This window comes from Miscanthus floridulus, chromosome 8 (assembly GCF_019320115.1).
Source record: "Miscanthus floridulus cultivar M001 chromosome 8, ASM1932011v1, whole genome shotgun sequence".
In the NCBI taxonomy this organism is placed as follows: Eukaryota; Viridiplantae; Streptophyta; class Magnoliopsida; order Poales; family Poaceae; genus Miscanthus; species Miscanthus floridulus.
Genome location: NC_089587.1, coordinates 91,602,965 through 91,674,125, shown reverse-complemented (window position 1 = coordinate 91,674,125; position 71,161 = coordinate 91,602,965). Strand labels below are relative to the sequence as shown.

Here is a 71,161-nt window from a genome sequence, read left to right as displayed (position 1 = left end):
GGCCTGGGGTTGATGTCTAAACACGCAAAAGGCCCCTACCAAGCGCGCCAACTGTTGATGTTTTAAGTAAACACCAATGAGTAAATTTGTATATTGCGTGTCTAGTCCGGATGGTGTGCTAAGAAGACACCAGATTTATACTGGTTCAGGCAGAATGTCCCTACGTACCGTTCTTGGCTGCTGCTAGTATTACTTAGCACTGAAAGTTCGTAGTAGGGGTTACAAACTGGTGTGAGAGGGACTGGTCCCAAGTCTTCGGTGATGTGTTGTTCATGATGAGGTGTGGTGAACCAATGCTGTGTGATGCACTTGTTCGATGTATCCGTCCCCTAGTAGGATGCCATGCTTTCCCTTTTATAGTCCAAGGGAAAGGAGGGGTTACAGCCAAAGGGAAGAGGAAAAAAGAAAGAGAAATAAGGCTCCCAAAGGTGTGTCGTCCTCCTCTTCACGTGGGTCTCGCTGACCCTATAGATCGTGGTGGCAGTAGCGTCGCACCGGAGTCCTGTTGGCCGCTACAGCATACGTGCGGGAGTCGTGTGTCGTTCTTGTCTTCCGTCCCATCCGAGCGGACAGAATGGTAAAAGGGTACCCTAACAGAGGCCATACGGGGGGCTGGCGGTATAGTGCCAACCAACTGACATCGGTTGATTGACGTTGGACGGTGGTCAGGCAGGGAGTTGGCAGCATAGTGCGAGCCTATTGACACGGTGGGTGATGTGAGTCCCCAGCATGGCCTGATGCGACCGCCAGTCGCATCAGGATGCGTCCGAGACGTGCTCCCAGGCGTGCCTCCTTGCCGTAGTGGTCGAAGTGGTTTGGGTCCCACCCTGGGGCCACTGCTTTTGTCCAATAGAAAATCTAACCCACAGGGAACAGATGAGGCAGAAATCTCGCCTTGGGGGCCAGGCGAGACGAAATCCGACCCTCGAAGGTCAGGCGAGGCGGAGCCCTCCCCATGGGACCGGATGAGTTGGAGCCCATGCCTTAGGGTCAGACAAGGCGAAAACCTCATCCTCTGAGTTGGACGAGGCATGGCCTGGCTCCTTGGGGTTGGACGAGGTGAAAACCCCATCCTCGGAGTTGGACGAGGCATGGCCTGACCTCTGGGGGTCGGACGAGGCAAAAAACTCATCCTTGGAGTCGGATGAGGTCACAGTTGCATCCTTAACCTTCGGATGAGCTGACGTGATGCTCATTAATCCTTTGGCTCGGATACCCGGGTATATATATCCGACAATAATATAGACATGTCATATAATTTATTGTTTTCTCATCCGTAACTCTTTGTTAATTCCCTATTAGATATAGATAACACGCATTCCCTCTATTTTGAAATGTAAGTCATTTAAGCTTTGTGCTAAGTCGAACTATCGGTGTTTTATAAACCGGACTAGTAAACTTATACGATTACCACGTTGCTCTAGAAAGACGATGGTAGCATCCAAAAGACACGAAGATTTATACTGGTTTAGGTCGGAGCCCTATGTCCAGTCTCAGAGATAATCGAGTGCGTGTTTCTCGCTTGAATGCTCTGAAGTTTTTACAATGGGGGATGCAAGAATGGTGGAAGGGGTAGAAGAATCTAGGCTAGGTGACGGGCAGCCTGAAGAGAAGCTTCAGGAGCCCTGCTACGATGGAGAATGAGTAGGGGACTCAGAATGTCTAGAAAGGGTGCCCTGGCTGCCCTTATATAGAGTTTGGGGCCAGGGCGCATACAAAGCAATAGGTTCTCTCGACCAAAGGATAGTGAGCTTAAGGGAGGTACTAACTAACTTGGCTTGCAAGCTACGCTATCTTGTGAGGTGCGTCTAGGCATGGCTGTTGTCATGGTCTTGTGGCCACGTCGCTGCATGGTGTGGCATGGTGCTACTGTGCCAGCCATGGCGGCACTATAGCATGATGGTAGTTCGACAGCTGTCCTGTGCGACGTGGTCTCCGTCGTGGTCTTCGTCATTGTCTCCTGGTTTCTTGGGGCATCGTACAAGAGTTGGTGGCCGCCCCCGGGTCGTTGGTTGTCTTGTTGTCTTAAGGAGCGGGGGGGGCACGATCCCCTCGTTGCGATTGTGGTTCCTGCCAGCCTGGATGGCCTCTGAGTTGGGGCCCTCGTCGTGGATCCCATCCCGTAGTGGGCAAGATCGTACTCTTATCTCACCGGGCCGTATCTGGCGGTAGTCATCGTACCTGTCGTCGCCGCTTTGGGTGGTATTGTCTTGTCTATGCGGCATGGCACAGGGACGGCGTCTAACCGGACCGAGGTGACTGTTGTCCCCTCGGTCCTTGCGGAACCAGTGCGGCGTGCTTGTTCCTGTCGGAGCAGGCACCCTTGGTTGGGCTCGACCTCTCTCTGTTCCTTCTAGGGGTCGTGATGGGGGAGAGGTCGTGTGCCTTTCCAGCGTCGTGTAGCTAAGGCGTGAGGGAGGCGTCGTGGTTGACCTAGGCCTTAGCGTCCGGCCTGGTTCTCCTGGCTTAGCTAGGCCTCAGTCATTCGGGCCTTCGCTAACTGATGTGTTATGGGCCGCTCGGCCTGTTGACTAATCGGTGCCCTACGACATCCTAGGGTTATAACCCCGACACAAACTTATATAACTTTGATCAAGTTTATAGAAAATATATTAGCATCCAGAATATCAAATAAATACATTATCAAAATATATATCATGGCGCATCTAATAAACCTAGTTTTGTGTTTGTAGATGTTTGTGCATTTTTGAATATCTGCGCTACAAAACGATAATATCTGCGCTACAAAATTTGAATGCAACATTGTCTTCTTTTTTTTACCGAGAAAACATTGGTTTTGGTTTTACTATTACTAGTGTGGTTAGAGCATCTCCAGCAGTCCCCCAATACAACTCCCCCAATAAGATGGTATTGGGGTAGCCCAATATTACTTTCTAGATTTATTGGGGGAGATGTTGTAGCAGTACCCCAATATATATCCCCCAATACCCATATGAAAGGTGAGTCACACAGGAGTATAAGAGAAAATATGGTTAAAAAGTGGTAGTTATGATGGTCCCTATGGTATTGGGGGAGTTGTATCTCCCTCTTTCTTTAAGGAGAGATGAGAAAAATTTTAGTGGCCACCAAAAAAAAGGGAGATGTATTGGGAAACTGCTGGAGCAAGAAAAAAGCATAATTGTCCCTAATATGATAATTTTATGGGGATAGGAGGAGGTATCGGGAACTACTGGAGATGCTCTTATAGAAAGTCTATGTATGAACTAGTATTCAAATGCACAACAACAATTTATGGATGATGGAGTGCATAGTGACAGCATCAAAAAAAGAACGTTTTGGTAGGCTAAATATAGTATATATCTTAAGCTTTAGATCCTCGCCCTTTATGTCAAAGGGGTGGACACAAATTATGCTCTGGTGAAGTCAAGTTGTCTAAAAGAGCGAGGGCGAACAATCCCATGTGGCCATGTACCTGTATTTGTATAGAAATATTATATCTCCATCCTGAAATGATGTAATTCTAAGCATGTCCTTAGTTAAACTATTTAAAGTTTATAGAAAAGAGTATCAAATATTTAGATACCAAATAGATATACTGTTAAAAATGAAAAAATAAATAATAATTATCTGGTATCACAAAGATTGATATATTTAGTTTTATAAATCTGATCAAAAGATAAGTTTTATTTAGGACCTGTTTGATACGAGAGCTAATTGCTAGCTAGCTAAAAATTAGCTCTAGTGCATCCGATGAGGAGGGCTAATAGGTTGGCTATTTTTTTTTATCAAGCTTTGAACTAGTTGTTAGCCAACAAGCTAGCCAATCTTCAGCTAATTTAAGCTCATGTTTAGCCCAATAGCTCAATTAATAACTCGCCCTAGCCCCAGACATGTCCCAAGCGATGACCGTCGGTGTTTGTTGAAACTTATGGACCGCAGCTTGCCACGAGCAGCACGACCCATGGTACTCCATGTGATTTGACAAATTGACACCACACACCGGAGTCTGCCCGTATCATGCCAGTACACGCACAAACATGCGGCAAGCTACCAGCCTACCAACCACAACTGACAACCCAGTCCGCGAATCCATCTGGAACTGGATGGAGCTCCTGACAATGGAAGAACCAATCACAGAGAGCGACTGCTCGCCAAACCCTGCTCGCATGATCACAGCCGTCAGACAACTGATGGCCGGTGATGCTGCATCCAGAGAGGTCAAAGAACAAAGATTGAAACTTACATTACATATATTGGCACTCCTTATTTTGTTTCCAGTCAGTCTGAAGCAACTACAAGATAATGAAATATTGTGGTTTCTACAATACAATGCTCTAGCTATAATAACAATAGTTCTAGTTTTGCCCTAACTGTGATACAGAGATTCGGTAACGATATTCTACAGCGAAGCAGCTTGCTCAGACCTCTCGGTGTCTGCAGGAGCTGCCGCCTCTTCCTCGCCAAAGCTTGGAGCCTTGGGGATTAGGCCAAGGATCTTGAACATTGCCTGGTCCGCGTCGAAGTCGTTATTTGCGGTTGTGAGAAGTTTCTCGCCGGCAAAGATGGAGTTGGCACCGGCAACGAAGCAGAGCGCTTGTTCTGGCATGGAGAACCGTACTCGGCCTGCTGAAAGCCTCACCATGGCCTTTGGCATCACGATCCGAGCAGTGGCGATCATGCGGATCATTTCCCAGATCTCTACAGGCTGATGTGGAACATTAGTTAGCATGAAGAAATAAAAAAAAGGCAGCATGTGCAGATCTTATAATCTACTCCTACACATTGTAGCCAACAATGTGCAATCAATGACTTGTATTATACAAAGATATAGGCATGTTTTCCATGTGTGAGATGCAGGATCACCCACTACCACTAGCTGCAACCACCTAAACTATACAAAATAATCGGCAGTACGAATACCTTCTGGTCCTCAAGAGGTGTGCCTTTTACAGCAACCAATGCATTAATAGGAACACTCTCTGGGTGTGTAGGCAAGGTGGCTAGTGTATGCAACAACCCCACCCGGTCCTCCTCTGCTTCACCAAGACCAATGATTCCACCTGAAAAAAAATGTAGCACCATATTATACACTGAACTACCAAAGACGTATATTCCCCAGTTTTTTGTAAGCTGGAAGAGGATCGCATTGTGCAGGGCAGTCCTCAGTCCTCATATAAAAGCAAGAAACATCAGTGACTTCGAAGAATCACCTGAGCAGATGCTTATTCCAGCTTCACGAACATGCTGAAGAGTCTGCAGTCTATCATCATATGATCTTGTGGTAATAATGTTAGGATAGTACTCTCTTGATGTATCTAGGTTATGATTATATGCTGTAAGTCCAGCCTTCTTGAGTTCTTCAGCTTGTTGTTTCTCTATCATGCCCAGTGTGCAACAGACCTCCATGCCCATACCCCTGCATATTCAATTATCCAATGCATGCTAAAATGTTGAAATAAAGTATAATAATCATGCTTAAAACCTCTGTTGACCGGATATATCATCATATTCCATGCAATTAAGGCCTTTAAGTCAATGGCCTGTATATTGTTGGTGAATACACAAAGCTAGTTTGTTTTGAGAAAATACAAATTAGGTGAACAAAGCCATAGTAATAGAACATTGACCTAACAAAAACTTGTGCAGGGTTATGCAGAACATGCGTCATATATATACCATAGTTTTATCGTATAAACAAAAGATTCCAATGAATACCTAATTTCCTTGACATATTCAAGAATCTGGTTGAAGTTTGTTTTCCTGCCGATGGTTTCTCTCCATGCAGCTCCCATGCAAAAACGGGTGCTCCCAGCCTCTTTTGCCTGTACAAAAATAGATTAGAAAAAGGAGCAATATATAGAATAGTGTACTGTGAGCAATAATAATATTGTACAGAATTTCATGAGTTATAAAGTTATAAGTCTACAATCAACAATAAGATTAGATGTCACTTTGCGACAGTTAAAAACAGCTGAAGTGAACTTGTCACCTCCCAGACAATTATTACATTAACAATACCTTTTTTGCTGCTTCTAAGACAGCATCTTTGTTCATCAATTTTTGGGCCTTCAATCCAGTGTCGTATCTTGATGACTGAGGGCAATAAGAACAATCTTCACTGCACCCACCAGTCTTGATTGAAAGAAGTGTGCACTGCTGCACTTCTCTGAATTTATGGGTATTTCTGTGGACCTGAGCCTGAAAAAATAAAGTGGTTGCTCAGTAATGAGAAGAACAAATGGCACACCAGAATTTTTGCTACCCTATTAACTACGTAATCACATGAATGCTAAATGCTCCATCACAGGTAAACTCATATTGTAAAAGAACATTGTGTTCTTCAACAAACAATGAAGCATTTGAATACGTCTTACAAACTAGCAATTTGTGGAGTTACTCCAAGGAATGCTTACAATCAATGATGGGTCAAGATGCTCAGGAATGTAATAGTTCTACACCAATTTTTTTTATCGAATACGCAGGAGAGCTGCGTATCTTTGTATTACAGAGAGGAAACAATGGCCCGTATACAATACCAACACGATTACTCGAAAAAGACTTTTGATGACCAAACAACAAGGAAAAGACTCATCCAAAATCTCCTGCCCTATCTAGTCTGAGGGCTTGAAGTTTCTTAGCTCCAGCTAGGCACCAGAGCATATACTCATCCTTAAATTGTCTTACAAACTCGCTATCAGAAGGAGAGTCTCCATCAAAGACACAGGCATTACGGTGCTTCCAAAGCAACCACACAGTTAGAGTGATGAGAGAATTTGCTCCTTTCCTGTACTCCTTACTGATCATGCGGATTACCTTAGCCCACCAAACAGCAATGCAAGATAATCTGCTGCTGTCTTCCAGAGAAGTCTGCAAGCAATTGCATACTAAATTTCCTTGCTACTGCAGTTCAATTCCCTTGCAACTGCAGAGCAATTTCCTAGCAAGGCAGCCAAGTAGAACAGTAGACTTGACTGCTATATCAGTCCATCTTCACTAGCTACCTCTGTGTGTATATATGCAACTATGGTAATGTAATAGGTAGTTCAGTTCAGAAGCACTTGCTGGTGCTGGTGCGTGTGTGTTCTGTGCTCCCCCCGCCCCCTCTTCTCCTACCTTCTGCCCAGCCCCAAGTGTAGTGTGTGTAAGAGAGACTGAAGCTGCTGCTCACCTGTGCAGTGCTGCCGGCAGATTCCAACAAGCAAAACATTGATCTCGCAAATGAATATGTTACTTTGACCAAATATATTGAATAGGACATTAGTCACGCAAAATTTGTTATTGGCCTGCATTTATCAGACAATCATGAAATTGAATAAATCATCATACCTGATCTTCACTCCATGGTTTACAACAATAACTAGCCTTTCCTATAGGTAACATACAATTTTGGAAATTCGTAGCATTATGGACTTGTATATAGATTTCCTCTACAGAATTATGCGATGCTCCATTGCTCCAACAACTGCCTAATAGGTACGAGAAGAATCAACAACCATACAGCCTTCTAGTGGTGAATCTTAGAAAAACTTGTCGAGAACATCCCATTCCTGCTCCTAAAAGTGAAACTTTCCATTAACTGCAGTGCCAACTATTGAAAACCCCCACGAGGGAAAGGCTTGATGTGAATTTCCACGGCTCCACAGTATAGGCTATACGGCCCTTGGGCCTTGGGGGCAGTACCTTCCTACCAACACTACAGATGGACTTATAAATTGCTCACCTTTTTTACAAACTTATGAACACATAAGCTTGACAGATAACACCAAAGTCCATATGAACAGTCTTTTCTTGCACACGCAACAAGGTCGAAATTTTTATAATATGAAAAGTCTGTCTTTGGCTTTCAACACTAAATACTTTGCAGCAATGTCAAAAAAACTGGACGCAAAGTTCAAAAAGAACCCAATGAAGTTGACATCACTGTTGAAGTGTTGATAATTGGGGCTTTCCACTGGTTAAAAGTCCTAAAACCTAAATTGACAGAGTCGATGCTCATCACCACCACTTAACGAAACTTAGGTGGCATACCACTAATATCTGTGTACTAAATCCATCAAGTGTTAGCTGAACATGGACTAATGTTTCATTTGGTAGCCGAACACACCCAATATATTCATATATCTGAGAAAGCAAATAAAAATACCCACTGTCCTCATCCAAAGTTCCACTGAGCTGAAATGTCAATCGCTATCGCTAACCAGAACCCGAAAATGAAACATTTTTGGCATTTGCCCAACCGACGACACTCTGTGGCAATCTCCACGGTTAAAAAAAAATTGACATTCAACTAGTACTAGCACCTCTCATGCAACAAATCTAGCATTCACAGCCCAAAGACTCTAAACATAACCGCTAGTAAATTCTCGTAAATCTACGGCCTTCAACTGCCAGAAGCTCAAAGACAGAATCTTTCACTAAATTTCTGGCGAGGCCATTAATCCGGTACCAAACCCGAGATTACCGGTGGAATTTGGGATCGCGAGGTGTCCATTCCATTCCAGTGGTGTGTCATGCACATGTGTGACGGGCGGGCGCACGTACCCCGTGGAAGAGGAGGTCGAGGAGCGGGGAGTCGTAGACGGCCTGGATCTCGGGCCGGCTCCAGTCGTTCCGCGGCCCGTCCCGTATCGCCCGCTCCGCCTCCGCCGCGGCCGCCAAAGCCGCGGGGGCCGATGAGAACGCCGCGGCTGCGGCGGCGAGCGGCGGGCGGACGCCGGAGCGCAGGTTGCGCGCTAGCAGCATCATGGCCATGCTAGCAGGAAAGGGATAGAGCAGCAGCGGGCGATATGGCCGAGGGAGGGAGTTCGTTGCGGCTTGAAGCCAGCGTGAGATTACACGCTCGTCGGCTGGGCGGCTGCAGCGACTTGCGACTTGCTGCTGCGGTCCCTAGTGGTTTGGTAGAATTTGGCTGGAGCCTACGGAATTTGATTCTTGATTCTTGTTTTTCCAGAATTCGTCAAACTTGTGGTGCGGCAGATGAAAATAGTGAGGATGACCCCCGGAAAGACCGAAAGAGTACTCTCGCTGTTTCGACTTTCGACTGGGCCGGGGGTTCGTGAAATATTGGGATAGGACGAGCAACTGCAACGGTAGCTTTTAAATCAGCGCTCTTAGTTTTTATTTACACAGGCTTCTTCTATTATTAGATTAGATGCTATGATTTTAATAAGATTCAAATCTACTAGGATCTTTCAAATTAAGACCTCTGTTTTACGTTTTTCTTTCTTCACATCTGCTATGTATTCTGCCTATTTGATACATCCTATATTCAAACACGAAAATTCAAATTCGAAAAAATCAATAAAGTGCCATCTCAAGGAAAACACGACAATGCAAAAATGGTTGATTCTAACAAAAGATAACTTGATCAAATGGCATTGGTAAGGCTACTATAAACCCTATTTTTATAATGCTATATGGCTCGGCTCATTTGGAATTTCATATTCATCACTTTGGCATTCAATCACCTTCTACTGTATCTAATATGTTTGGTTCTTGGTTCAAAGGATTTTCTTCTAAGCCCAGAATACAAATTTTAGTAGGCGCAACTCTCTTTGTTGCGCCATTTTGGTTTGAGTAGAAATGATTTGATTTTCAGTGAAGGTATAACTAATTCTTTCATGTAGGTTACTTTTAGGAGGACTTATTGGATCAAAAGAGAGAAAGAAATAAATGTTTTTGGAGATTGGGCGTAGAAAATCATAAGTCACCGCGATGAAAATCTTCAATAATTTTGGCTACAAGTTCAGCAAAAACATTGAAGCTTAGAGTAGTTTTTATCTTTCTCTCCGATATCGTTCTTCTTCTGAATCTTTATAACATCTAGTACACTTAATGTTATTCCCTCCATCCTAAATTATAAGACGTTTTGACTTTTCTAGATACAATTGCATTTACTATATGTCTATAGACACATAATATATTTAAGTGTATAGCAAAAACTATGTATCTAACAAACCAAAATGGCTTATATATAATTTGGAAGGGAGGGGGTATTTTGGTCTGTATTACTGGCTATAAACATCCATTCGTGAAACGCATAGGCTAGCTAGATTGATTTTTCCTTTATCTAAAAATATGCTAGGAGGCCAGATTAAATTTCTTTTATCTAAAAAATATGCTTGGCCAAAAAGAAACAAGATGCATATGTATGTGTGTGCGGCTAGCTACAATATATGCATGGTGCGGAGTGAAACGACGTACAACTGTTTGCTCGTCGGTTTCAGTCGTCATGACTTATCAGCTATGGGTCCCGTTCGCTCGAAGAAATTCTGAAAATTTTATGAAAGAAAAATACAGTTTCGAATAAAAAAATGAATTAAGCCAGATTTAAGAACTAGCTAACGCGACGTGGTTTGGCATCAGGACCAGACCAGGATAAGGATGCACCGTACCTGCTACTCCTATGCAGTAGTGCTCTCTCAGCCTACGTACCAGTGAAGTCACTGCAGAGGAATAGCTTCCGAGGGCCAGCTAGCTACCAGCAGCTTTGCACAGTTGCAGTCAGCATCTGGACAAGGAGCCAACGACAACGAGGATGATCTGAGTTCATCTCTGATCTTCTCCTCTCAAAGCATCCTAGCTCATCCACGTGAGTGATGTCTCCATGCATCTTCACAGTCACAGCGAGAGCGGACAGGGTGGATCCAATCCGGCAAGCTCCGTCATGTCGTCAGGCATGACATAAGAAGGTCTTGGCCGCCCTCTGATTCCAATCTTTTCTCATGTTACGCTTCCTTCAGTAGTTCAGTTCTGGCAGCCGACGCCTAAGTTGGCCGCTGTTTGATCCGAGGACAGTACTAGCCATGGATGCCGAGGAGCTCCTAAAGAGGATACGTGAGAGCTAGAGGAGGGCCAGGCCGAGCTCAAGCGTGAGTTGTCGGAGCTTCTGCCGACGGGGCGCCACGACGCCTCCTCGTCGCGCCGGCGCCCCAAGCAGCGTTGTCGCGGACGCCACACGCGGAGCTTGTTAGGCGGGCGATCTCCAAGCAGCTCCTGAGGTCGCCGGAGCGCCCGGTCGGCTGGCGCGCGGTGGCAGTACTCTAGCTCCTCACGGCAACGCCTCCCGCCGCCCGTTGGCCGCGCCGTGCTGTGCGCCAGGCACCACGTGATGGCCATGCAGTCGCTGGGGCAGGCCGTGCACATCCTTGACCTCCGGGGGAAGGTCCTTTACTGGTATGGTTTAATTTGTTTCTTGCATTCCACTGTTCCTGTCCTCCGGGGGAAAATACGCCACGTTGACTTATTTTGATGACCCCCGTCGACTCCGGTAGAATTTTGATGTGAACCTAAATATGAAATTATCTTTCCATTCATTGATTGAACATAAAAAATGAATAGTATACTACCTCTCTCTCCCCAAAAACACGTACCTATCATATGCGTGTCAGTTTAAGTAATTCACGTTTGACCAAGTTTTTAGATTGGGCTTATGCTCGTACTTATGCTAAAATGCTACGAGAAAAAAATATTATTTATTCGCTGAAAAATACTGCTGAATTAGTTTAAGTGAATAGGACTATATTTATATTTATGAATCCAAATCAATTGATTATGAAAATACATTTCATAACTAATCTATTGACATTTATTTGATATTAAAAATATTTATATTTTTTATTTATAATCGGTCAAACTTATATACTAAAACATGACACCGTTCCTGAATTATATTTTTTTAGGGGGGCAGAGGGAGTACATCCTGGACGTCCATTTTAGTGCGAACTGTTCCTGAAGGCCGAGGTAGACTCGAACTCGAGTTGGACTGGGCCTCTCACTTGACTTTGACGTTTTTGATAGTCTCCTACTATGACAGAACCGTCCGAAATAACATATTTACGGAGGTTCTTGTCTTCCACTAGATACTAAGGTCATGTTCGGCTTACCCTATATTCGGTTTGTTCGGCTTCTTTTTATAGCCGGAACGGTGTTTTTCTCTCACAACAATTCAGCCGGAACAGTGTTTTCAGCCAATTTCAGATCAGCGAACGGGGCATAAGCACCCCGAAGATGAGCTACATCAGGCAGTTCCGTCGAGCACACCCTATGTGAGAACCCAAAAATCTACATTTTTCATCAGGATCACAAATGAGAGAATAAAGCTTACAACATTTTAGCCATTTCCTACAACACTTTTCATGCAATATCAGAGTATAATATTTATTGTTTATAACAGCGGAATATAATCATGTTATCAGAGTCTCAGCGGAAATAAAATCATTTAATAACAAGTTAAACATTAACATGCTGATCCGTTATATACATCATAACAGGTTATAAGTTTTTTCATTGTAAAATATTTTGGGTGAAAGTATTAATTAAATTCTATGTCCGCAACGTTAAGTAAATCCTCATTGAGCCCACTAGAAAGTTTTCACACACAAGTGACAGCTCAACATGTTCATGTCACCTGCAACAGGATAGAACAAACCCTGAGTACTCAATTGTACTCCGCAAGGTTTATCCGCCAGGAGAAAAGAAAAGACTCCAATGATATGCAAGGCTATCTAGCTCGTGGGTTATTGCATCTGTAGGAAGCATTACTAAAAGTGCATCCTTATATTTAATTTCATTAGCAATCGTCATTAGTTCATTAACTAACCATTCTATATAAGCACATGTGCTACTTTTCAAGCAGGTGGTAAGCAATCAGACCATTTTATCATCTTTCATATTCCAGTTCTTACTACGGTGCTAGATTGTAGACAAGTCGTACCGGATTACCCCGGCGATTCACGAATCAATGTGCCCAGCTAGGTACCCCGAAACACACACCCCGCTTGTACCCCAGGCACAGGCCGAACCAACCCACCACTCTCCTGTCAAGGGGTCCAGGTCTCCGTCCAAACTTGAAATCCAAGCCCCCACACCTGAGTCCCAGACTCAGTGTGGTGCTTAGACCTCCACCATCCCCATTTCCAATCAGTCGGTCCGGAAAGAGCCGGAACCCACGACAAGAGAGCAACGAGCCTTTCATGCTCCCATAAACAAGTATGTGCTCAGAATAATAAGTCTGTGACCTGCCTAGAATTCAATGCAACGGTCGATCCTTAACCGACACAGGCGGAACAAGTGCAATCCGAGCCTCACTCGAATGCCAAACCAAGTCTAGATCCAAAGTATCATTTCGTCCAGTCACCAATTATCATTCATATATATTCTATGTGATAGTAATATAATAATAACAATAATATCTTTTCTATCTCTCACGAGTGACAGGCAATCACTCGACTTCTACCGGAGTCCTATAGCATAACAATCTACACAATCCTCTCATACTAGTAAGACTCATGAGATAAGGATATATATATGTAGGGCTGGATGTCGAGCTTGCTCGGCTCGTTATGGCTTGGCTCGTTATAGCTCGGCTCGTTATGGCTCGACTTGTTATGGCTCGTTATACAAACGAGCTAGAAAACTAGCTTGACTCGGCTCGTTAGCGAGCTCGAGCTAGCTCGTTTGGCTCACGAGCCAAAGCATAAAAATATAGTACAGAGCAAATACATGACTCGTATGAATGAAATAAACAATGTACAGATAAATTTATCGATGGAGAATATAATCCATTGATTGATCCAGTAACGGACAATTCCATTCATCCATACATAGCTTAGAGCATCATCCATTGAATAATTCCATTCATCCATACAGTTTTCTAGATCGGAGCAAAATAGATGAGCAACAACTAGACCGAGAAAATAAACAGCAGCAGGACAGCAGCCTTGCAGGCTTGCTGTTACACGGTAAAAGGTAGCAGGCAGCAGCCAACGCCCAACAGGCAACAGGGGAAAGGGAAACGGCGGCTCGGGAGGTGGAAGTGGAGTCGACTGGTGGTGACCTGGTATATATTGTGGTATATATTGGTTAGGGTTTCATTAGTATTGGGCTAGGGCGAGAGATATATTGCTATATGGGCCAATTTCAGTTGCTCTAATGTGAAATTAACTTGGCTCATTATGGCTCGCGTTTCAGTTGCTCTGATGTGAAATTAACATTATGGCTTGCGAGCAGCTCACGAGCTGGCTCGTTAACTAACCGAGCTATATCGAGCTGGCTTGTTAATTAAAAATTTAAACGAGTCGAGCCCAAGCCGAGCCATTAACGAGCGAGTCGAGCGAGCTAGCGAGTTACGAGTTTTTTGTCCAGGCCTATATATATGCAAGTGGGTTTCATTCAACTCCTTAAACTGAATGCACAGGCATAAAATAAAGTGCAGAATAATAGAGGTTATGCACCGGGGCTTGCCTAGGTAAGATATAACAAAAAAATTAGCATTTCATCGTGGTGGCATGATCCTCCGGACCATCCTTTCGATACTCCAGATGACTCCATGATCCCTCATTGTTCCTATCAGGGTATACGTAGATGAAATGCAGAGACGTAATTAATCAACTGCAACCGTGACTCGTAAAATACAATTTATGTCTCTCAAGCTAACGAGCTAGTTCTAACGATGACCTACTTAGGCTATGTATCCACGTTGTCGAACCAGACGTTATTTCCCAATGAGTGTTTTAGCTATACAAACCCAAGTTATTTCTTTATTACATTCTATCGATTTAATATCTATTCGAAATATGACATCATTATCTATCTAACAAACTAGTTACTCAGGAGCTACAAAAATTACAGTGAGCAGATAATAATATTAGGAATTTACTGTAAATTTTTTAGAGTCAACACTATCACCATTTCCTCACAAAAAATCCCACAAGTTCATATTTTAACAATATTAAACATTTTAAAATAATTAGAGCAACCCTAAAAACAGCACCAACTAGATGAACAAAATACATTAACAGATAGATCATGATTTTAGAAACTTAACAAAATTAGGTTCACTATTTTTGGATCCCTAAATGATTTTATATCTAAATAATAAAAATCAGCTCAGAATTTATTTTAGAAAACTGTCGGATTCATAAACCCGGAGTCCCTCATGGACTAGCTTCTCAACAAAAGCTCGGTCCAGCAGACAACGTTGTGAGCAACGCGCAACTCATGGGCTAGCCCAAAAACCTATGCGACAGGCCAAAAGGACGATCCAATCTCCGACCGGAAGGCCGAGTGAAAGCTCTAGTTTTGTTTTGGTGAATTGATGAAACCCTAAGTGCTAACCTAGTTTATCAAGTGATCATGAGATAGGTAGCACACTTCAAGTGAAGAAGCTAATAAAGATCATAGCATGACAATGGTGATAGCATGGAGATGATCAAGGGCTTAAACTTAAAAAGAAGAAAGAGAAAAACAAAAGGCTCAAGACAAAGGTATAACTTATAGGAGCTATTTTGTTTTGGTGATCAAGACACTTAGAGAGTGTGATCATATTTAGGTTTGATAGCCGTACTATTAAGAGGAGTGAAACTCGTATCGGAATGCGGTTATCAAAGTGCCACTAAATGCTCTAACTCATTGCATATGCATTTAGGATCTAGTGGAATGCTAACATCCTTGAGAATATTTGTGAAAATATGCTAACACATGTGCATAAGGTGAAACACTTGGTGGTTGGCACATTGGAGCAAGGGTGAAGAAATTAGAAGAGAAAACGAGTTGGTCGCGAAGACGCTGGCGTCGGTCAACTGACCGGACGCTGGGTCTGAAAGCACCGGACGCTGGCAGCGTGCGTCCAGTCGAACTAGTCGGTTGGCACAATACCTTGGGTATTGCACCGGACGCTGGTTTGTGTCCGATCAAGGTGGACCGGACGCGTCCGGTCGAAGAAATACGCCTCGGGGAGCTTACTGTACTCGACCGGACGCTGGGGCTTCAGCGTCCGGTCAGTTTTGCTGGTGCGTCCGGTCAGCTTCGTAGCCGTTGACATCTAACGAACAGCGTTTGAAGCTGGTGACGCGTGGCGTCCATCGGGCGACCGGACGCTGAGGCGCTGCGTCCGGTCAGTTGGACCGGTGCGTCCGGTCGACCCGTGTTATGCCCAGTGAAGGGGCATAACGCCTCTATTCCGTGGGGGCTTCTATTTAAGCCCCATGGCCGGCTGTAGCTCACATCTTTGGCCATTTTCATTGACATAGCAACCTTGTGAGCCTAGCCAAAGTCCTCCCACTCATCTCCATCATTGATTCATCATCATAGTGAGATTGGGAGTGAATCCAAATGCATTGCTTGAGTGATTGCATCTAGAGGCACTTGGTGTTCGTGTTTCGCTGCGGATTTCGCTTGTTACTCTTGGTGGTTGCCGCCACCTAGACAGCTTGGAGCAGCGAGGATCGTCGAGCGGAGGTGGTGATGGTCTCCGGCTCCGATCGTGGTGATTGTGAGGGGTTCTTGACCTTTCCCCGGTGGAGCGCCAAAAGGTACTCTAGTGAATTGCTCGTGGCTTGTGTGATCCTCATCTTGTGTTGGTTGTGCGGCACCCTATTGAGGGTTTGGCATGCGAATCCAATTAACGCGTGAACCTCTAAGTGAGTGAATCGCCACAACGAGGAGTAGCTTGCCGGCAAGCAAGTGAACCTCGGTAAAAATCATTGTGTTCATCCTTTGATTCCGAGGTGATTGGTCTTCATTGTTATTCATCCTTGTGATTGATTGGTTCACTCCTCTGCACGGCGGTATAACTATCTTGATCACTCTCTTTACATTATCACAAACTAGTTGACAAGCTCTTTAGTGTAACTAGTTATGAGAGCTTGCTTGCTTGGTTGGTGTGGCTCTTTAGTTAGCCTTTGAGAGCACACTAACATAGGGTAGTGTCATACCTCTTATGTGAATCGACACTATCTAAACTAGAATTGTGGTAGGTGGCTTGCATTTTGAGTAGGCTAGCGCAACACTTGCTTCGTCTCATAATTGTCTAACATTTTGTTAAGTGTTGTTGTAGAAATTTTTATTAGGCTATTCACCCCCCTCTAGCCATTAGGACCTTTCAAGTGGTATCAGAGCCGAGGTCACCGTTATTTGAGGCTTAACAACCTTCGGTGTTAAAATGGCTCAAATCAACAATACCAAGAAGCCACCCCAATTTGATGGCTCTAACTATCCCTATTAGAAGGCCAAGATGACAACTTATATTAAGTCAATCAATAGGAAGATTTGGAAGGTGGTAGAAACAAAAATTAAGATTGAAGATCCAGAGAATCCCACCATGGCCGAAGAAGTTCTTCTCCAAAACAATGACATTGCTCTAAGTGCTATTCATGATGCAATTGATGAAAGAATATTTGAGCAAGTCAAAAATATTGAGATGGCTCATGGGGCATGGAAGAAGTTGGAAGAATTATTTGAGGACACTCAAGCCATGAAGGGTGCAAAGGCTTACATTCTCAAAGAGAAGTTTGCAAGCTTCAAGATGAAGGAGGATGAGAGTGTGTCGGAGATGTTCCATATGCTTCAAGTGCTTGTCAATGATCTCAAAGCACTTGGAGAAGAGGTGAAGGATAAAGACTTCTCCCACAAGTTCTTGAGATGCTTACCCTCAAGATTTGGTACATTGGTCACTATTCTAGTGAGGAGTGGTTTGGACACCATGATATCAAACCAAGTGTTGGGAGATATAATAACCGATGATCCTTATAGAGATGATGATGAGAAAGAAGAAAAGAAGGAGAAGAAAGATGAGAAGAAGGATGAGAAGAAGAAGAGCGTAGCATTCAAAGCCACATCATCCAAGGGCAAAGCAAAGCAAGAAACATCAAGTGAAGAAGATGAATCATGGGATGATGATGATGATGAGAAGATGGCTCTATTTGTCAAGAGATTCGACAAGTTCATGGTGAAGAAGGGCTACCGTGCTAGAAGAAAGAAGTCTTCATTCAAGAACAAAGAAGAATCAAGAAGGTGCTTCAAGTGTGGAAGCAAAGATCATCTTGTTGCTCAATGCCCATACAATAGTGACAATGATGATGACAACAAGAAGAACAAGAAGAAGGACAAGAAGGAAAAGAAAGAGAAAAGGACAAGATGGCCTTCAAGAAGAAGAAGGGTGGTTCCTATGTAGTCACTTGGGATAGTGATGCTTCCTCAAGTGATGATGATGATGATAGTGATGATCACAAGACCACCAAGAAGAAGGTTCATGCAAGCATTGCCATTAATGAGAAGCCTTCTCTCTTCGAATCTTCATCATGCTTCATGGCTAATGCCACTAAGGTACAATCTTGCGATGATAAAAGTGATGAAGAACATGATGATGATAATGAACATAAAAATGAAAATAATAGTGATAGTGATGATGATGAACCTACTAAGGATGAATTATTTGACATGCTAGAAGATGCTAGAGAACATTTTGATATCAAGAGAAGAGAATACAAAAGCTTGCGTAAGGAACTAAAAGCCCTTAAGCAAGCCTTTGATGAGCTCAATGCATCTCATGGGAGGCTAGAGGAAGCCAATGAGAAGCTTGGCAAAGCTCACAAAAAAGCTTGAAAAGGCTCATTCCTCTTTGCTTGATGAGCAAAATAAAAAGCATGTTGAAACTCACAATGTAGGCTTAACTTGTGATATAATTGATGAACCGCTATCTATGCCTATTATTGTTGCTCCTACTAATCCTTCTTGTAGCACTTCCACTTCTACCTCATCTAGTAGTGATGGTCTCACTTGTGATGCCTCATTAGTGGTTGAGAATGAGAACCTCAAGAAGGAGGTCACTAAGCTCACTCACAACCTAGCTAAGGCTTATGGTGGTGAGGACCGCTTGCTTATGTGCTTGGGTAGCCAAAGAGCTTCTCTCTACAAAGAGGGATTGGGCTATACCCCCAAGAAAGGCCAAGCGGCCTTTGCTCCTCACAAGACTAGTTTTGTGAAGAACAATGGTCGGTTTTGCACTAGTTGCAAGCAAGTGGGTCACAAAGAGCAAGAATGCAAAAATAAGAACAAAAATGCTAATGTATCATTTATTAAGCTTGATTCATGCTATATGCTTACTAAGGGTACAAATGATGTGAATGCTAAGTTCATTGGTAAACCATGGACGGGCTCAAAGAAGAAAGTCATTTGGGTACCAAAGAGCCTAGTGACTAACCTTCAAGGACCCAAGCAAGTTTGGGTACCTAAAAGGAATTGATCTTCTTTTGTAGGTCAATTACAAAGCCGGAGGAAGACATTGGGTTCTTGATAGTGGGTGTACTCAACATATGACCGGTGATGAAAGAATGTTCAACTCAATCAACACCAATGGCAATGATGGTTATGATAGTATCACATTTGGTGACAATGGCAAAGGCAAGGTTAAATGGTTTGGTAAGATTGCAATATCCAATGACATGAGCATATCCAATGTGTTGCTAGTAGAGAGCTTGAATTTCAATTTGCTATCCGTGGCACAATTATGTGATCTTGGATTCAAATGCATATTTGGAATAGATGATGTAGAGATCATAAGTGTAGATGTCTCTAACTTGATCTTCAAAGGCTTTAGATATGAGAATCTATACTTAGTTGATTTCAATGCTAGTGAAGCTAAATTATCTATATGCTTGTTCACTAAGTCTAGCATGGGTTGGTTATGGCATAGAAGGCTTGGTCATGTTGGAATAAAACAATTGAATAGATTGATTAAGCATGACTTAGTTAAAGGCTTGAAAGATATTGTGTTTGAAAAGGATAAGCTTTGTAGCTCTTGTCAAGCCAGCAAACAAGTTGGAAACACCTATCCTAAGAAAAGCATGATGAGCACTAGTAAAACATTTGAGTTATTGCACATGAATTTGTTTGGGCCAACACAATACACTAGTATCGGTGGTAACAAGTATGGCTTTATGATAGTGGATGACTACACTAGATACACATAGGTATTCTTTCTAGTGGACAAAAGTGATGTATTTGCAACATTCAAATCATTTATCAAAGGCATTCACAATGAGTTTGAAACAACCATCAAGAGAGTTAGAAGTGACAATGGTAGTGAGTTCAAGAACACTAAAATTGATGAGTTGTGTGATGAATTTGGAATTAGACATCAATTCTCAGCCAAGTACACTCCACAATAAAATAGCCTTGTTGAGAGGAAGAATAGAACACTTATTGATATGGCAAGGTCTATGCTTAGTGAGTACAATGTGAGTCAATCTTTTTGGGCCGAAGCTATCAACACGGCTTGCTATTGTAGCAACCGTCTCTATTGTCACCGATTGAAAGAGAAGACACCATATGAGCTCTTGAATGGTAGAAAGCCCAACATTGCATATTTTTAGGTCTTTGGTTGCAAATGCTATATCTTGAAGAAAGGCATAAGATTGGGCAAGTTTGACAAGAAATGTGATGAAGGATTCCTACTTGGCTATTCCACTACAAGCAAAGCATATAGAGTTTGTAATTTGGATAGTGGTACTCTTGAAGAGGTTCATGATGTTGAATTTGATGAAACCAAGGGTTCACAAGTAGAAGATGAGAACTTAGAAGATGTTAGAGGCATTCAACTTTCAAATGCCATGAAGAACATGGATGTTGGTGAATTGAGGCCTAGGCAAGTGAATGATGAAGAAAATAATCAAGTGCAAGTGCTCTCTAACTCAAATGTGCAAGATGATACAAGTCAAGCTAGTGCAAGTGACTCTCATGACATTAATCAAGATCAAGTGGCTAGTACATCATCTCAACCCAATGATCAAGCAAGTGTAAGCAATCAAGTTCCAATCCTCCAACCAACAAGTATTGCAAGAGATCATCCTTTGGATATAATCATTGGAGATATTTCAAGAGGTGTACAAACAAGATCAAGATTGGCATCATTTTGTGAACACTTCTCATTTGTGTCATCCATTGAACCAAAGAAGATAGATGAAGCTTTGAAAGATGTTGATTGGGTCAATGCTATGTATGAAGAGCTAAACAACTTCACAAGAAATCAAGTATGGGAGTTGGTAGAAAGACCAAAGGGACACAATGTGATTGGAACCAAATGGGTTTTTAGAAACAAGCAAGATCAAGATGGGATAGTAGTAAGGAACAAAGCAAGATTGGTAGCACAAGTATATACACAAGTTGAAGGTCTTGACTTTGGAGAAACATATGCCCCCGTTGCTAGATTGGAAGCAATAAGAATCTTACTAGCCTATGCTTGTGCTCACAACATCAAGCTCTATCAAATGGATGTTAAGAGTGCATTTCTCAATGGCTACATCAATGAAGAAGTATATGTAGAGCAACCTTCTAGTTTTGAAGATGATAAAAAGTCCAACCATGTATACAAGTTGAAGAAGGTATTGTATGGCTTGAAGCAAGCACCTAGAGCATGGTATGAGAGATTGAGAGATTTCCTACTCTCTAAAGGGTTCACCATGGGCAAGGTTGACACCACTCTTTTCATCAAGAAGATTGAAAAAGATCTATTTGTATTGCAAATGTATGTTGATGACATCATTTTTGGATCAACCAATCAAGAATTTTGTGATAAGTTTGGAAAGATGATGGCTAATGAGTTTGAAATATCCATGATTGGAGAATTGAGTTACTTCCTTAGTCTTCAAATCAAACAATTGAAATATGGTACATTTGTGAGTCAAGGCAAGTACATCAAGGACATGATCAAGAAGTTTGGCATGATTGATAGCAAAGTCATTAGCACACCAATGGGAACCAATGGCAATTTGGATAGTGATGCAAGTGGAAATATGGTAGATCAAAAGTTGTATCGGTCTATGATTGGAAGCCTACTCTATATGACCGCATCAAGACCGGATGTCATGTTTAGTGTATGCATATGTGCAAGATTTTAAGCCTCACCAAGAGAAAGTCATTTGAAGGCTATAAAGAGAATATTGAGGTACTTGAAGCATACACCAAATGTTGGTTTGTGATATCCCAAAGGAGCAAAGTTTGAGCTACTTGGTTACTCTGACTCGGATTATGCGGGATGCAAGGTTGAAAGGAAGAGCACCTCGGGCACATGTCAATTGTTGGGAAGATCACTTGTTTCATGGTCATCAAAGAAGTAAAATAGTGTTGCATTATCAACCGTCGAAGCCGAATACATAGCCGCCGGTAGTTGTTGTGCACAAATACTTTGGATGAAGGCCACTTTGAGTGACTTTGGAATCAAGTTCAAGAAAGTACCATTGCTATGTGATAATGAGAGTGCAATCAAGTTGACAAACAATCCGGTTCAACATGCAAGAACAAAGCACATTGATGTCCGCCACCATTTCATAAGAGATCACCAACAAAAAGGGGACATTTGCATTGAGAGTGTAGGCACCGAAGATCAACTTGCCGATATATTCACCAAGCCATTGGATGAGAAAAGGTTTTGCAAGCTAAGGAATGAGTTGAACATATTGGATTTCTCAAATATGTGTTGATGCACCCCCACTCATATGACATGCCTCTCCTTCGAGCAATCCAAGGTAAAAGTTGATTGACATGACATACATCCTTGCTAAGGATATGTTCAGTGCATCTATTCATATTTTTGATCTTATTAGGACCTTTCAAGTGGTTCTATTTGATTAGGCTCATTTATGAAAATCAAATGATTTTGATGTCTATATGGTATCACTATTGCTTCTATGCTTGACTTAATCTAGTGATAGCATATGACATGTTTATAGGCTTGTAAACCTAGTGTTTAATCTAGAAAATGAACTATAAGTGTTTAACTCAACATGGTATAAGATAACCTTTATTTGGAGGTGTGAAGAAGCTTGTCCTTAGATCAAACTGAGTTAAATATCTTTGGGAAATAATCTAGAATTGAACCAAATTTGAGAAAATGACCCTCACCCCATTGATTAACATTGATAATCTCGACCCTACAAGTAATACTATCTATATTTGGAACCTTTATGGTCATTGATGAATGATGACAAAGGGGAAGAAAAACAAAGATAGTAACAAAGATAGTGAAAAAGGGAAAGAAACATAAAGATATCTTGATATATGACATAGGGGGATATATGACATAGGGGAGAGATATAACAAAGGAAAGGGATCAACTAAAATTTTGAGCACACAAGTAGGGGGAGCAAGCTCATGACCTTGTATGGTGCATTTGAATGTGCATTTCATATGTTTGCTTGCATGACATAAGTATTAAAGTTAAACATCCATGCTTGTGTGATGAATATTAGTTGTAAGATTGAATGATGAAATGAAATCACTAGATAACTTTCATTTCCAAATAAGTCTTTACAAGTGGTATCTTTCAAAAATATGTTTCCAAGTGATATAGAACTAACCATGGTGCTAAGGATGGTATATTGGTGCACTTCGATTGGTATCACGCTTCAAAGGTCCATCTCTTATACCTTAGCATCATATGGTAGACATTGACTCCTACATTTCCTATCTAAGCATATGTGCAAGCTATAATCCAAACTCTTAGCATATAAGTAGGGGGAGCAATTCCTACCATTTGGGGTTCATGAAACTTGTCCATATCCTTTTACACATGGTAAATATGCTTGGCAAGCAACATGGATTCAACTAAATTTCAATTCATATCTTTGTATAAGGGTTGTCATCAATTACCAAAAAGGGGGAGATTGAAAGCCCTAGTTTGGTTTTGGTGAATTGATGAAACCCTAAGTGCTAACCTAGTTTATCAAGTGATCATGAGATAGGTAGCACACTTCAAGTGGAGAAGCTAATAAAGATCATAGCATGACAATGGTGATGGTATGAAGATGATCAATGGCTTAAACTTGAAAAGAAGAAAGAGAAAAACAAAAGGCTCAAGGCAAAGGTATAACTTGTAGGAGCTATTTTGTTTTGGTGATCAAGACACTTAGAGAGTGTGATCACATTTAGGTTTGATAGCCGTACTATTAAGAGGAGTGAAACTCGTATTGGAATGCGGTTATCAAAGTGCCACTAGATGCTCTAACTCATTGCATATGCATTTAGGATCTAGTGGAATGCTAACATCCTTGAGAATATTTGTGAAAATATGCTAACACATGTGTAAAAGGTGAAACACTTGGTGGTTGGCACATTGGAGCAAGGGTGAAGAAGTTAGAAGAGAAAACGAGTTGGTCGCGAAGACGCTGGCGTCGGTCAACTGACCGGACGCTGGGTCTAAAAGCACCGGACGCTGGCAGCGTGCGTCCGGTCGAACTGGTCGGTCGGCACAATACCTAGGGTATTGCACCGGACGCTGGTCTGAGTCTGGTCAAGGTGGACCGGACGCGTCCGGTCGAAGAAATACGCCTCGGGGAGCTTACTGTACTCGACCGGACGCTGGGGCTTCAGCGTCCGGTCAGTTTTACTGGTGCGTCCGATCAGCTTCGTAGCCGTTGACATCTGACGAACAGCGTTTGAAGCTGGTGACGCGTGGCATCCATCGGGCGACCAGATGTTGAGGCGCTGCGTCCGGTCAGTTGGACCGGTGCGTCCGGTCGGCCCGTGTTATGCCCAGTGAAGGGGCATAACGGCTCTATTCCGTGGGGGCTTCTATTTAAGCCCCATGGCCGGCTGTAGCTCACATCTTTGGTCATTTTCATTGACATAGCAACCTTGTGAGCCTAGACAAAGTCCTCCCACTCATCTCCATCATTGATTCATCATCATAGTGAGATTGGGACTGAATCTAAGTGCATTGCTTGAGTGATTGCATCTAGAGGCAATTGGTGTTCGTGTTTCGCTGCGGATTTCGCTTGTTACTCTTGGTGGTTGCCGCCACCTAGACGGCTTGGAGCAACGAGGATCGTCGAGCGGAGGTGGTGATTGTCTCCGGCTCCGATCATGGTGATTGTGAGGGGTTCTTGACCTTTCCCCAGCAGAGCGCCAAAAGGTACTCTAGTGAATTGCTCGTGGCTTGTGTGATCCTCATCTTGTATTGGTTGTGCGGTACCCTATTGAGGGTTTGGCGTGTGAAACCAATTAGCGCGTGAACCTCCAAGTGAGTGAATCGCCACAACGAGGAGTAGCTTGCCGGCAAGCAAGTGAACCTCGGTAAAAATCATTGTGTTCATCCTTTGATTCCGAGGTGATTGGTCTTCATTGTTATTCATCCTTGTGATTGATTGGTTCACTCCTCTATACGGCGGTATAACTATCTTGATCACTCTCTTTACATTATTGCAAACTAGTTGACAAGCTCTTTAGTGTAACTAGTTGTGAGAGCTTGCTTGCTTGGTTGGTGTGGCTCTTTAGTTAGCCTTTGAGAGCACACTAACATAGGGTAGTGTCATACCTCTTGTGTGAATCGACACTATCTAAACTAGAATTGTGGTAGGTGGCTTGCATTTTGAGTAGGCTAGCGCAATACTTGCTTCGCCTCATAATTGTCTAACCTTTTATTAAGTGTTGTTGTAGAAATTTTTATTAGGCTATTCACCCCCCTCTAGCCATTAGGACCTTTCACCTGGCCGAGGAGGAGCGGCACCCACTTCTGACTCTGGCCCGTCTATCCGACCGGAGCACTCTCTTCGGTCTCCAGCCCGCCTTCGGATGATCTCTCCGACCGGAAGGCCTAGCCAAAACGCCACTTTCGACTTCGGTCCGCTTCTCCGACCGGGAATGCGTCGGACCCCTGTCTATGGCTCCTCTCCGACGAGCGCAATCAGAGCCGACTGGGACCAACCGACCGGGGACGCCCGCTCGGTAAGGACAAGGAAACAGACAGAGAAAGTAAGACAGTGCACTCAAGTCAACCGCAAATACTGAGTACCGTACCCTGTACACATGCAGGACAGTACCCTGCGACCTCCCTGGCATGACAGAACGCAAGCAGGGTTGTAGGCGCCGACATTTTTTCTATAGTGTTGTGGGTGCCATCAATACCCATACCAGACAACGTTGTGAGCAACGCGCAACTCATGGGCCGACCCAAAAACCTAGACGACAGGCCAAAAGGACGATCCAATCTCCGACCGAAAGGCTTGGCCGAGGAGGAGCGACACCCGCTTCTGACTCTGGCCCATCTCTCCGACCGGAGCACTCTCTTTGGTCTCCAGTCCGCCTCCAGATGATCTCTTCGACCGGAAGGCCTGGCCAAAATGCTACTTCTGACTCCAGCCTGCTTCTCCGACCGAGAATGCGCTGAACCCCTGCCTATGGCTCCTCTCCGATGGGTGCAATCAGAGCCGACTGGGACCAACCGACCGGAGACGCCCGCCCAGTAAGGACCAGGAAACAGACGGAGAAAATAAGGCAACGCACTCAAGTCAACCGCAATACCGAGGACCGTACCCTGTACACCTACAGGACAGTAGCCTACGACCTCCCTGGCGTGACAAAATGCAAGCAGTGTTGTAGGCGCCGATATTTTCCCTACAGTGTTGTGGGCGCCATCAATATCCATACCAGACAAATACGGTAAGGCTCCCGTATAATGGGATACCAGACAAATATGTGCAACACTCTACCTCTCATGATGCTATAATGGGATACCAAATATAATAAAAAGATAGTTTGAATCTTAACTTTAACTTTGTATTTCTTTTTTATTATCACCCTGTTCGCTGGTGGGTTTCAGCCAGGCTTATTCAACCAGCCAATAGTATTTTTCTCTCACAACAAACCAGCACCAGCTAGCCCAAACCAGCCCAGAAACCAACCAGCGAACACACCGTATATTTGGAATGGGTGGCGATAGCGACTTAACTTTTCCCGTTACCGCGCTATGTGCTGCACTGGCTGCACATTTCCTATTCTACCCTTGAATAATGCTAAGAGCCTGTTTGGAGGGGCTTCTCCTGGCTCCGGCTCCGGCACTGTAGCACTATTGTGGCGGAGCCGGGAGAAGCTCCAAATATGCTGCTCCTCCGACTCCTCTTCTTTCTAGTTCATTTTTGGAGGAGGCAGAGTCGTTTTTTTATCATGCTACAATAAAAAACAGCGTTGCACAGTGTCTTAGGAGTAGGAGCCGGAGCACCCAGAGTCACACCAAACGGGCTCTAAATCGGATTGTTTTGTAAGCTTGTACCCAAACGAGTGCGAATCTTGACGCAGGGACACTTCAACGGCCAAGATAGACCTGCCGGCCACATATACAAACGGGAAATCCACTCTCTGCATGCATGTATCGGGAAATCCACTCTCTGCATGCATGTATGCATATGCATGCTCTTCGTTCTCCTATCTCTCTCATCCCATCTCGTGCTGTCATGCATATGCATGCACATGACATGAGACACCATGCCATCTTCGAGCCCAGAATATGTCAGGCATGAGTGAAGCTTTTGGCCTTTTGCCTACGACTACACTAGGACCTTGTTTAGATTGTAAATTTTTACAATCTGAACATTGTAGCATGTTTCATTTGTATTTGACAAACTTTATCCGATCATGGACTAACTAGGCTCAAAAGATTCGCCTTGTGATTTATAACCAAACTGTGCAATTAGTTACTTTTTTTATCTACATTTAATGCTCCATGCATGCATCCAAAAATTAATGTAATGGAGAAAGAGTGAAAAAACTTGGAATTTAGAGGTGATCTAAACCAAGCCTAGTACATAATCTTTTCTCGTATCCGTACACTTCACGGAAGTTGATCACTCGGTCGCCTTCTCTGTCCCAGCTGTTTTCTTCGTTGGGTTAGTTTCCAAACCGCTGCTGTACGTGCTAGCCGATGCGGCGATGCCTCTATATCTGCTGCCATTTCATCAGATCCTACAGTGTCTCCTGCCACTTCGATCCATCACTACCGCTGAGTGATCGACATTGATCGTCGTCCGCTGGAGGAGGGCCAGGCCGAGCTCAAGCGGCAGGTGTCCAAGCTCCAGCGCCGCGGGTCCTCGTCGCATCAGCCCGCCGAGCAGTCCTCGTTGGCGTCGTCGGCGTACGGGGACGTGTTTAGTTGGCGAAATTTTTGGCGAAATGTTACTGTAGCACTTTCATTGTTATTTGATAATTAGTGTTTAATCATAGTCTAATTAGGCTTAAAAGATTCGTCTCGTGAATTTCGTCTAAACTATGTAATTAGTTTTATTTTTTATTTATATTTAATGCTTCATGCACGTGTCTAAAGATTCGATGTGACAAAAAATCTTGAAAAATTTTATAAAATTTTGAGAACTAAACACCACCCGGGATGTCCGCCAGGCACCACATGATGGCCATGCAGTCGCTGGGGCAGGCCGCGAGCGTCCTTGACCTCCAGGGGAAGGTCCTCTACTGGTAAAAAAAACACTTTTTTTCCCACGGATACCGGGCACTCCTGCTCCTGTGCACTCTCAGCAAGTTCTGAGAGCTTGCATTGGTCCAAACTCCAAACGATGCTCTGAGATTTCACACGCAGGCGATTCTTTTTTTTTTGATCGGACACACGCACGCGATTCTACGTGGATTTGACCCAAATTTCGTTGCTTTTCTTCGTAATAATCCATCCAGGAACCGGAACGCCGAGCGTCTGTACCACTACTCTTCAACCGAAGCAGTCGAGCAGGACATCACGAGACTGATCATCCATCCCGACGACATCCCCGCGCTGAACACCATCATCGGCAACATATTCACCGGCAAATGCTGGCGAGGGAAGTTCCCGTGAAGAAGTCGGGGGTGCGGTTCTTCGTGGTCACCGACGCCACTCCTCTGTACGACGACGACGGAAGCCTGATGGGCCTCATCTGTCTTGCTGATGACACAAGAACACTGAACGAGCTCATTGGCACTTCGACGTCAGGATACTATTATTATCCGAAGAATTGATTCATTTGCATTGGTGTCTGCTACATACTGAAAGTTCTCTGAAATCCTTGGAAGTGTCACTGACAGCAGTAGTGGAGGGAGGGACGGCGGCAGGGCTCTGAAAACCACATCGAGCCCGTGCTTCCAAATTTGCCATGTGCAGAGGATGGTAGGTGTCGGGATACCTGAGGCCGTTGAGTTCCCAGAGAAGAGAGACTCTCATCCATGCTGACAGGGACACCATGGCAACATGTTGCCGCGCAACATGCAGACAGTGGATGATTAAGAGATCTGGGGTTTAATCATCAGAGTCATAAGTTCTGGTTTTCTTCTTATTAAGTCTTTTTTTTTTCTTCCACCGAGAGCTTCGTGTAATCGTGTTGCGTTGGATTGGGCAATTCAAACTCAAGATAAGACGATTCAAAAGTTTCAGATCTGAGCACCCAACAACAAAACGGGGATATAAGTTCCGGATTCAAAAAAAGATTCGTTCATGGCCAGAGTTACCTGGATATGCAAACTGTGGAATTTTAATTCTAAAGTCCAACAGAAAATTAAATGAATGATTTGCAATTTCCTCGCTCCACCAGTGTGGGCCACGCTTGCCCTTGACAGAAAAATTGGGTTCGGAAAATGTTCTGCACTGCAATAAAATATCTTTTGATATTGTATGTAATATATTCAACTATATATAATCATAATGCAATTTTTTTTAAAAAAAATCAAACTTCATTCATCAGCAGGTAAGGTAGAATTCACAAAATTTCATTGAAATTCCCCTAGAATTTAAATCGATGGTAACACGCTGATTACAACAGCCGCAACCAAACTTACACATTAGGCCCTGCCTGAATCCTAAAGAACAAAACATCAAATACACAACAAATAATATAAGGATGATCTTCTCAAAAAAAGGGGGGACTGAAACAGGGGAAGGGCAACAAATGCACAAATGTGTAGATTAAGTAATTAACTTTAACTGCAGCAACTCTCAAGCATGAAGTACATGGGTTCAAAATAAATGTGTTACCTTTTTTTCTTCCCTTCCTCTCCAATAAACACAGACAATTCTGATTTTACGAAAGATAAATAATTCGTAAAAACGGCATACCAAAAATAAATGGTGTTTTTTTACATGGGTTTTCAGTTGTGCATGTTGTCAGGCATTTGAAGATGTATCAGGGGCACCAGCTGGCTGATATGGTGCATTTACAAGAAGAGGAGACAATGCCTTGACTACTATGCTCATGCTTGGTCTGAATTCAGATTCGTATTGAACACAGAGAGCCGCCACTGCCGCTAGCTGCATCAACAACAAAAGGAAAAATAATTGCTGATGGTTTGGTATTTCACAAGTTTGTTGCAACTAATGCTGATTTGTTTATACTAATAACTTCAAATGTCAGTCGCCAATTTGAAAAATGTGGATTTTTGTATCACAAATAATGGACACACATGAACACACAGGAAGAGGCCCCCGCGTCGCCCCCACGCAGGCGACACGGGAGGCGACCCAAACCATAGCCGCCTCTCTTCCTTCCCTCCCTCTCTCCAGCCGCGCCGTCGCCGGAGCAGGCCGCGGGCATGGCCGTGCAGCTTGTCGGGAGGGCGGCGGCGAGGCTCTTCTTCGTGGTGGAAGCTGCGACGGTCGGGGACGAGCTCGCGTGCGGCGTCCTGGGGCACGGCGAGGTCGCTGGGGCTGGTGGCGGCGCCAGCGTCTTCAGGGCAGTCTCCTCGCTTCGGCGTCCGGATCCTGCGGTCCAAGGACCGGATTCGCGCGGATCTCCGGCGGGCCGCGCCTGGGCGGGCGCTGGGCGACGGTGGCGGCGGCTCCTGTCCAAGACGCCGCAGGATCCGCGGGTACGACGCCCGTGGTGCGTGGCGCTACGCCCAGGGGCACGCGCAGTGGCGGCTGCGTCGGTCCGGGGCAGGTCTCTTCCTCTTCCTCGCGCTTGTTGGCGGCGTGCGCAGTAGCGGGACGGCGGGGATGCCCTCGCGCGAGCCGCGTGGGGCTCGGTGGGACCACCTGCTGCGGCTGTGGCGGCGCTGGCCAGTGCCCTTGCAGGCGTCGGGCGGTGGCGGGGACTCCTTCTTCCTCCTCCGCTTCCCCCTTTCCTCCTCGACCATGGCGTGGAGGCGGCGGCGCCAGCGCCAGCCGGGGACACTGGGTCTGGCGCCCTGACGGCCAGATCCGGCGCCCCCAGGGCAGGGGGCGGCGCCCGTGGTGGGGCATGCGCCTGTCGGTGGCTGGCGGAGGTCGGTAGCGTCGATGGCGGGTGTTTGAGCCGGCGGCGACAGCTGGCGACGACTTCGGCGTGCGGCAGGGTGACGCACGTGGCAGGGTAAGTCCAGCTCTGCATGTTGCCCGCTCGGAGGGGGTGGCGGCCGACGCAACTGTGCGGCTGCTGTGAGCAGCCGGCGCGTCGATGCCCCTCTGGAGGGGCTTCTGCGGGATGGCAGTGACAACGACGGTGGTGATAGGCTAGGGTCCGGCATCTTGGCTCGACGTTTGTGCTAGGGGCACCTCATTCGAAAGCCTTGGCAACGGCGACGCCTGTGGACGCCGATTTCCTTGTTGGGGCGTCGTGTTCTCGTGCCCCCAGCCATGTCTTCCACGGGTGGAAACCCGGTCCATTCCTGGACAAGCGACGGCAGCGCAATTGGCGTCGTACCCTTCCTGAAGGCGTCGCTGTGGAAATTCGTCTCGGCCGTGATGTCTCCTTCGACGGATGTCCTCTGTCTCTCGGCGCTCGGTTGACGCGAGACGACGAGTTCTGCATCGTGAAGTCGGAGCTGCTGCATCAGGGGATGTAGCTCGGCAATGATGACGCGGGTCGAACCCTCCCTCTCCGACGGCTAGGTTTCAGCTTTAGAGGATCGGCAATCGCCGCGGGCGAGGCGTGGGATTAAGACAGGAAGTCGGAGCTGCTCTTCGCGAAGTCGTTGAGCTCGGCAACGATGACCTGTTGCAGTCGCCTGCTTCGGGCCCGTTGGTCTGACATCTCAGGATGGGTCGTCGGTGTTTTGCCATGGGAAGTCGGAGCTGCTGGCTGCTTTGCAACCATGCTCGGCAATGATGACTCATGGTAGTGTAACAGCTCTGGTGTTACGAGCTTGTTTAGCACCGCGATTTAGGCCTTAGAAAAATTTCCAAAACGATTTTCTCGGATTTTAAAATTTAAAAACCAACTTTCGCGTCAACGGTAAAAATTCGGAAAGTATATTTTAAAGCGTGTTGTGGCGATTTGTTTTGCGCAAAAATAATTGTATAACGCCTTAATATTTTGTTCCATGGCTTGGTACGAGTATGAGCCATCGCCGTGCCGTAGCGCGTGGAACGGGTGTCGTCCTTGCTGCTGCCGCATACTGCTTTGCTTGTTTTCCCTCTCTCACTGTTTGTTCCATCGCTTCACTCTGCGGCGTCATGAATGTCTTCGCTTGCCTCTGCGGTCTGCTCTGCCTTCGCGTCCCGCCGAGTTAAGTTGTCTCGTCACGGTACTTCGCGGCACGTTTTCTTTAAGCCGTATCGCGCGAGCGCCATAAGCCTTTATTGCATACACGACCAATGATGGCTGAGCCGTGTGAATGTCGTCGCCCAGCTGGTCCAGCTCTCTTGCTCGCGTCGTGTCCTAGCCCTGCACCGCTGCAACGCTGCCTGCCTCTGTCCGAGCCGTGCCACTGCGCGTGCACATTTGCCTTTGTCGTTCAGTTACGACGCGCCAAGGCAGGTCTGGCCGGGTCACCTCCGTGTCGGCAGCGTTGCTCCTCTCTCTCTCCCTTTCTTTTTCTGCAGTCGTGAGGTGGCGTCCCAACTCCAGTAGCGCCATGGTCCGGCCACCGCCACCGCCCCTGCTCCTCCCTCCCTTTTCCTCTGCCGCTGAGGCCTAGCTGCTACCGTCGTGCTCCGAAGTGCCCGCTGCTCCTCTAAAATCGCCAATGCAGCGTCACGCGCCACCGCCATGCCCTTGCTCGCCAGCCTGTTCGTCCTCGTCGAGCCCGACCACTGCGCGTGAGCGCGCGCGTGCCCTCGGTCCGGGCCGCGTCTCCGTCGTTGCCGTAGCGCCCCGTCGATGCTGGTCCGTCCCCGCGAGCGAGCGTGTCCGCGTTCCTTGGGTCCGCGTTGGGCCTGCTGCTCCGACCGTAGCCGCTGTGGCCGCGTTTTCGCCCCGAAGTCCACGCCGCGTCTCCGCATGCCGCGCCACCGCAGCGCCCCATCGCCATGGCCGCTTCCGTCCGCCTTGGTCGCGAGCATCGCCGCCGGCCGTCGTGCGCGCGCGCGCGCGAGTTCCCACGGCCCGCGCTGGACCGCTCCACCTTCGGTTCGTCCTCCCCGCAGCGCCCGTCGGGGCCACGCTGTGCCGGTGCCGTGCCGCAGCGCCGCTGCCTCCATCGCGAGTGTGCGCAAACCCCCCAGCGCGCCCGTGCCGAGCTCGGTCGGATCCGCCACTGCCACTGCGCCAGGTTGTCTCATTGTTGTCCGCGCGCGGCTCCGCTCCACCTCCGCCGGCGGCGAACCGCCGAAGGGGGCCGGCGGGTTGCTCCTCTGCTCCTAGGAAAGGAAGGTGAGGAGGGTATGAATCCAAGAAGAAACGTTATACAGGGTCTTATTTGCAAAATACGTGACTCGTTTGAATAGTGTCTAGAGTACCGTGGGTTGATTTAGAGAAAGTGCAGGGGTCGTTTTGCCATTGTGCCGCGCCTGGGCCGCTGCGCCGTGTGCGCGCCCCGCCCTCTGGGCCTTGGCCGCGTGGGCTGCAGCCGGCCGTGGGTCGCTACCGCATGTGCGCCGGTGGGCCGTCTGCTTGGCTGGATGGGCTGCGGGTGACTAGGCCTCTTAGCCGCCCGCGTGGGCCGCGCCGGCCAAGGTCGGCCCAAGTGCCTATTATTTTCTAGTTTTCGTTTAAAATGACTGAAACTTGCAAAATCAATATAAATTTTTGTAGGTGTCCAAAAATTGTAAAATCAATTTTGTTAGTCTCCTAAAATCATGATCTACCTGTTAGTATAGTTTGTTCACATAGTTTGCTAATATTCTTGGAAGCTATATAATTAATTTAAGGTACGTAATATTATAAAGATATAAAACTTGTAAGAATTATTGTGATCAATTGGTAATATTGTTGAATCTGAAATTGTACAGTAGGCTCTTAGCAATATTAGGTACTCGTGGTAATTTTTGTAGCTCCAGAATAATCAGTTTGCTAGGTAGCTAATGATGCTCTATTTCAAATAAGGATTAATCGATAGAATAAAATAAAATAAACACCTTGGTTTATATAACTAAAATAATTGTGGGGAAATAACGCCTTATCCGACAACGTGTATATGTAGCCTAATGTAGCCCATTAACTTGAGAGGCGTACGTCGTATTTTACGAGTCACAATTGCAGTTGATTAATTACATCTTTGCATTACATCGCATGCATATCATATAGGTACGATGATGGGTCAACGGATCAATCGGAGGATGATTGGGAATCCGAAGATGGTGTAATGGTATTCTCTTCAGGAGATGATGCAATGGGCTTTCTATTCCGATGATGTGGATGATCTGAAAATGCAGATACTAACTTTTAAATATATCTTACCTAGGCAAGCCCCGGTGTATAACCCCTACTTTCTGTAGTTTAAATTATATTTGTGCATTAAGTTTTAAGAAGTTGAATGAAACTCATTTGCATATATATATCTTTATCCTATGAGTCTTACTAGTATGACATGATCGTGTAGATTGCTATGCTACAGGACTCCGGTAAAAGTCGAGTGATTGTCTGTCACTCGCGAGATATAGAAAATATAAATGGTGGAAAGGAAAAAAAATGGTGACCGGACAGGGATATGGTTTGGGTATTGGTGGGTGTAAGAGGTTGTGTCGCCGTGGACGCGGGGCATAGCTTAGTTACACTGTTTTTCCTGTCTGTATCGATTAAGGACTGGTCGTTGCATAAGCCATCGAGGCAAGTCACAGACTTATTATCCCGAGCACATACTTGGGTATGGGCGCTTGGAAGACTTGTTGCTCTCTTGTCGCGGATCCGGCTCTTTTCGGACCGACTGTCAGGGTTTTATTTTGGTGGAGGAGGTCCTTACACCGCACTGAGTCCGGGACTCAGGGACGGGGGCTTAGAGTCCCAGCTTGGATAGGGACATGGACACCCGGGACAGGATAGTGATGGGTTGGTCCTGCTTGTGCCTTAGGTAAAGCAGGGCGTGTGTTTTCAGGGTACCTAGCTGGGGCATTGATTCGCGAATCGCCGGGTAATCCGGTACGACTTGTCTTATGTCTAGCACCGTAGTAAGAACTGAAAGATGACAGATGAAATAGAAAAAGGAACTCTGATTGCTCACCACCTGCTTGAAAGTAGTACAGGTGCTTACATAGAATGGTTAGTTAATGAACCAATGCGGCTGTTAATAAAAATCGAATATAAGGACGCACGCTTAGTAATGCTTCCTGCAAAGGCAATAAACCCACAAGCCAGATAGCCTTGCATATTCTTGGAGTCTTTTTTTTTCTCCTGTCGGGTAAGTCTTGCTGAGTACAATTGAGTACTTAGGGTTTTATTCCCCCTGTTGCAGGTGACAGGTGGATGCTAGAGCTGACCCTTGTGTGTGGATACCTCCTGGTGGGCTCAGCGAGGATTCCTGTACGCTGCGATCGTAGTTTTTATTTATAACTCTCACGAAATGTTTTTATGAATGAAAATATTATAATCTGTTGTCGTAGTTTATATATCAATGCTTCATCCTTTCATGAATAGGTATTTATTTCCATTGTAATTATGATCACATATTTATATTCCGTTGTTCAATTAAATTATTCATAACTCTGATAACATGATTACATTCCGCTATTATAATAATAAATATTATACTTTGATGTCGTATTAAAAGTGATGTAAGAAATAGGTAAGAATGATGTAAGCTTTATTCTCTCATTTGTGGCCCTGATGGCAAAAATGTGGATTTTCGGGTTTTTCCCTGTGGTGTACCCAACGGAACCGAGTAATTTAGTGTCCTCCTTCAAGTGCTTAGTGTCTAATGGTAGACGAGCACTCCTGAAAGACATTAGATTAGACGGTTCTTCCACAGGTAGTGTGTACTCTACCGCGTTGCATGGGTGGGGTAACCTTTCGTGGTGTTTGGCGCCACGCTTGGCTACCTTTGCTTGTATATAAACTTCATTCGTCTTAATTGAAAGGTAGAGCTCCTGCCATTGTTTCAAAAAAAATGGACACATAGAAGGAGAGAATGGACATACCTTTGCAACTCCCTTTGGAGGGTACTCTCCATTCAATCTTGGATCAACACATTGTTTAACCTTGTCCTCACCAAGCCTTGGTGTCGCCTGAGTTGAACATGGAACAACATACATGATAAATCAGACCACTAACAATAACTACATAAAGTTGTTGATATTCTTTTGCTATATTTGTGCAGGTCCTTCCGCACAACTCGGGACTTGCATATTGGTAATTGTTCAGGGAAAATGGCAAAAAACTGGTTTTGAAACATCAATGAGAATTGTAGCGTGAAGAATTTAATTCATACCCAAGTAACAAGACTCTGCTGGCCCCTTGGCATTGCATGATCTACAGGTTTCCTTCCAGTTAGAAGCTCTAAGAGGACAACTCCAAAACTATATACATCACTTTTTTGAGTCAGTTGGCCAGTCATAGCATACCTGCAATGCATAAGAGATCTCTTATGTCACCGATCAAATGGGCAACAACGATAAAGTTCCAAAATATTCATTCCGTGCCACTCATAAATCCAAATATCTAAAACCTAATAAAAACTAGATATTTCTATTATCGGTTCATTTGTTGGTTCTTAGCTATTCTATAGTAGCCAATTTTCCCTTGGCCATTCATATAATTGCAAAATAGTCAAAATATTATTAGCATGCTTCTTTATGATGAGGATAAAGGTAAATAAATGATAATTATGTGGGGGCATAATCCTAGATACATTATGCAAATTATGAGCAGAGTGCATATTTATGTCAAATAATTACTCTGGAGCATGATATCCGAAGGTTCCAAGGACGCGAGTAGAATGTAGACGAGCAGCCATATCTGGAGATTGGCTTGAAAGATTGAAGTCTGCAATTTTAGTCTTGTAGTCCTCAAATAAAAGAACATTGCTAGACCGTATATCTCGATGGACTATGGAAGGTTGAACCTTCTCATGAAGATATTCAAGACCTTTTGCAGCATCAACAGCAATTTTGACTCTTTGCATCCAGTCAAGAGCAGGTCCAGGTTGTGCACCTGCAACACCTTTTCTTCCTGTTGAAAAAAAAACAAGTTTAGAAAAGACTTCATATTTTCATCATGAATATTTTTTTATCTCCAAATGCCGCATATTAGCTAAGTGGCTAGATGCATACCATGCAAAATATCATGTAGAGAGCCCATTGTAGCGAATTCATAAGCCAGTAGACGTTGATCTCCTTCGATACAATAACCAAGCATTTCCACAAAGTTTTCATGTTTTAATCTTGAAACAGTGGACACCTATATCCAAAATAGGAAAAGGGAAAAAGGAAATTGTTCAACATGAAGCATAAACAATATACATAACATTATGGCAAAATGGATAATTTGCAAAAACAATTTTATTGCAGTTAGAGTGTAGAGTATGATATAATAAGTTATTTGCAGTATCAGGGTCTGGGCAAACCACAAACCATACCTGTGCTAGAAATTCATTATCAGGTTCAGCATCTGCTGAAGTATCAAGCTTCTTTACAGCCACATGTTCGTTTTCCAGAACAGCATAATATACTCTTCCATATGACCCCTCACCAACCAAAGCGTTGGACCCAAAATCATCTGTCTTTTCTTTCAATTCATCAAATGACAATGCAGGTACTTCAATGGAAGGCGGTTTTGCAGGATCACTGTTTGAATTTAAACCGTTTCCTGAAAGGCATATGTTGAATATGCTTATGATCTCAGCAGCAGAAGCATGGAATGCAGAGAGAAAAGGCGCCGAACAGTTATAGGCATGCCATGTAAAACCATGTCGATATTGAATAACATAAAACAATGAATAAAGTAAGAAGCACCTAAATAGAAGGCGACAGAACCACCTAAAAGTTCAATCAGCATGACATTCTAACTAATCAGTGTCCTCATCTGTACCAAACCTGCTACCTGAAATGCCTTGCGTAAGCTCAAATTTACCTGGCTTTGCATTGACAATATTGTAGCTACATTTGTATTTTTCTATATGTCTTTGACTATTATGTCATTTGAACGAAGAGGACAAAAGGTCAATCTAAGTGTTAAATACTACTCCAGTAAATTCTACTTGGTTATCTCTCGATAGAAGGATGTATTGATCGATATCATGTGTGCTACTAATGATTGCCTAATAAGCAACTAACAAAGTAGTAGCAAGCTTGTACTCAGTTCTCCTTTTGAAATGAAAATTTCAGGCGGGGTTGTTCCTCATCCATTGAGCTGTCCACGTAGCAGGCCTGAGAACCATTAATCTTCCTAGAAAAAAAAGAACGTGTACAGGTAGCTTGCTGACCCAGGCCTGAACTAGTATCATTTTAGACTTTCGAATTTGTACAACAATGTTTAAGTGCAGCTGTTTGATCAACAACATGGTGCATTTTTGTAATGAAACCGTCAGATTGCCGAACTTATATTGCTTACAACACGGTATATTCAGCTAACTTGAAATGTATCCAACATATCTTTAGCTAAAATATATGATAAAAAATTAGTTTCAAAATTTCCATCAGGCATGCCATATGGAATAAAAATGGGACTTGGTCTAGCAAAGAATAGTTTTCTGTCAAAACCAAAAGCTTGTCTTCACATGTTATGCTCTGTGCCGTTCATCTAATACAAGTTTAATCTACCACACCAGGGGCCAAATAATCCCACAATTACATCATCTGTCTTTCATTAATACAAAGTACAGACTAAGATTTGTGCTCTAATCATCTGTACGTTGATAAAGTAAGTAAGTAACGCTATAAGAAATATATCATAAACAACAGACGTACCACTTGTTCTATCAGGACTGCCTGTAAGTCCATTTTCGTTTTCAAGATATGGTGTGTCAAAATGACTGCAGCAAAGCCACCGGCGCATAGTGACCTATTCAACTCTGCTCTTGGTTCTTGTTTTCCTTCCTTCTCTGTTCCTTCATTTTAAATGAAAAAGGAAAAGCATATTTGATGTAAGCACCAATAAGTCTCAAGTTCCATGCAGCAGCCATTGCACCCAACATTTTAATTTTCGGGGAAAGCTTCAACAAATACAAATGGCAACACTAAACTAGCAAGTGCCTACTAGCCATTCAGTTACAGTAGTCAAAAACCATAAAAAACAAACAAACTGAGAAGAACAGATTACATATAGATGATTGCATGGTATGGCATTTCTGTGTTTATTTTTCATCGAAAAGAAATCAAGCTTGTCCAATTTGAAAAGAAACATATATTAGCTATTCTACCAGCCCACATTCTACTTCAACCAGAAAAGAAGATTTTGCATAGTCCAATTTGATGCTGGTCACTCACAAACTCACAGCTCACTATAATCTTAACACAGATGAAATACTAGTACACGGCTTCCACGATATGATCAACCAACAGAGACCTCTTCAGAGTCGAAACAACAGCAGAAAATTGCAGAGAGCCACAACATATTGCCGGAAGGACATCTCTAGTGTGTACTATGAGATATCCAGAGAGACACTGAAAGCATTGAGCTCAAACTCAGACATTCGATTACACTAAAACCGAGTCGAATCACCACCTTAATTTGAACCCACAAATAACCCGGATTTAGTTTCCCAAAATATCAAGCCACCCAAAACCAACGTAAATGCAGGCGGGACCCCTTTTCAGTTTCACCTCACAAAACCCAACCCGAGAAGGAGCGAAAGTACGAAACCCTCACCTGCTGCCGGGACCGGGAAGCACGCACGCGAGCAGTGGAGGCGGGCGGTCTCGGCCTGTTCGATTGGTTTCCGGGCTGGCGGCTCGCCTCCTCAGCGGCAAGGAGGAAGAGGAAGGACGGAGCCACGGAGGGAGCAGAGCAGAGCAGCGGAGGGCGGCGTCTGGCTGTGACTGAGCTGTGGGGAGGCAAATCATTTGGCCATTTCAGCTGGGCGGCGGAGTCGCCTTTCCGGCTTTAGCCTGCCTGTCGGCCTCCGCCGGCACCGCTCGCCTCGCTCTTTCCAGCTCCGCCGCGCTTTTCTAATGCGGTTGGTGATCATCCCTCCCTATTATTGCTTCGACTCACTCACTGACTGATTGATCTGCCCCCGTCACCTGTTCCCACGGGTTTGGTCGCCGTGGAGTTTGACAGTTTGATTGATTGATTGGTCGCCGCCGGCATATATATAATGAATACGCTTAAAAATTCGCTAAAAGCCGTCTGCTTTGATCGCCAACTCATTTTTTTAGGTGGCAAACAACTGTTCTTGCTCGACAGATTGCACGGAACTGCAACGAGGCGCCGTCTGTCCGTCGCTCTCATCTCGCCAAAAGAAAATTCCGCCGCCACTCCGGCCGGCACGTTCCAACGGACATATGGCTGGAGCGGGGCCCCGGCCCGGTGAGAATTTCTCCACGGCGTCGCATCCACGGCCTATCAGCCCATGGGCCAACGCAGAATTCATCATCGCTTCAAGGCCTGCTGCTCTCCAAGTCCGAGAGGAACCGGGCGAACGCCGCCCGCGACGCGGCCCGCGCCTCCTTCTTCCACGCCGCCGCGCGCGCCCTGAGCCCCCCTCCCCCTCCGCGGAGTCCACATCACGAGCCGCACCTTCGCCTCCACCTCGCGGGCACCGACGAGGCCCGTCGTGCTCGCGCTCGCGCCCGTGCACCCCTCCAGCTCCACCCCGACGGCCATGCCCCGCGCCGCCGTCACGAACACCTTGTTCATCCGCTGCTCCACGTGAAAATCGGCCAGCACAGCATGTAAACCCCTGATCACCGGGGCCTATCGCCGGAACAGCTCCTGAGCTGAACTCTCACGCACGCGAACGCAGTGGAACACAAAGCACACAAAACACAGATTTTTTTTGGTGCCGCAACCGAGCAGCCTTTTCATGACTCTATTGCAAACTTAAATAGAATGTACACAGGCCGATTTGGCCTTGACGATGAAACCTCCACGCCCCCACCATTGTCGCGCCATCCCATGACTCGGAGCATGCAGGCTTCGACGCGACGCGCAAGCCGTGGTCTCCGACTTGTCCGTGCCATCCCACGAACGAAACCACGGACGCGGTCACCACCACTACAGCTACAAAGAGGGAGAGCCGCTGCATGAACTGAGCATGCGTCTGGCCTGTACAAGACGCACCCGATCGAACCGGGTCCATTATTTGCTAAGAACTGAAAACACTAAACCTGGACTGAACAAACTGAATGAAAAACAACAATCTCCCCCTGAATGAAGTTTCGTTCAGCCCAGATTGACTACGCCAATCATCTCACGAAGCTCGCAGAACCTTGAACGCCCGAGCGCCTTCGTCATCAGATCGGCCAGCTGCTCCTGAGAGCTCGCGAACTCCAGCGAGATACTCCCTTTGCCGATGCATTCACGAATAAAATGGAATTTTGTATCAATATGCTTACTTCGATCATGCAGCACTGGGTTCTTGCTGAGTGCGATTGCCGACATGTTGTCCATCTTCAGTTGAGGCGTCTGAGGATCGTCGCCGGTGACATCCTTCAGGAGCCTCGTGAGCCACACCGCCTGGCATGCTGCTCCAGCACCGGCAATGTATTCCGCCTCGCAGGATGAGAGCGCCACCACCGGCTGTTTCTGGGACTGCCAGGCCACCGCCTTCTGTCCCAGGAAGAAGATGATGCCCGTCGTGCTCTTCCTGTCATCTGTACCCCCCCCCCCAGGTTGCTATCACTGTAGCCGATCAGCCTGTTGTCGCCGTTGGATAGCTTGGGGTAGATGATGCCGTACTCAATTGTCCCGGCTATGTACCGGATCAAGTGCTTGACCGCCGCCATGTGCTCCTGCCTCGGCTTCTCCATGAAACGACTCACAAAGCCCACCGCGAACGAGATGTCCGGGCGAGTGTGAACCAAGTACCTGAGACTCCCCACCATGCTTCTGTACTCGGTGGCATCGACCAGCGCCGTCGTTCCCTCCTTCGAAAGCTTCAGGCGAGCTTCCATTGGAGTGCTGCAAGAGTTGCAACCGGCCATGTTCGCCTTCTGCAGCAACTTACGGGCATATGCCGCCTGCCCGAGCGTGATGGCAACTTTGGATTGCCTCACCTCGATGCCCAAGTAATAGGACAGCAACCCAAGGTCGCTCATCCTGAACAAGCGCAGCATCTCCGCCTTGAACTCCTCGACTCCACCCGCCTTGGCTCCGGTGATGATCAGGTCATCAACGTAGACACCGACCACCACCCGAGATTGCCCCTTGCCGCGGGTATACATGCCGTGCTCACTGGTGCACCGCGTGAAGCCGAGATCACACAGGCTAGCATCCAACTTCTGGTTCCACGCCCTTGGGGCCTGACGGAGCCCGTAGAGCGCCTTCTTAAGGCGCAGCACCTTGTTCTTATGGCCAGCTGCAGTGAACCCCGGCGGTTGTTGAACGTAGACCTCCTCCGCGAGATCCCCATTTAGGAACGCTGACTTGACATCCATATGATGAACAAGCCAACCCTCCTGAGCAGCTACGGCGAGCAACATTCTCACCGACTCCATCCTCGCCACTGGGGCGAACGCCTCCTCATAGTCGATGCCGGGCTTCTGGACATAGCCCTTTGCCACCAAGCGCGCCTTGTGCTTCACGATCGCCCCCTGCTCGTCGCACTTGATTTTGAACACCCATTTGAGCCCAATGGCCCGGTGTCCAGGTGGGAGGTCGACTAGAGTCCAGGTCTTGTTCTCCTCGATGGAACTGAGCTCGTCCATCATGGCCTTCCGCCACGCCTCATCACCACGTGCCTCTTCGAACGTGGATGGTTCTCCGTCGATGGCGAGAAGCAGCTCCCCCCCAAACTCACGTGCAGCTTCTCCTGGGACTGGAGCGTTGCCGAGGACGTTGTCCACGGCGCGGAACCGTAGCGGCGCGTCATCGGCGTCGTCGTCCAGCACCGGCTCCCCTGAGGGTGGAGAGACGAACTCCACGCCCGGTGATGCTCTTGGTGAAGGCGTGATGTGTGGTGTAGCGTCCTGTACCGGTGTCGCAGGCGATGCCGCGATACCCACTGCTGGCGTCGAGGGTCCCAGCGAGGCAGACTCCGTGCCTGCTGGCGACTGTGGTTCGTGTCCGCCGCCCGGAACGGATAGCGTCACGTACTCCACCGTGAACGGCTCCCCCACCTCGGTGCTTGGCGCATGGGCAGCAGCAGCTTCCCAGCTCCAGGGCCTACCTTCTTCGAACACTGCATCGCGCGAGATGCAAACGCGCTGCGTGCTCGGGTTATAGAACCTGTACGCCTTGGACCCCGGCTCATAGCCGATGAACACCATGGGAGTACTGCGATCGTCCAGCTTGCGCAGGTGACCGCCGGCAACCTTCACGTGTGCTGTGCAACCGAAAGTGCGAAAGAAATGCACGGCTGGCTTAGTACCATACCAGACCTCATAGGGCATCTTCCCATCTACACTCCGCGTCGGCGACCGGTTCAGGATGAAGACGGCGGTGCAGACCGCCTCCCCCCAAAAACAGCCTGGCACGTTCATGCCCTTCATCATGCTTCGCGCCATCCCGAGCACCGACTAGTTCCGCCTCTCCACCACGCTGTTTTGCTGAGGCGTGTGCGGCGCGGTGAGGTGGTGTTGCACGCCATGATCGGCGTAGTGCTCCTCGAACACCTGCGCCGTGAACTCCCCGCCGCGATCTGTGCGCAGCGTGCCCAGCTTCTTGCCCAACTCGTTCTCCAGCCTCGCCTGCAGCCGGACGATCGCCTCCATGGCATGGCCCTTGCTCGCCAGCAGGACAAGCCACATATACCGGCTCCTGTCGTCCACGACAAGCAGGAACAGGCGCTTCCCGCCCGGTGTAGTCGGAGTGATAGGCCCGCACAGATCCGCGTGCACGAGCTCCAGTGATCTGGTGGCGCGGTACTTGCTCGCCGCCGGGAACGGCTGTCGACGTTGCTTCCCGGCGAGGCAGCTCTCGCAGATTTGCTCGATGTGATCGATCTGTGGGAGTCCTCGCACCATGTCCTTCCTCGACAGCAGTTTTAGGCCCTGGAAGCCGAGATGGCCATACCTTGCATGCCACTTCCAAGCCACGTCGTCCGCGTGCACCGCGAGGCATACCGGAGTACTGATGTTGCCGACGAGGATGTAGAGGCAGTTTTCCGAACGCAGCACCTTTGCCAGGAGTCGACGTCGCTGATCCCAGATCCGCAGGACGCCGTCCTCGATTAGCACCTTGTACTTGTCCTCGTCCAGTTGCCCGAGGCTGATGATGTTCGCCGTGAGCCTGGGGATGTAGTAGACACCCCCCAGCCTCTGGTGCTCCCCCGTCTTGCAGCTGAAGAGGATCGTGCCACGCCCATGGATGTCGACCATGGAGCCATCTCCAAACCGGACGGTTCCCCGCACGTCAGTGTCGAGCTCGGAGAAAGCTGACCGCACACCGGTCATGTGGTTCGTCGCACCCGTGTCGAGGATCCAGCGCGTCTGCCCATCGTCGGACTTCTCCCCGAGCTGGACGAACAGCTTGTCCTCCCGGAGGGACACCTGCTCGCGTGCCGTGGCCTGGGTGGATGTTGCCAGCGCCACGTGCGCCGTGGCCGCGGCGTGTACCACATCCTCCTCCTCGGTGAAGACCCACCGCGCCTGCTGGCACTCGTGCACCGGCTCGACGGAGATCGATGCGACCCCCATCATCAGTGCGGCCTCTGCCTCGGCCTCCGCGGCGTGGGCCTGTTCGTCCTTCTTCTTCTTGCGGCATTCACGGGCCCAGTGCCCCGTGTTGCCGCAGTACGCGCACTCGTCGTTGGCGAGACGCCGCTTGCCCTTCTTGCCGTCGCCGCCGGCGGATTGCTTGGAGCCTCCCACGCTCCTGCGACCCTAGGGCGGGCCGCCACCACGGCCGCGTCGCTGGTTCGAAGCCAGTGGGCGTCCGCCTCCTGACGCGCCCTCGCCGGTGATCTGCAGCCGCGACATCACCTTGGCCACGAGCTCGTCCTCGGTGAGGTTGAGACTCGCCGTGGCTCTGCCTCCGCCGCTGGTGAGGCCATAGCGCTCCTCGGCCGCCTTGAGCCTCCCGATCAATTCCTCCACAGAGATCTGATCGAGATCGAGCAGGGTCTCGATAGCCATCACAATCTGCGCGTACCTTGACGGTGTGGCCTGCAAAAACTTGCGGATTACTTCTGGCTCCGGGTACGCGGCGCCAAGAACCTCGAGCTGATTCGCGAGATCAGCGATGCGAACGCCGAATTCGTCCACCGTCTCCCCATCCTTGAACCTGAGATCTTGGAACTGGCGCCGGAGCGTGTTGGCCTTCGCCTGGCGTACACGGTCGACGCCGAGGTGCATCTTCTTGATCGCATCCCACGCCGCCTTCGCAGTGGCCTTGCTGGCCATGCTGCCGTGCAGCTCCTCCGGAAGCCCCAGCGTGATCGCCTCCAGCGCGTTCCGGTCGTCGACGAAGTCCGCCGTGCCGACATTCACGGCCTCCCACAAACTCCGCGCCTGGAGCTTGAGTTTCATGAGCGCCGCCCATGAGTAGTAGTTGGTTTTGGTGAGAAGGGGATACTTGTGTTTCCCGGTCTCCTCACGCACGACCCGGTGGATCACCAGGCCGCGATCGCCATCGCCGCCGCTGCCCGAACTGCCCGTGCCGTGACTCCCGCGTCGCGGCGAGGACGAGCGGTTCCTTCGTCGATCCATGAAGGCAGCAGCAATCGCACGGTCGCGTGTCCACCGACGGAACCTGACTCTCTGATACCAAATGTAAACCCCTGATCACCGGGGCCTATCGCCGGAACAGCTCCTGAGCTGAACTCTCACGCACGCGAACGCAGTGGAACACAAAGCACACAAAACACAGATTTTTGGTGCCGCAACCGAGCAGCCTTTTCATGACTCTATTGCAAACTTAAATAGAATGTACACAGGCCGATTTGGCCTTGACGATGAAACCTCCACGCCCTCACCATTGTCGCGCCATCCCACGACTCGGAGCATGCAGGCTTCGACGCGACGCGCAAGCCGCGGTCTCCGACTTGTCCGTGCCATCCCACGAACAAAACCACGGACGCGGTCACCACCACTACAGCTACAAAGAGGGAGAGCCGCTGCATGAACTGAGCATGCGTCTGGCCTGTACAAGACGCACCCGATCGAACCGGGTCCATTATTTGCTAAGAACTGAAAACACTAAACCTGGACTGAACAAACTGAATGAAAAACAACACAGCATCGGGACACCCGCAGTGTGTCACGAACGCGCCCGTGGACGGGTGCTGGAGGATATCCGCCTGCGGCGCCCACGACCTCACGACGAGGCCCTCCGGCAGGAACCCCTCGTGGTCCTCTGCAATAACCCCTCCGGCAGGAACCCCTCGTGGTCCTCGTCGTTGCCGGCCGGCGCGGGGATGAACCCAGAGGAACCGGTGCCCGGACCTGTCCATGCCCGCGTCGATCTCCCTGAGCTGCTCCGCCGAGTGCGCGCCCTTGCTCCCGAAGCAGAGGAACACGAGGCTGCGCTCCGGCCGCGCGTCGAGCCACCCCAGGCACTCGTGCGTCGTGCCTCTCCGGCCTGCCGTCCTCTCCGTTGAGCAGCGGGCCGATGCAGTAGACCGGCGGCAGCGCCCGCCAGGGGACGCACCGGGGATCCCTGCCTGAGGGCCTGAACGACCGGGCGCTCCAGCGACTCGAACGTGTTGACCAGGACGCCGCCGGTGGCCGTGCAGCGCGCCCAGACGTCCGCCATGGCCCAACACCGCTCGTCGTCCGGGTGCTCCAGAAGGCTCCGGACCAGGTGCGACGCCGAGGAACTGGAGCGGCGCATTGCCGAGCTCCCTCAGCCCCGTCTTCCTGCCCGCGAGCAGCGCCGGGACCTGGGTCAGCGCGGCCAGCGACGACGCGCACGTCGAGACGAACGTGTACGCGGGGACGCCCAGCCGCGCGGCGACGTCGATGGCGTCCACGCAGAACACGTCGACGACGAGGCAGCCCACGGGGACGGGGGTGGCGCGGAGGAAGCTCTCCAGCTCGGCGTTGTACCGCCGCGGCAGAAGGAGCAGAGTGTTGGTTACCTTGCTGGCGGCGTCGGAGTCGGACGGAGGAACCGGAGGGAGGACGTGGACGGAGATGCGCGGATCGGAGGCGGACAGGCGCCGGGCGACGGCGCTAGTTGCGGCGGAGCCGGAGGGGTCGATGAGCACCAACGTGACGGGGTAGCCGTGGGTGACGAAGGCCTTGGCGAGCTTTGCCATGGGGGTGACGTGGCCGACCCCGCCCGCGCCGGGGTAGAGGACGATCGTCGCCGCCTTGGAAGATTTCGTCTCGTCCAGGGCGAGAGGTGGATGGGCAGCGGCAAGTCAGGCAAAGATCGGAGTGATGATGTGCAGTGCAGTGCAGGTGGGGTGGAGATGGTGACCTGTTGATTCCACTGCTTCGCTCAAAGGAAAAGTACAGGAACGAAGATTCCTCTATTTTGTATGCTGTTCATGCGTTTGGAACATAGGATTGAGCATATCCTTTCTGTAAAGTTTTCTTTACCCATACATTTTGAAGGAAAGAAAACATCTGATCTAGGCCATTGGAAATTTTGCTGTGACATGATGCGGCATTGCCTAAGCTACCGAACACTACTACCGTGCATAAGTAGAAAAGGGACGAGACACAAGAGCCGAGGAAACATTTTTTTTTATCTATTCTCGTCACTTGTGTTCTCACCATGTACCAACTCCAAAACTTTGACCTACGATCTACGCCTGAGTGCTCCACTGCTGAGTTAATGACCTACCAAAGCTAATCTCAAGCTACCAGGTTTAGCAAAACAGGGACATCATTAGTCAAAATAAAATAAGATTCTTCTACTACCTCATTCCTGCATTACAAACGCTATAAAATTCCTGTGTTTTTTCATTACCTTATTTTTCCACCGTATTCCTTTTGTATTCATGTATCTTCTCTCGTTCCTACGTCTTTTATTTCTCCTTTCCAAACAGGGGTAAAGCTGAACTGAACAGTGAATTCAAGACTGGTAGGAATTGCCTCGACGAGGGCTCGAAGCAGGCCGGGATGCAGGCAGACAGATGGAGGACGTTCCTCAGGCAGCCCAGCCCCGCCCAACCGCAACTCACCAGGCTCGGCGATTGAGCATTGGCTGCCTCCGGCCCAAGTCACGTCCTTACACGCCGGCAGTGGCGCAGAACGTTTTTTTTTTCACACCGCAAACGTGTGCCACATTCTTGACGTGCTCCGAAAACGTGTGCACCCGCTTGGTTTCTTTTCTTTTCAAAGCACAGGTGGATTTCGGGATCGCTAATGCTCCAGGTGGACGTCAGTCCGGCATCGACGCTTATCCACAGTCGTCCTCCCCTCACAGTATATACATGATTTCTTTAAAAAAAAAGAAAAGAGAGCGACACTTTCCCCACCCAACACCGACCGTCACGGGCGCCTGCACTGCATCGCCCGCCCTTCGCTCGCTTTCTCCGCCGCTGGCGCCGCTCGTCGTGGGCAGCAAACCTGCCGAATCGACCGGCGCTGCTGCCTGACCGCTGCTCGCCCGTGGAGAGGGAGACCGCAGCCGCCGTTGCTGCCTCAACCACGAGGTCCGGATGCCTGATCAGCGGCCAAGAAGACCTCCGCCTCCAACGCGCCACGGCCCAGTGTCCACCTCCCACTCATAGCCATCGCCGGGAGAACCCTAGGAGAGGGGACCATCGCTGGCCAGGCCCAGACCAGGCGCAAGCGCAGCTGCCCGCTGCCAGGCCGCGCCACCATCCTCGGCCGCCGACTGGCCGGAACCGTTCGTTCCCCGCTCTACTCTGCGTCGCACGGAAGAATGGTGAAAAACACATGTTGTAAGCTCACACTTCAAATATTTCAGATGTTGTAGAGGTATGTTGTAAGCGTTTCATATAGATGTTGTAAAAGTAAATTTGGATGTTGCAATAGTTGTACACGTACCTATGTTGCAAGAGTCTGTCACCAATATTTCATCTATTTTTTCAGACTTATGTTATAAGCGTGTTTATTTGGATGTTGCATATATTTTACACATATGTTGAAAAATGTTTTATCTGAATGTTGCGTATGTTTACAATTGTTTTCAAGTATTTTTGCAAGTGTTTCAGATGCATATTTCAACTGTTTCATTTGCCTTTTTTATGTTGCAAGTGTTGCATCTAAATGTTTCAAAAGTAGATCGGGTATTGCACATGAAATAAGCGTGGGAAGCGAGAGGGGGCGCGAGCGGTCTCCACGCGGTCGACGTTCGGCGGCGTGGGCCCCGCGTGGCCGTGCGAGATGCAAGCACGAGCGAGCAACGTCTGGTCGACACGAGCCCATGCGTGGACGTGCGAAAATGGACTGCAGCCGCGGATGTCCAGACGTCCGGGCGCTAGCAGTGCCGTTTCGAGATTCACATAGTCATTTTAGATATGTTTTGTTAGCAAATAATATAGGACTTGTGTATTGTGTTGTTTGGGACCGCTTCGTTGCATGAATTGTGATTTTGCTCCTAAATCCGCAAGCTAAACGGGGTAGCTCCATGAGCTCTAGCTAAAAAAAGAAACCAAACAATTTTAAGTTTATGATACCAAATAAGTATCATTGAACTAGTTTTGAAATATATTTTTTGATTGTATAACCTATTTATATAGAGACATAAACATTAACACTATATTCTATAAATTTAGTTAAACTTAAGAAACTTTGATTTATTTCAAACCTAGAATTGTACTCTTGTTAGCATGGATAGAGTACCACACATCACCCTAGGGACATATGAGATAACAATTCTCGTAACAACGTCTATTCCTGGAGCTAGAGCTAAACTGCAAGATAAATAGGTGCAGTTGGTGGCACTACAACTCCACTAAATCTAACTCGGGATGTAGTTTGGTGCGGTGGAGACAGGAGAGTGAACCAGTCACCGACAAACTTATAATAGAAGAGCTTTAAAAAAATAGCTGCAAGGATTAATTCCTGGCGGAAGCGTAAAAGCACCCAATCTATATATTGGTTAACCTACTAAATAGCTGTCATTTATTTAGTATTTTACGTTCCAAATTATAAATCATTTTGATTTTTTTGATACATCTATTTTGCTAAGTATCTAAACATATATTATATCTAGATGTACAGTAAAATAGATATAAAAAAAAGTCAAAGCGACTTATAATTTAGAACGGAGGGCGTATAAGTAGTAATGATTTTGTCGGACGCACGTCCATCATGACTATGTGAATGAAGCATAATACATGTACAGTATGATTACAACTAGGGACTGTACATGTTGCGCAAGAAAAAGAAAAAGACCTCAAGATGCCCTCTTTGATGGGTGAAAGATATGAGCTTAGAGCAGTGTGCTTTTGTGTGAGTGGAAGAAGACGGCTTTTGAGCATGACACGTGACCGAGGGGAGAGACGTACGCAGTGCATTGCTTGTAAAACTTTTCGATCAGTTCCCAGCAAAGAATAAAGCACAAGATCTCAGATTTGTGGCGGACGGGCGGTGCGGCGAGACTTTTGGCCGTGGAAAGGCGTGTTTAAATTAAATTGAAACAAAAATAATAATTTTGAGGGTCAAAGTCTCAAAATAAAGGAGCATCTTGCCACACGTCCCAACTCTCCAACCCAATCATGGAAGCAAGACCATGCCATCGTTCGTTTTCACTCGGAGAAAGCTAGATATATGTAGCATTTGTCCCCAACCGAAAACTTAAACGTCCTGTTCGTTTGACTTGTTCGGCTTATAAGTCATATTTTTTCAGCCAACGAATAGTATTTTTCTCCCACACTAAATCAGCCAACAGTACTTTCAGCCATGACTTATCAGCCAAACAAGCTCAAGCGAACAGGACGAAAGCCTAAAAGGTACAGTCAGTATGAACCAATGTTGAATCTCTACAACTAAAAAGACTCGTCGTCTGATTACCGCTAATCACTTCACCCTCTCGTACATAATTGCCTCGCTAATCAGGCCTGTGCCGCGCCGCGCGTTTCGCCCGCCCGTGTTCTCTATGCGGAACCGCCCACGCGTGCACGACCCTACCTCCGCAATTTTTTTTATTTTTAACATATTTTTTAAACTATTTTTAAAATTTACACTGATTAATTTTTTTTAAACTCACACTTTTGACCGCGCCTATTCGTATGGCGCGACAAAATTATATTGCCGCGTCATGCATGAGAGCGTGGTAGGAGCGACGACCTGACAGCGATCAGGACCGCTGAAGGTTGACATGGCCGGACTACCGCGCCGCGGATTAGACGCGGCACTGACGCGGCAAGCTGCTTTATTACTTGGCGGGAGGTGCAGCAGGTCTCGCAATGATTAGCGGCTACAGCCCTGGCTTGACGTCGCTGGCAGCAACGCCGGCCCACGGCCATCGACACCTGCGCCTGTACCTCTATTGCATTGCATGCTCAGTCCTATCAACTTTCGACGATGTCTTTTCTACATGCACACGCAAGTTCTGCTGACCAGCAATGGCACTGGCAGCAAGTGTGACTTAACCGAGAGAGTAATACTACTGCTAAATGATTACTACTGCGTTGCTGATTTTTTTAGCTACACCATGAGTAGTGTGACTTAACAGAGCACAAGACAAGAGGAAATCTTATTGCTCGGAAACCTTCGGCTTGTTCGCTTGTTAGTTTCAGCCAGTCTAAACCAGCCAACAAATATTATTTTTCTCTCACAATAAATCATCATCAGCTAGCCTAAACCAGCTCAGAAACCAACCAGCGAACAGGCCGCTTAACTTCATGCACCTGGAACTACTTCTTCCGCCCCCCAAAAAATATGTTCCTATGATTTAAATTTTGTCTCAAAATAAATGTAAATATAGATTGAAGATGAGCTTTCTATGTAGGACCCACCAATAAAAAAACACCACATGTAATTGGAAAATCGAGGAATACTCTAGATAGTTTAATTGTTTTGAGTCTGTCTATTACACAACTATGTGTTTTATGCAGTTTCAACACATGAATTTTTTTACACCATAGGATTAAGATCCAATAGCCTCCACCCTTCTACTTCTAGCCTCCACAGATCACAGATCATAATTTTTTTTCTATGGAAGGACAAATCACAGATCCGTAGCCGCAGCCGCCACCGCCACTTCCATGGCCGGCATGGGCGCGGGCGCCTGGGCGAGCTCGCCGGTCACTGTCGCCGGTGCCGGTGGTCACCGGTGAGAAAGAGAGAGGGAGAGAGATAAAAAAAATCCATATGTTTTTTTTTGCTAAAATACACGCGTGTTGTATAACATTAATCAAACCTATCAGGTTGCCTAATAAAACAAAGCAATAATAATAAATCGTTTGCTAAATCTCACGGAGTAACGGGAGTGTTTACAGTAGGGCGAAATGCGATGACAAGCGAGCCTCGCCGTCTCTGTTGCGGGGACCCTAATCTCCGAGCCTGACAAGTGTCAAACTCCATCCATCCATCACCAACCCTCCGATGAGTCCAATAATGCGCCGAGCCAACCCCCATCGCCATGGATATCCTAGCCCTCCTCTTGGCCCCAAGCGACGGTAGCACTTAGGGCACCTAACACTCTCAGGATCTGGTATAAATAGTGATCTACATAGGTTAGAAAATATTGAAACTATTATTCACACAATACAAACTATTACTACTCGTGGTTTGTAAAGAAATTTTTTTTCTTTCATTATACCTCACCTTTATTTTCTCTCCCTTTTTTTTATTATGGACAGCTTCTCTCTCCAAACATATATAACTTCTGCAAATCACTATGATAAATATAGAGCACCTACTTTTTTTTTTATCCAATTTACTTTAGCTACTGGTAAAAAAAGTAGCGGTGGTGAAGCCCTTAGCAGAGCAGGGCAGCGCAGCAAGGCCACGCCCAATCCACGCCAGGTTTGTTTGGGCTTGTTTATTTAATAAGAAGTATTGTTGACTAATTTAGTATGAGAAAAAATACTATTCATTGGCTTAAAAAAAAAGTACGTCTTATAACCTACCAGCTCAAACGAACAGGCGCCAATCTGCACTGTGAAAGGCCAGAAGAGCACACAGCTAGCGCGCGAGCGGGCGGGCTGTCTGGCAATTAGTTAGCGTTGGCAGCTTCTTGGCTTCCAGTCCTCCAGTTCCCACCACCGCGCCGCGTAGAGTGCCCTGCCAGGTGCCACAGCTGTGGGGAGCACCTGCTGCTGATCGCCTCATAAATCTCTCGGCGCGAGGCGGCCGGGCGGCGAGAAGCAGAGGACACGTGGAGGACAGAGGTCAAAGGAAGGAAGGAAGGGAGGAGAGGGCTAGTACTCAATGGCGCCGCCGGACGAGGGTGCGGCAGCAGGCGGCGCGCGGCGGTGGGTGCGGCGGGAGACGCTGCTGGGCCTCGCGCTGGGCCAGTTCGTCTCGCTGCTCATCACCGCCACCGGCTTCGCCTCCTCCGAGCTCGCCCGCCGAGGTACGTGTATACCTACAGTCCTACTCCTACACTACGCTACACACGCCGCGTCGCCTTCCCCGCCCGGCCGCCCGGCGGCCGCCGCCAGCCATCGCGCGGGCTGGATTGGTTCCCCCCCGCCGCCGCCCGCCGCCGATGACGGCGAGTGCTCGGTACAGTTGCCTGTTGGGAATTATTGAGGGATCGCGCACGCACGCACGTTCTGTGATGAAATCGATCGAAATCTGCCGGAAAGATTTGCGCTTTTGACTCTTCTGGTGGTGCAGCGACGAAGTAGGGGAATCTGGATCCTCTGCCGTCGACTCGCGACGCTTTTGCTCCAGCTCGACACAGATTTTTTTTCCCAACAGTATAAAATCTGTAACCTTTTTCGATTTTAAACATCGTGCCTGCCTTTCCGCACTTACGCAGCATCTGATGTCCTCTGCTGCTTCTGTGCTAGTTAATTCAGTGCCTGAGCTCTTTGACTAATCATTTCACTAGGGAAAAGTTGTTTTTAAATAATTGTTCTGTTTCAGTTGGTTTCAGCTCACTTTATACGTTCTGACTTCAGGGATCAACGCGCCCACATCGCAGTCGCTCCTGAACTACATTCTCCTCGCTGTCGCCTACGGCGGCGTTCTCCTCTACCGGCGGCAGCCCCTCACGGTATGCAATGCATCCTTCAAAGTTCCAACTGTTACTTCAGAGTGAGCTGTCATGTCAGAAAGTTCATACACGGAAAATGTTCAGTGTCGTAAAGAACCTGTTGATTCCTGTTCTTGGCCATTTGCGGCTTCTCGAGCGCCTGGCCATCCTTTGGCTTATTCCATTTTGACCTCCTGTCCTTTCTACACCGTTGAAGCTTGCTTGTAGCCTACAAGTTTGACATGTCACATGTGCATATATATATATATATATATATATATATATATATATATATATATATATATATATCTTATCTTTTCGCTTATCAATAGTCAGGGCCTGTGATCACTGCCTGTTATCTTGGTGTAGGGACAGGAGCACAGCAGGATTGATGCTTATTCTGATTCTGTTTTTCTGTTAGAAGCTCTAACTAAGCTCCTCTTTTGAAAGAAACTGGCACAGCCTTGCGGCCCTTCTTTTGAAAATATTCTGATTCTGTTTTCAAATACAGCTTGGTTAGTTCAATTTTTTGGTTGGCAGTCACAATGTTTATAGGTGGCATCATAATGCAGAATCTGTACTCTTTTCTGTGCAGATAAAATGGTACTACTACTTAATCCTTGGAATTATCGATGTGGAAGCTAATTATATCGGTATGTAGTTAACACAAAATTAAGCCATTATTTCAGTTTCTGTTGGCTCCATTAATGTTTTTGTTTGCTTGTGCAGTTGTGAAGTCATACCAGTACACATCTTTGACAAGCGTGATGCTGTTGGATTGCTGGTCAATTCCTTGCGTCATTGTTCTTACTTGGGTATTTCTGAAGACAAAATATGGGTTGAGGAAGTTCCTTGGCGTCGGAGTTTGTGTGATTGGCCTTATACTAGTTGTATTTTCAGACGTCCATGCCTCTGATCGAGCTAGTAAGAATATGCTTCTCACGGTGTTATATATGTGCCTATGTTACAGTCCCATATAAAACCAGCAATAACTATAAAGTACTTTCATGGGCATAGGAAAATTGTTCCATTTTTTAACATTGCTGAACATAGCATATTTCCCTTTTCCGTTACATTCTGACATGTCTTGCAGAAGGACCTAATCCATTGAAGGGTGATCTGTTTGTAATTCTTGGTTCAATGCTTTATGCTTGCAGTAACGTTACTGAGGTAACCAGCGACTTGCTTGGCTTTACTTGCATGTTACAACTATTTATATGATCATCGGTTGTTTCTTGTTGGTTGTAAAAAAACGTGTACAGAGAGATTTATCAATTCGTCTCACTGAAATTCAGGAGTTTGTTATCAAGAAAAGCAACAGAGTGGAGTTGATGGCAATGTTGGGACTTTTTGGAGCAATTGTCAGTGGCATACAAATGTATCCTTTGGAATTAACCCATTTTATTATTTTTCAATCATACCCTATACTCTCCTCCCGTCCGAGGAAATTTCTTTATTATTGTTTCCATGACATTGCAACAGTAGTATACTCGAGCGAAAAGAACTTCACTCGATTACATGGACTACTGGTGCTGTAAGTATCTCTCCCCATCTTTCTTGATGCCAAACATTCTGATTTCATTCCTTAAGCTCTGATCAATGCAAATTATAGATTATTTTTTCTACTATTATCCAGACATGGTTATGATTCTCCTTGCCATGGTCTTTTTCTGTTGTTTCAGGTGCTCCCTTTTGTTGGATTCGCAGTAGCAATGTTCCTGTTCTACTCAACTGTACCGATAATATTAAAGGTACTGCAGGATTGCTGAGCTTAACTGATGGTCTTGACTGCTAGTATGTACTTTCAGGTTTTTTTTTTACAAGTGACATTGCACTTGCATTCGCATTAATTCCCATGTCTGTTGCAGATATGTGGCGCAACCATGTTGAACCTCTCACTCCTGACTTCAGACATGTGGGCTGTTCTGATCCGCATCTTCGCTTATCATGAGAAGGTTTGTCCACTGCACTGCATTCCTCTGCACATTCAGAATTCCTACTAGGAAAACTAGATACTAGTACCTTGGTATGGAACATGCCCAAGTTGGAACCGGAGAGGACCCAGCTTGTCAAAGTTCATCGTTTCCAAGCAATACTCAAACTGACAAAAATGTACTCACTGAGCGTGTGTTTACACATGGCCAGGTCGACTGGATCTACTTCGTTGCTTTCGCCCCCACGGCAGGCGGCATCGTCTTATACTCATACAAGTATGGCTCGTTTCACCATCATTTCAGCTATGGCTGCAACCTGGCACGCTTACACATATAGGTTCTCACTACTGCTGAGACTATGGTTGCACGCAGGGGCTCCAATGAAGTGGAGCAGACGGCACAGGTCGCCGGGGCCAGCGACGAGCGTGGCAAGGACCGGGACGAGGAGGCTGGAACGCAGAACCCAGTGTGAAGCTCTGGTGCCAGCAATGGCTGCCCGTCTCCACTATCCAGTAAGGAGGTGCCATCGGCTGCTAGACATCCAGGAAGGAGGCTACTAGGCCAATAGGAAGAGCTTGAGAGTTCAGGCTTGACCGCTTGAGAGCGGCAATATTATCAGAGAATTTGATGAAGTGTAGCAGGACTTACTTGAATTTGACGGAAATAGTATTATTTATGTAAAAGAAGAACAGTTGATAACACACCAACAGTGAACCGAAGCTTAGGCTGATGCACTGCCAATTCTTCAAACTTAATCAATTTGACCTTATATAGTTCACGAAAGGTAAGGGCTGCAGTTCTAAGTGGCAAGCATAGCGATATGCAAGAACAAAGAACTAACATAACTAGGCAAGGCGTTGTTCGCTGGTCTCACAAAACCAGACCAGCCGGCTGGTTGCTCTCACAAAATACTGTTCATCAACCTGCCGCTATAGCGTTTTTCTCTCACAAAATCAGCCAGTTTCAGCTAAGTTTCAGACCAGCGAACGGGGCCAGGTCTTTGTTTACCCAGGGCCTAAATGTTTGGAGATGCAATCTCTAACTATATTGCTCCCACCGCGGGCGTCCATCCAGATGGATGACGCGCCACACTTTGCCTCCGCTTCCGCACGTGCTGCTCCTGCCTACGACGCGCGCCTCGCCCGCGACAGTTGCCCCCTGCTGTCGCTTGCCCTGCCCGTCGCGCGCCCGGTCCACACGGATTCGACCCCCGCGTCACGCGGCCCGCGCCGCGGCCATCCCTCGCCGCGCCCCCATCCCGTGCGCTACCTCTGCTCTCCCCATCTCTCGCTCTCTATCTCGTGTCCACTGGCAGTAGAGCGCCTCCCCGACCTCTTCCCCAACCCCCAACGCCGCAGGGATGCCTCGCCGCTGCCGTCCCTACTTATATCCGCTGGGCGCATGTGCCAAGGCACCTCGGGTCGTCCTCGGCCGAGCCTAGTGGTGGTCGCACGCCATCGCTAGCCGCCGGCTCCCACCTCGACGCCCGGAATCGACCGGCTCAGGCCTCCACTCCCCTATGTTGCAACTGCATGTTTCAAGTATTTCAAACGTTTCAGAGGTATGTTGTAATTATTTCATATGGATGTTGCAAAAGTAGATCTGGATGTTTGCACATGTTGCAAGTGTTTTAGAGGCATGTTGTAAGCGTTTGTTGAAAATATTTCATTTGTTTACAGACATATGTTGCAAGTTCCGATCTGAATGTTGCATATGTTTCACACATACGCTGTAACAGTATGTTCCTAATGTTCAGCTGTTTTAGTCTTATGTTGCAGTAACCAGTAAGTGTTTTTATGTTGCAAGTTGCAAGTGTTTAATCTGGATTGGATATGTTTCACATATATGTTGCATGTGTATGCTCCAAATGTTTCATCTTCTTTAGATGTATGTTGCATTCGAGTGTTTTCATGTTGCAAGTGTTTTCGTGTTTCAGATACGTTTAGAGAGTCATGGGGGCACGGCTTGGTGCCAGGGGATGGGCGCAGCGAGCTAGGGGGCCTACAGACGGGGCACACAGGTGCCAGGAGATGGGGCACGCGGCGCGCCAGGGGCTACGGATGGGGCGGTGAAAGGATTAAGATGCCCAAGAGGGGGGGTGAATTGGGCTAATTCTAAATTTTCTTCCAATAATTAAATCATACGGTTAGCCCAATTAACCCCTTGTGCCTAGAAAAGTGTTTCTATTAATCTAACGCACAAAGGACTTGCAACATATGTTCCAAACTTACTCTAGCATGACAATTCTATGAATGTAAGAACAAGTATTGAATTGCTCAAAGTAAATGCTCAAAGTAAATAGTGAGAGAGAGGAACGCGGCGATGTTTTGTCGAGGTATCGGAGAGTCGCCACTCCCCACTAGTTCTCGTTGGAGCACCCGTGCAAGGGTGTAGCTCCCCCTTGATCTGCGCAAGGATCAAGTGCTCTCTACGGGTTGATTCTTCGACACTCCGTTATGGTGAATCACCCAAAACTGCTCACAACTTGAGTTGGGTCATCCACAAGCTCCGACGGGTGATCACCAAGCTCCCAATCACCACCAAGCCGTCTAGGTGATGGCGATCACCAAGAGTAACAAGCACGAACTCTCACTTGACCACGCGAAGCCTAATGAGAACGGTGGATGCACACTTTTCTACTCTTGATTCACTAATGAGGCTACTCTCTTGGATTCTCAAATCTCAATCACCTCACTAGGACCTTGCTCTTTTTGGCACTCACAAACGTGTTTCTCAGCTGTTGGAATAAGCAAAAGTAACTCCACACACGAGTGGAGCTTCTATTTATAAGGCAGCCTGAAAAACGAACCGTTATGTGCCTCTGTGGGGTGACCGGACGCTCCGGTCATGTTGACCGGATGCTCCGGTCAGTTCAACCCACACACCAGTGTTTAAGTGTTGACCGGACGCTGGCAGGGTCCGATCACCACTGACCAGACGCGTCCGGTCGCATTAAACCCTCACTGGAACCTTACTGTACTCGACCGGACGCTGAACCCCCAGGGTCCGGTCAGTACTGACCGGACACGTCCGGTCGCAGATATTCTCTTCTAGAACCTTACTGGAGTCGACCGGACGCTGGACCTTAGCATTCGGTCACTTGACCACTCCAGCGTCCGGTCGCGCCAGACACAATCTCCTTGGTCAAATAAATTGACCGGACCCTACGGCTAGCGTCCGGTCAGCATTTGACCCTCCATTCACTTCCAACTCTCGATCATATGTGAATGAAGTTTGCTCCAAAGGATCTTAGGCATATGTAGGAGCTACCTAGTGCTAGTTTTAACAAGTGTGCACCACACCTAACTCACTAGACTTACCTAGGTCAAGCTATCCGTCCATACCCCCCCTTAATAGTATGGCCAAAGGAAAAACAAAGTCCTAAACTACTGTAAGTGTCTCTCCAACTCTAATCGACACTTAGAACTAGTCATCCTTAATCTTGTCGTCCATCCTTTGAAAACCGAAACGATTTTCATCATAGGGGCATGACCACCTTGATTTCCCAATTGATCTCCATTACTATGACATAACTTAATTGCCTCTGCAAAACACACGTTAGTCATAGTAATCTTGTATTGTTATTAATCACCGAAACCCAACAAGGGGCCTAGATGCTTTTAATCTCCCCCTTTTTGGTGATTGATGACAATACCACCTCGAGTATGTGAAAGAGTGAGGTTTTTGACATGCTTGGTACATATAAGCTTTTGTCAATAAGAACAAAGGAGTTAGTCAAGCTTATATGACCCAAGCCAACACGATGTACTCAAAAGATATAAAATAAGCATGAGTACAAGTAATAAAGCTCATTTACATTGGAGTATAAACGCGGAAGCAAAGGCAAATGAGCATAACACAAGTGATATGACATATATAGAGGAATTCAAAGTAGAGAGCACACATGTCATATATCACAATCACGTAGATAACACTATCACATAGATATAATAGTATGCATGAAAGTAAACACACGAATGTATAATAGTAATAGTGTATCACACAAATAAAGCTCCAAATATATATAATAGACTAATAGTTAACTAGGTTCCCCCTAAAAGACGCTCCCCCTGAGTCTACATACTCGAACCCTCTCCCCCTTTGGCGTCAAACACCAAAACCTAAGGGTCGGTCGGCGGGGCTGCAGCGGACGAGCCGGGCGCTGAGGTACGAGGTGCAAGCTGGAACTGGGCGCCATCATCATCTGACCCTGAGCTCTGTACTAACTGACCTTCTGTGGCTGGAAGCGTCGCTGAAGCGGTCTGGGTCTGAGCTGGGGCAGGTGCTGCCTGTGATGATGCTAGTATATCTGTCATAGGATCTAAAGATGCGATAGAAGAAGGGAGCCTCTAAGTAGTCACAACGACATGAGCTGCTGTAGAAGGACCAGCGACATGCATATGTGGCGGTGTGGGCATCCCTGTCAACTCGCTAAAAGATGCTCCAAGACTCCTAGAGACTGACGTGTCAGGCACAAATAGCAAGAGTGACTGATCCGATGTGAAGCCCGTCTAGAATGGCGTGAAATATGGGGCTACCACTGGCGAGGATAACCACTGGGACACCTGTACTATGGGAGAAGCAAACTGAGCTAGAGGTTGTCCCTGACTCTGAAGCTCACTGGGCTATACTGCTGGAGTCATCATAGTGGTAGTAGGCTGACCAATCTAGGGCGAAAGCTGTGGCTATGGGGCCCCAATGGCTATCACTACATGCTGCATAAATCCTAAAAGCTGCTGCTGCATGAGTAACTGCTGCTGATGCATCTGCTGCTGCTGCTGGAGGACCTGCTGCTGTCGCTGGAACTCGTCCTGACGAGCCTGAAACTGTGCAACGTTAGCAGCGGTCTCCTGAGCCTGTCTAGCCTGATCCTGCTGCATCCGCTCAAGGATAGCAATCAAAGCGGGGTCCGTCTGTGGGGGAGGTGGAGCTGAGCTGGAACTGCCGGCCTCTGCATCATGTCTGCATGGAGGCATCTAAGGAATAGGCAGGTAGTCGTCATCCGAACTATCACTAGACTCGCTCCTCTCCTCCTGAGACACAAGCTCCTCCTCCTCAGTAGCGGCTATACCTCTGATAATCTCGTCCTACTGAGCTGTGGACTCTGGTACATCTGGACAACGGCGAGGCTGAGCGGGTGCCTGTGGTGTGCTATGCTTAATCCTCTGTGTCATGTTATAAGCTGGAAACTCGGTGGTGGCACCTCTATACTCTACAACCATCTCAGGTGTCCTAACTTGTATAACCTTGAGAATAAGGAATGTGATCCAATGTGCATATGGAAGCTACCTACGACCCTTGAAGCCATCAGCTATAGTATCCTCCATCTCTGATAGAAGGAGGTCCCAAATATCAAACACAGTCTGCTACATCAGGGCGTTGAGGAGCCAAAGCTGGAGGCGAGTCAAGCCCTCTCTGTATCCCATCCTAGGAAGTAGTGTTCTCCTAATGATAGTCTCTAGAACTCTAGCTATAGGAGTAAGGTCACTGTGGTTCCTCCTTGACCCCTCACCAAAAGGCTCCTTGAAGCAGTGTCGCACAAGATCTATAGGGGGCACCAAACCACCATGAGGATGCCTGGGAGGCTCTGTCTATCCATAACACACCTCATGTAACCTGATGGGCTGCTCCTGTAGCCTCAGTATCTCCCTGGCCCTCTGACTCATCATCCTATAGTCTCTGCCTCTGAATGCAAAGTGTATAAAGTTATGCTGAGGGTCAATGTAGAGCGAAGCATAGAACTACCGAACCCAAGATGGTACATACAATCCTGTCCAACCAATCAGATCTATCAGCCCCGGCAGATATGCAAGGTAGGGGCGAATATGCTTAGCCTCTATGCTGTAGACTCTCTGAGATCTGAAGACTGCTCCACTATTTAGATAGGCATTATAGAAATCCTCCTACAGTGGCGTGTAGAAACCCTCTGCTGCTCTCTCATCCCTCCTGGGTAGAAACCACACATCAAACTCCACAAAGCGAAGCTGCTGAACCTGCTTGGCCGTGGTGGCCCTCAAGTCAAGGTGGGTCACTAAAGGCGGACCTTGTGGTATAGGCGGTGGGTGTGATCCCCTACGCTGAGTAGCTGGCCTCGGTGGGACTGGAACACTAGTACAACCAGAGCGGCATAGCTGTGGCTGGGGTGCCTGCTCGGTCTCCTTGGCCTCCTCGACCCGCTGACCCTCCTGAGGCTGCTGTGATGGCTGTCCCTCCTGTGTCTCCTGAGCTGGCTGAGGCCCCTGAGTCTGCTATGGCACTACTGGTGGGGGCTGCTGCTGTGACTCCTGCTGTGACTCCCCCTGAGGCTGAGGATCCACAATGGGAAGACGTCATCCTGCCATCATGATAGTCCTAGCTGGACTACCATGAAGACGCTCAATGCACTCAAGTCTGCCCTGCGCGTCTGGTGCCAGATGATCTGCAATGACAACTCCACTGTGGGCTCCTCCTCTCTCGGCATGCTCTATGGCCTCTGCAACTGCTGCTGCTCTCACTGTCTCTACATCAGGGTACTTGCGCTTCTTTGATGCAGTCTTCTTCGTCGCCTTGCCTTTTGGTCCTACAGGCTGGCGAGGCGGGGGCCTCCAATCATCATCTCCTGGACCACCACCAATGTTCTTGGTGCGAGCCGTCTGATCTGACTAGAATCACTGCCGCTGGCAAGATCAACTGTCCACTGACACTTTCGAGGCTTGGCCTCGATCCATACTCGCGAGCTTAGCTCCGAGTTTACTGTCAACTGCCCCTGACACCTCAACGGCACCAACTCGCTGCACGATGGAATAGATGGGTATACAAATAAATACAATATATCTAATAGATGCGAAACCCTATGAGAGCAAGCAATTTAGATGCGAAATAGAAGCGACTGACTTGCTACCTGACGAACCGGCGATCCGAGAAGAAGAGAAGCGACCCACGGGGAACCACTGACTCGGCAAGGGTTCGCGAAGCACGGCGTGAATCGGTGAAATCGATGGCGAGGATTGTAGTGCAAGGTCATGGTGATGCTAGGCTACTGGAGTACGAGTAGAGCGCAAGGGCTTGGGCAGTGGATGCGCTGGCGTAGGGCTAGCACGGTGGCGTGGCTCGGTTGGCACGGTGGCACGAGGAGGCGCTGCTGGCGGCGGTGCGCGAGCTGAGGCGTGCGGGGCTCGGCGGCGCAGGAAGTCGCTGCTGGCGGCGGTGCGCGAGCTGAGGTGTGCGGGGCTCGGTGACGCGGGAAGTCGCTGGAGGCGCGTAGGTGGCGAATCCAGCGAGCGTGATGCGGTGGCACGGGACGATGGGGGCGCGGCGATGTCGGCGGTGGATTAGGTCAAAAGAAATCGTCGGTGCTTTGATTAAATAGGGTGGCCCTCACGAGTCAGAAACGGAAAACAGGAAAGAGACCAGATGCTGCACGATATCTACTGACCGGACGCTCCGGTGGTAGTGATCGGACGCTACCACTCAGCATCTGGTCGATTCTAGATAGGTCCATTTCCTCTAGAATCATGACCGAACGTGTCTGGTGGACACCGACCGGACGCAGCCAGAGTCCGGTCAACTTAACCTTCGTCTTCATCACACGACCGGACGCTGAGACGCCTTTTGACCGAACGCTGAAAGACAGAGTCCGATCACTCCTTCACAACGAGTTCACCTCCAGTGAACTGACCGAACGCTGGACTGCAGAGTCCAGTGCAGCGTCCGGTCACTCTTTTCTAGTAAATCTTCAATGTTCCTCCGCGCTGCCTGTTCTCAATCAAGTCCCAACTCAAATAAGATCCAAATAAACACCAATTGGGACTGATGTGAGTGACCTCTCTCAAATCCTCATATTTTTCAAAATATTTTGCCTTAGGCTATAATTCTTTTTAAGAAAATAGGCAATAAGAGGGCAAATAGAACAAAACGACAAAACAACATTCATGCATATGCACTACTTGTAAGTAAATCTAGTTGTTTGTCAAGTTTGATCCAAGGTTAAGCTTCTTCACATGCTTTTCAGCGGTTATCTTAACCATGTTAGACAAGCCCTATATGCATTACCAAAAATTAAACATGTTGTATATTACAATGAATGCAGGGGACAACACAAGCTTAATTTTTAGTGAAGTTGCTAAAATCAAGCACATTGAGCTCATTCCGCAATCTACAAAATGTAGCCTCATCTAGCGGTTTGGTGAAGATATCTGCTAATTGATCTTTAGTTCTTACACCTTCTAGTGATATATCATTTTTAGCAACATGATCTCTTAGAAAGTGATGGCGGATATCTATGTGCTTAGTGCGAGAGTGTTGAACTGGATTATTTGCAAGTTTTACCGCACTTTCATTGCCACATAAAAGAGGTACATTTTCTAGAACTACACCATAGTCTAGCAAAGTTTGTTTTATGTATAGTATTTGTGCACAACAAGCACCCGTGGCAATGTATTCTGCTTCGGCGATGGACAAAGCCACACTATTTTGTTTCTTGGAGGACTAAGACATAAATGATCTACCAAGCAAATGGCACCCTCCGGATGTGCTTTTTCTATCAACTTTGCAACCGGCATAATCTGAATCGGAATAGCCAACTAATTCAAATCTAGCTCCTTTGGCATACCAAAGGCCAATGCTTGGTGTGTGCTTAAGGTACCTAAGGATTCTTTTTATGGCAATTAAATGTGTTTCCTTAGGACTAGCTTGAAATCTAGCACACATACACACACTAAACATGATGTCGGGCCTAGATGCGGTCAAATATAACAAGCTACCAATCATGGAACAGTAGAGAGTTTGATCAACTAGGTTACCTCCCTCATCTAGGTCGAGATGTCCATTGGTAGGCATTGGTGTCTTGATTGGCTTATATTCATCCATCTTGAATCTCTTAAGAAGATCTTTTATGTATTTTTCTTGAAAGATGAAGATGCCTTCTTTTATTTGCTTGACTTGAAAACCAAGAAAGAATGTAAGCTCACCAATTATTGACATCTCGAACTCTTTTGACATCAATTCACCAAATTCTTTGCATAAGTCTTCATTTGATGATCCAAAGATGATATCATCAACATATACTTGACAAATGAAGATTGCCCATCAAGCTTCTTGGTGAATAGTGTGGTGTCGACCTTCCCAATGGTGAAGCCCTTCTCAATGAGGAAGTTCTAAAGACGCTCATACCAAGCTCTTGGGGCTTGCTTAGGCCCATATAGTGCCTTGGACAACCTATAAACATGATTAGGATATCTAGGGTCTTCAAACCTAGAAGGTTGATCAACATAGACTAGTTCATTAATAAAGCCATTTAAAAATGCACTTTTCACATCCATTTGATATAGTTTCATTTCATGATGTGATGCATATGCAAGTAGGATACAGATGGCTTCTAATCTTGCAACCGGTGCAAAGGTCTCTCCAAAATCCAAACCTTCAACTTGGGAGAACCCCTTTGCAACTAGTCTTGCTTTGTTCCTTACAACAACACCTTGATCATCTTGCTTGTTGTGGAACACCCACTTTGTTCCAATGACTCTTGCACCTTTTGGTCACTCTTCAAGAATCCAAACTTCATTGCGAGTGAAGTTGTTCAACTCTTCATGCATGGCATTGATCCAATCCGGATCTTTAAGAGCTTCTTCAACCTTGGTAGACTCATAGCAAGAGACAAAAGAGTGATGAGCAATAAATGAAGCAAGTTTTTGAGATCGAGTCATTACACCCTTTGATGGACTCCCTATGATGAGATCTTATGGATGATCTTGTAGGAGAGGTGTATTTCTTCTATTGACCACTTGAGGGGGTGGTTGTGGAGCATCAACGTCTTGTGCTTGTACCACCATTTGCTCATGGAAGATATGAGTATCTTTATTTTCTATTCTCCCATCTTTTTCACCGTCTTGTGGTACACTTGATGAAGAAGGTTGATCAATGACTCATACATCATCTTCATTATCTTTTGGCTTGATGTCTCCCACCAGAATATTCTTCATAGCCTCCCTCAATGGTTCATCACCTACATCATCAAGATTCTCATGTGCTCCTTGGGAGCCATTAGATTCATCAAATCCACATCATATGTTTCTTCAACCAAGCCGGTGGCATGATTAAATACTCTATATGCTTTGGACTTTGATGAGTAACCAACAAGAAAACCAATATCACAACGTCTTTGGAACTTCCCTAGGTGTTGCCTCTTTTTGTAGATGTAGCATTTGCAACCAAACACCCTAAAGAAAGAGACGTCCGACTTCTTCCCATTGAGCAACTCATACGGTGTCTTGCCAAGGAACTTTTGAAAGAATAAGCGGTTGGATGCATAGCATGCGGTGTTGATTGCTTCCGCCCATAGAGCTTCGGGGGTGTTGTACCCATCAAGCATTGTTCTTGTAAGAGTGATCAATGTCCGATTCTTCCTCTCAACTACACCATTTTGTTGAGGAGTATAAGTTGCGGAGACTTCTTGTTTGATTCCAACTTCATCACAATAGGCTTCTATATTTGTGTTGTCAAATTCTTTCCCATTGTCACTTCTAATCTTTTTAAGCTTTACTTCAAATTCATTTTGAGCTCTCTTGGCAAACTTCTTGAAGCAAGATGCAACTTTGGATTTGTCATGAAGAAAGAATACCCATGTATACCTTGAATAGTCATCAACAATCACAAGACAATAAAGATTTCCTCCCAAACTCTTGTATGTTGTTGGTCCAAATAAATCCATGTGAAGGAGTTCTAGCACTCTTGTGGTTGACATAAAAGCTTTAGTTGGATGAGTATTTGCAACTTGCTTGCCGGCTTGACATGCACTACAAAGCTTGTCCTTTTCAAACTTCACATCCTTCAACCCTCTCACCAAATCATTCTTCATAAGCTTCTTGAGTGAGCTCATCCCAACATAAGCAAGTCTTCTATGCCATAGTCATCCAAATGTTATTTTGGTGAATAGGCAAGTCTTCAAATTTGCATCTTCGGAGGTGAAGTCCACTAGATATAAGTTGTATCTAAATCTATTGAATATCACTTGATTATCATCTACCTTGGATACAACAACCTCCTTCTCGGTGAACAAGCATTGGAAGCCAAGATCATACAATTGTCCAACGGATAGCAAGTTGAAGCTCAATAAAGCAACATATAGCACATTGGAGATGTAATAATCATTTGATATTGCTACTTTGCCCAATCCTTTAACCTTGCCCTTTGAGTTATCTCCAAATATTATTTTCTCTTGTCCATCTACCTCTTCATCTAGTGAGGTGAACATACGAGGATCACCGATCATATGTTGAGTGCAACCACTATCAATAACCCAATGACTTCCACCGGTCTTGTAGTTCACTTACACATAAGAGATTCAAGCTTTAGGAACCCAAACTTGTTGAGGACCCTTCACCTTCTCAACAAGTGACTTAGCCACCTAAATCTTCTTAGGCCTATTCTTGTTAGGAAGTCCTAAGAACATGACTTTCATCTTTCCACTAGAATCATTTCTAAGTATGTAGTGAGCATTGAAGGCAAAGGGTCTAGCATGCTTGGGCAAGGGTTGTGGCGGTGGAGTTTGGCACTCATGAGCAAAGTGGCCTTCTTGTCCACACTCAAAACATCTTTTTGGCTTTGGCTTTAGCTTTGATTGTTGTTGTTGAACTTAAGCCTTCTTCTTCTCTACACTTGCCATATATCCAATGCCACTTCTATCCATCTTCATGATGGTGTTCATGAGTAGCTCACTTTGGAGATGCTTGCCTCTTACAAACTTGCTCAATCCCATCTTGAGATGCTCTTTCTCCATCTTGAGCTTCTTGTTCTCTTCCTTGAGAATATCATTATTCTTTTCTTCCTTGAGCTTCTTGTTCTCTTCTTTGAGCTTCTCATTCTCAAGGATCAAACCTTCATCATGATCAAGAGTTTCTAGCACAATGGTGTTGTGGCTTTTCATCTCTTCAAGATCTTTCATGAGCTTTTCATTTGTATTCTTGAGCTTGACATATTTATTATAGTCATTGCACTCAACCACTTTCTTGCCTTTACCACTAGATCCTTGCTCAATGCTCTCATCAATTAAATCATCATATGATGTAGCTATATCAATCTTAGCAACATGGTTAGTAGCATCATGTGGCTTATTTGGTAAAAATTCTTGAGCAATAACAAGAGTATCATAATTGATCTTTAGAGTTGTATATTTATCTTTTAGCTTGTTGTGGCTAGTGATGAGCTCATTGTGCATCCACTCAAGTTTATCATGTTTATCTTTAAGCTCTTTCTTAGAAGATTTGAGCTCCTTGAGTTTGGATGATATAGCATCATTTGTTTCTCTAAGCTCAACATTAGCCTTTTCCAATGTATCGCATTTTACTAAAAGTGAATTATTTTTAGCATCAAGCTTTTCATTTTTAGCTCTACTCTTTCTAATGATCTTAGTGTATTTTTTAGTATTTTGACAAGATCATCATATGAAGGTGAATCATCATCATCGCTATCATCATCACTAGCTTGCTCATCATCACTACTATCATCATTATTAGTTACCTTGCGTTCACCCTTAGCCATAAGGCATAGGTGTGTAGAGTATAATGGCGATGGTGGCGGTGAAGATAGAAGATCAATAGCAATGGCGGCCACCTTCTCATTATCACTATCATCATCGGATGATCCACTAGACGAATCAATGTCCGTGAGCCAATCACCAACGATGTAGGCCTTTCCACTCTTCTTCTTGTGAAAGTTCCTCTTTTTGCCATCTCTCTTCTTATATGGCTTGTTCTTCTTCTTCTTATCTTCATCTTCATTACTTGAGTCATCTTTCTTGCCCTTGTTCTTGTTTTTGAACTTGTCTTTCTTGGGCTTGGGGCATTGATGTGCTAGATGACCAAGTTCACCACAATTGAAGCAATTCATTTTGGAGATTGGCTTTCTTCTAGAGCTTGTGAAGAACTTCTTCTTGCCGTCAAACTTGATGCCACTCTTGTTTAGCTTCTTTAGCATCTTGGCGGCTTTCTTCACCATGAGAGCAAGATTTTCATCTTCATCTTCTTCATCACTTGAGCTCTCATACTCAAGTTTTGCTTTGCCCTTATCTTGGCTAGCTTTGAATGCTAATTCCTTCTCTTTCTTCTTGGTAGAGGATGAGCCATCTTATGGCGTGATGTGCATATACATCTTATGAGCATTGATCTTTCCCAAGATTTGTGTCGGTGTAGCGGTGGAAAGATCATCTTGATGTAGCACAGTCACAATATGCCCATATTTGTCAATGGGGAGGACACTCAAGATCTTTCTCACAACGTCGGATGGTGACATTTGAGTAAATCCAAGCCTATTGACTTCCTCTACAAGAACATTTAAACGTGAATACATTTTATTAGCACATTCTTTGGAAAGCATCTCAAAAGAATTTAGCTTTTTAATTACAAGATGATAGCGTTCCTCACGCTCACTCTTGGTTCCCTCATAGAGCGCACAAACGTCCGACCATAGTGCATGGACGTCTTTGTGGTTCCTTACACGGTTGAACACATCTTTACAAAGGCCTCTAAAGATGGTGTTCTGAGCCTTTGCATTCCACTTTTCATAATTAACCTCATCGCCTTGTAAGTTAGTAGCATCCTGAGGTTTTGGGAAGCCTTGTGAGGTGGCTCTAAGTATACCAACGTCTAGAGCTTCTAAGTACGCCTCCATGCGGATTTTCCAATATAGAAAGTCATCTCCCTCAAAGATAGGAGGAGGTCCATCCCCATAAGACATCTTACTCTAAGCGATTAAGCTTAAAAACGTGAGCACGAGGCTCTGATACCAATTGAAAGGATCAAGATACCCAAGAGGGGAGGGGGGGTGAATTGGGCTAATTCTAAATTTTCTTGCAATAATTAAATCCTACGGTTAGCCTAGTTAACCCCTTGTGTCTAGAAAAGTGTTTCTATTAATCTAACGCACAACAGACTTGCAACCTATGTTCCAAACTTACTCTAGCATGCCAATTCTATGAATGTAAGAACAAGTATTGAATTGCTCAAAGTAAATGCTCAAAGTAAATAGAGAGAGAGAGAGGAACGCGGTGATGTTTTGCCGAGGTATCGGAGAGTCGCCACTCCTCACTAGTCCTCGTTGGAGCACCCACGCAAGGGTGTAGCTCCCCCTTGATCCGCGCAAGGATCAAGTGCTCTCTACGGGTTGATTCTTCGACACTCCATCGAGATGAATCACCCAAAACCGCTCACAACTTGAGTTGGGTCACTCACAAGCTCCGCCAGGTGATCACCAAGCTCCCAATCACCACCAAACCATCTAGGTGATGGCGATCACCAAGAGTAACAAGCACGGACTCTCACTTGACCACGCGAAGCCTAATGAGAACGGTGGATGCACACTTTGCTACTCTTGATTCACTAATGAGGCTACTCTCTTGGATTCTCAAATCTCAATCACCTCACTAGGACCTTGCTCTTCTTGGCACTCACAAACGTGTTTCTCAGCTGTTAGAATGAGCAAAAGTAACTCCACACACGAGTGGAGCTTCTATTTATAAGGCAGCCTAAAAAACGAACCGTTATGTGCCTCTGCAGAGTGACCGGACGCTCCGGTCAGTTCAACCCGCACACCAGTGTTTAAGTGTTGACCGGACGCTAGCAGGGTCCGATCACCACTGACCGGACGCGTCCGGTCGCATTAAACCCTCACTGGAACCTTACTGTACTCGATCGGACGCTGAACCCTAGGGTTCGGTCAGTACTGACCAGACGCGTTCGGTCGCAGATATTCTCTTTTGGAACCTTACTGGAGTCGACCGGACGCTGGACCTCAGCGTCCGGTCGCGCCAGACGTAATCTCCTTGGTCAAATGAACTGACCGGACCCTGCGGCCAGCGTCCGGTCGCACCGAAGCCAACGTCCGGTCAGCATTTGACCCTCCATTCACTTCCAACTCTCGATCATATGTGAATGAAGTTTGCTGCAAAGGATCTTAGGCATATGTAGGAGCTACCTAGTGCTAGTTTTAACAAGTGTGCACCACACCTAACTCACTAGACTCACCTAGGTCAAGCTACCCATCCATACCCCCTTAATAGTACGGCCAAAGGAAAAACAAAGTCCTAAACTACTCTAAGTGTCTCTCCAACTCCAATCGACACTTAGAACTAGTCATCCTTAACCTTGTCGTCCATCCTTTGAAAACCAAAACAATTTCCATCGTAGGGGCATGACCACCTTGATTTCCCAATTGATCTCCATTACTATGACCTAACTTAATTGCCTCTGCAAAACACACGTTAGTCATAGTAATCTTGTATTGTCATTAATCACCGAAACCCAACAAAGGGCCTAGAGGCTTTCAGGCGGTCTGGGGGCCAACACACGCTGCGCTTGTGGACATGTGCGCTGTGGGAAGGCTGGGGCGAGTCGCTCATATCGGATGGGCTCCTATGGATAGTATCGTATGGGTGGGGAGCTATGTCCGGACATGCTGCTGGGGCCAGATGTCCGGACGTGTGCTAGTGCCTCCCAATATCTAATGTAACAAAGAAGATCTCGTCGGTTCTACCAT

At 46.8% G+C, this 71,161-nt stretch overlaps 3 protein-coding genes and 1 pseudogene across 5 annotated transcripts; 1 reads left to right on the top strand and 3 right to left on the bottom strand.

Annotated features, from left to right (window-relative positions):
* Window positions 1-4,191: 4,191 nt before the first annotated feature.
* LOC136472923 (biotin synthase, mitochondrial-like) lies at window positions 4,192-8,939 on the bottom strand. Its single transcript, XM_066470624.1, has 6 exons — window positions 8,503-8,939; window positions 5,980-6,159; window positions 5,677-5,783; window positions 5,172-5,377; window positions 4,882-5,021; window positions 4,192-4,666 (listed from the first exon to the last, which is right to left on the bottom strand). Exons 1-6 carry the CDS (start codon window positions 8,710-8,712, stop codon window positions 4,361-4,363), a joined length of 1,149 nt encoding a protein of 382 aa, XP_066326721.1. The 5' UTR covers window positions 8,713-8,939; the 3' UTR covers window positions 4,192-4,360.
* A 20,343-nt stretch (window positions 8,940-29,282) lies between these two features.
* LOC136476961 (PTI1-like tyrosine-protein kinase 3) lies at window positions 29,283-40,553 on the bottom strand. 3 transcript variants are annotated; one of them, XM_066474941.1, is made up of 8 exons: window positions 39,420-40,553; window positions 38,519-38,658; window positions 37,189-37,418; window positions 36,884-37,010; window positions 36,509-36,782; window positions 36,043-36,175; window positions 35,753-35,839; window positions 29,283-29,794 (listed from the first exon to the last, which is right to left on the bottom strand). In XM_066474941.1, exons 2-8 carry the CDS (start codon window positions 38,604-38,606, stop codon window positions 29,651-29,653), a joined length of 1,083 nt encoding a protein of 360 aa, XP_066331038.1. In that variant the 5' UTR covers window positions 38,607-38,658; window positions 39,420-40,553; the 3' UTR covers window positions 29,283-29,650. The 3 variants fall into 3 exon arrangements, with proteins under 3 accessions (XP_066331038.1, XP_066331036.1, XP_066331037.1); XM_066474939.1 differs by lacking the exon at window positions 29,283-29,794 and adding an exon at window positions 31,773-33,040; XM_066474940.1 differs by lacking the exon at window positions 29,283-29,794 and adding an exon at window positions 31,773-33,040 and having other exon boundaries at window positions 38,519-38,652.
* Window positions 40,554-45,534: 4,981 nt separating this feature from the next.
* Window positions 45,535-47,013, bottom strand: LOC136476962 (UDP-glycosyltransferase 72B1-like; annotated as a pseudogene).
* Window positions 47,014-52,671: 5,658 nt separating this feature from the next.
* On the top strand, window positions 52,672-56,355 carry LOC136472922 (uncharacterized). Its single transcript, XM_066470623.1, has 11 exons — window positions 52,672-53,093; window positions 53,647-53,741; window positions 54,316-54,373; window positions 54,450-54,644; window positions 54,814-54,890; window positions 55,016-55,098; window positions 55,203-55,254; window positions 55,403-55,471; window positions 55,589-55,675; window positions 55,866-55,930; window positions 56,027-56,355. The coding sequence occupies exons 1-11, from the start codon at window positions 52,949-52,951 to the stop codon at window positions 56,124-56,126; spliced, it is 1,026 nt and encodes a 341-aa protein (XP_066326720.1). The 5' UTR covers window positions 52,672-52,948; the 3' UTR covers window positions 56,127-56,355.
* Window positions 56,356-71,161: the final 14,806 nt, after the last annotated feature.

Coding starts and splice junctions, on each gene's coding strand:
- LOC136472923 (XM_066470624.1), bottom strand. CDS start 8,712: ATGGCCATGATGCTGCTAGCGCGCAACCTGCGCTCCGGCGTCCGCCCG. Junction 5,784..5,979: donor TCTTAGAAGCAGCAAAAAAG/GTATTGTTAATG, acceptor ATTTTTGTACAG/GCAAAAGAGGCTGGGAGCAC. Junction 5,022..5,171: donor TGGAATAAGCATCTGCTCAG/GTGATTCTTCGA, acceptor ATTTTTTTTCAG/GTGGAATCATTGGTCTTGGT.
- LOC136476961 (XM_066474939.1), bottom strand. CDS start 38,606: ATGCGCCGGTGGCTTTGCTGCAGTCATTTTGACACACCATATCTTGAA. Junction 37,419..38,518: donor CAGTCCTGATAGAACAAGTG/GTACGTCTGTTG, acceptor TATGCCTTTCAG/GAAACGGTTTAAATTCAAAC. Junction 33,041..35,752: donor CTCCAAAGGGAGTTGCAAAG/GTATGTCCATTC, acceptor TTCCTTTCCTAG/GAGCAGAGGAGCAACCCGCC.
- LOC136472922 (XM_066470623.1), top strand. CDS start 52,949: ATGGCGCCGCCGGACGAGGGTGCGGCAGCAGGCGGCGCGCGGCGGTGG. Junction 53,094..53,646: donor CTCCGAGCTCGCCCGCCGAG/GTACGTGTATAC, acceptor TTCTGACTTCAG/GGATCAACGCGCCCACATCG. Junction 55,931..56,026: donor ATCGTCTTATACTCATACAA/GTATGGCTCGTT, acceptor GGTTGCACGCAG/GGGCTCCAATGAAGTGGAGC.